General features: G+C 34.5%; 5 protein-coding genes and 1 pseudogene across 5 annotated transcripts; 5 read left to right on the forward strand and 1 right to left on the reverse strand.

The window, feature by feature from the left end:
• Positions 1–4,622: 4,622 nt before the first annotated feature.
• Positions 4,623–6,275, reverse strand: LOC105865823 (actin-related protein 6 pseudogene; annotated as a pseudogene).
• A 5,916-nt stretch (positions 6,276–12,191) lies between these two features.
• Positions 12,192–13,782, forward strand: LOC105865828 (olfactory receptor 10A7). Its single transcript, XM_012754685.2, has one exon. The coding sequence runs from the start codon at positions 12,193–12,195 to the stop codon at positions 13,141–13,143; it is 951 nt and encodes a 316-aa protein (XP_012610139.1). The 5' UTR covers position 12,192; the 3' UTR covers positions 13,144–13,782.
• A 15,920-nt stretch (positions 13,783–29,702) lies between these two features.
• LOC105865838 (olfactory receptor 6C74) lies at positions 29,703–30,641 on the forward strand. The gene has a single exon (XM_012754707.2). It carries the CDS (start codon positions 29,703–29,705, stop codon positions 30,639–30,641), a length of 939 nt encoding a protein of 312 aa, XP_012610161.2.
• An 11,219-nt stretch (positions 30,642–41,860) lies between these two features.
• LOC105865633 (olfactory receptor 6C74-like) lies at positions 41,861–42,799 on the forward strand. Its single transcript, XM_012754355.2, has one exon. The coding sequence runs from the start codon at positions 41,861–41,863 to the stop codon at positions 42,797–42,799; it is 939 nt and encodes a 312-aa protein (XP_012609809.2).
• Positions 42,800–47,670: 4,871 nt separating this feature from the next.
• On the forward strand, positions 47,671–48,630 carry LOC105865639 (olfactory receptor 6C6-like). The gene has a single exon (XM_012754368.1). The coding sequence runs from the start codon at positions 47,671–47,673 to the stop codon at positions 48,628–48,630; it is 960 nt and encodes a 319-aa protein (XP_012609822.1).
• Positions 48,631–63,865: 15,235 nt separating this feature from the next.
• On the forward strand, positions 63,866–64,804 carry LOC105865645 (olfactory receptor 6C3-like). Its single transcript, XM_076006816.1, has one exon. The coding sequence runs from the start codon at positions 63,866–63,868 to the stop codon at positions 64,802–64,804; it is 939 nt and encodes a 312-aa protein (XP_075862931.1).
• The last annotated feature ends 7,285 nt before the right edge of the window (positions 64,805–72,089 follow it).

The raw sequence follows: 72,089 nt of genomic DNA on the forward strand, positions 1-72,089 counted from the left end.
TTGAAACTTAAGTGTGAAACTATTAGAATTCTAGAGGAAAACGTTGGAAACACTTTTCTAGATATTGGCCTAGGCAAAGAATTTATGAAGAAGACCCCAAAGGCAATCACAGCAGCAACAAAAATAAATAAATGAGACCTGATCAAATTAAAAAGCTCTTGCAGAGCCAAAGAAACTGCCAAGAGAGCAAACAGACAACCCACGGAATGGGAGACAATTTGGGCTGATAACTAGAATCTATTTAGAACTCAGGAAAATCAGCAAGAAAAATCAAACAACCCTATCAAAAAATGGGCAAAAGACATGAACAGAAACTTCTCAAAAGAACACAGAATAACAGCCAACAAACATATGAAAAAATGCTCAACATCTCTAATCATCAGGAAAATGCAAATCAAAACCACAATGAGATATCACCTAACTCCAGTGAGAATGGCCTTTATCAAAAAGTCCCCAAACAATAAATGTTGGCATGGATGCAGAGAGATAGGAATATTTCTACACTGCTGGTGGGACTGCAAACTAGTTCAACCTCTGCGGAAAGCAATATGGAGATACCTTAAAGTGATACAAGTAGATCTACCATTTGATCCAGCACTTCCACTAATGGGCATCTACTCAAAAGATCAAAAGTCACTTTATGAAAAAGACACCTGCACTCGAATGTTTATAGCAGCAGAGTTCACAATTGCAAAGTTGTGGAAACAACCCAAGTGCCCATCAATTCATGAGTGGATTAATAAAGTGTGGTATATGTATGTCATGGAGTACTATTCAGCTTTAAGAAACAATGATGATATAGCACCTCTTGTGTTTTCCTGGGTAGAGCTGGAACCCATTCTACTAAGTGAAGTATCTCAAGAATGGAAAAACAAGCACCACCTGTACTTACCAGCAAATTGGTAATAACGGTTCAACACCTCAGTGGACATATAGGAATAACATTTATCGAGTGTCAGGCTGGTGGGAGGATGAGGAGGGGATGGGTAAATACAAACATAATGAGTGAGATGTGCAACGTTAGGGGGAAGTTCACGCTTGAGGCTCTGACTGTAGGGGGGTGGGGGGCATGGGCAATATACGTAACCTTAACACTTGTACTCCCATAATATGCTAAAATTTAAAAAAACAAATAAAGCTGAGTATCATCATTCAAAAAAATCAAATAAAATAAATGTTTGAAAGCAAAACTAAAGCTCAATGCTTGATTCAGTAATGCATCATTTTTTATTTTTATTTTTTTGCCTGATATTACAAATGTTTCCTTCAGTGTGGTGCATATTTATTTAGTTGGTATAGGTATGAATAAAGATAGATACATTTTATACTCTAAATTTTTGTTGGAAATAGAGATTTGCTTTACTTGTCTTAAGGATAGGTGTACCCAATGGAAGATTTTAAAGATTTTAACTTATTGTACTATTGTTATTTTGTTTATAGAGAAAGTAAGGGTTGAGAAATTTTTATTTAATTTTCTCTAATGCAGGACTTGAGGGGTGTGTGGGACCCTACTATCCTTTTTCTTATCTAGAAGGTAGTAAAATTAGAAAGTTATGAGCCTTCCCATTTAGCTATTGGTTAAAGGTCCTGTTTGTGCTGTTCATGAGTAGATTGACCTGAAACTCTTAGGTCCTTTTCAAGGCTTTTTGTACGCCCCAGAGATTTCATTAAAAATTTTTTGGAATTATTCCCACTGTGCTATTTTGTAACTGTTTTAAGTTTTTATTTATTTATAAGAAATGTTTCTGCAACAAGTTTAGCTGTAATGAAACAACTGTTTTGTTAGTTGACTATAACACGTCAAAGTAAAATGTTATTTCTTTAGATTCTCTAAACTAACCTCAAAAATTCCAAATATGAACAATTTCAAGGATTACAAAAAAGTGCTCACTTTTTTATGACAGTAACCATGTTAGACATCATAAGGCACTACTATCATAGAATAATATAGGAATTCTGATATTGTTTACAGTGTTCTTGTAGTAAACCAATAGCCAAACCAAGATATAGGACAACAATAAAATGCATGCCAATTATCAGCTTAATTTGATGCATTTAATCATTTAAAAAAGATTATTATGAAATACATGCTTAAAATAATAAAATTTTTAAAAATGAGTTAAAAATAAAATTTAAAAATCATGGAAATTTCGAGGGCATGGTATAAATTTTTCTTATCAATATTGAACCAAACTCTATTCCCCCAAAACACAAAAATCTTAGAGTGAAAATTAAAATTTATGCCCATCACATAATATTGTCATATTAATTGTTGTAATCCCAAGACATTCGACCAGTGCATCCATTAGTCCCTCCACAAAATATCTATTATTGGGTAACACATATTGAATTGCAGTCATGACTTATAGGAAATATTTGCCATTCCATGAACATTCTGTATCTTTCCCCATGAGATAAAAATAGTCGTATAATTAAACCAGTCCTTTTTAATGTTCTAGGGATCATTTCCCCAAGGACAGTCACACTTCAAAATACTATTACTAAAATATAGCAACCATTTAGTGCCAATGCAAAGCATGTTAGTCTGTTTAAAGTATTTGCTTCATTCTGAAGATTGAGCTGTCAATTGATTTCAACATTGGTTAACATTTATCAGAAAATATTGTATATCTGAAAAAATTTATTAAACTTCTAATTAAAGAAGAAATATGCAGCTTTATTTGGTAAGATATATCTATATCCACACCTTTCTTTATTTGTTTTGTTCCTCAAATCTTTAAACACCTGGTTTTATTTGTACATCTGTGTATTACAAAAACATTCTAAGAAAAATAAATAAAAGGGTCTTGTTTAATAATAAAAATATTATACTTTATTAAAATAAAAAGAATCAAAGGTAATGAGGTCCTTATTCTGTCTGGAAAGCTATAGAATGCTAAAGAAAAGAGTATTTAAGAAAACAATAGTTGTGTATTGAAGAAATGCTGTGGATTAGAATCACACAAAGCATTTTCAATTCAGTTACTGAGGTTATTTATTCATTTACTTTTAGGGTTGTTAGAAGTTGTATTCCACTTAGACAAAATTATGATCTCAGCTTCACATAGTATTCCAACACTGATACATTAATACATAATCATTTTTATGAGAAAACATGTACTCATGAGGGAGCTAGCTAGAATGAGAGGTAAAGTCTATTTTCTAAGAGAAAGATCAAAGTTGGCCATCTTAATGGGTTCTGAAAAAAATTCTTTGGCTTTATTAAGACATAGCCAACTAAATTAGTGGACTTATTAAGTGACATTAAATTATCAAAATACAAAATACCATGCAACAAGTAAAACAGTATATTCTCTAGAGCTCTATAGTAATCATGGCAACTTAACATTTTGCAAGTTTTAATAAAAAGACTTCAGAATAAATTTGTGATAGTGATTGCAGCACCACAGCTGATAAATCTTCTTTAGAAAATATATGCAATATAATCTGTAGGCTTTTTAGGACATAGAATACTGAGAGTGATATTTGGAGGTATATTCTGTGACACTATAAGCCTCTAGTTCTTCAAATTTTTACTAAATTTAAATGTTCTCAGGTAAAGTAGAAAATGTGCAATAGTAGTTATTAAAAATTCAAGAATCTGACCATTTTTTGATAGTCTTAGTCATATTTCACATGAATGGTATACTATAATCTTATAATTCAAAGACCAGCCATTCATCCCAATATTGCTTCCTTTCACTGTCAATATTAGAATATTGAGAGGCAGTATTGGTTGGGACATTTTAGGATACACTAAATATTGTAAGTGTATTATAAACTCTTGATACTTTCATCAACTCACTTATTTTCTTTTATAGAACAAATGATGGAGTATTTTTTAGAGCCATGACAAATTTAGAATTGTTCCACAATGTTGGTGAACATAGTGCATATGAAAATTTTCATGAATTTTGCTCCAGGAATAATGATGCTGTTGTTGCTACTCCTGATGATAATAAGGATGGTGATGCAGTAGTGGTGAGAGTGTTTTGGTTGCAATCACTGTTACATCTGTCACTTACTATTCTGGTACTTATAGGGGCATGGACACCCTGAGATCACCAGAGTTGTTCCTGTCCTTATGCTGTTGAGATCATTGTTTTGAGAACTTACAATATGCAAAAGAGACCAGTGAGATGTCACCATAGCATGTATCTTCACAATAGAATTAAAACATAGATTTCTTTAAATAAGTCACTTGTTTTGGAATGGTTCTATAGGCTGTGGTCTTTTAGCATCTTAATTCCAGAGGGGATATCTATTTTAAATATTACTTTGACTATAAAATAAAATATCCAATATTTTATGAATTAAATTAGAAATATGTATTATAAAATAATTGAACCAATATTTACTCAATTTCAATATTTGAAAAAAATTAATAAAACATCATTAAGCTCAGGTCCAGTAAGAAGTTATTTTTCCAACACATGTTCTTGCAATTGGTAATGTTGTTGTTTTTTTTAACAAAACACACTTTATTAAATCCACTTTAGTCTCCATCCTTTCAAACTTAGTCTAAGTAAAAAATAAACATTATACACCCATAAGTTTAGTCTTTCCAATTTTAATACGTATAAATAAAATTTTTTAAATAAAATACTTAGCTCTAAGAGAGATAAATCAATTCACTGTGAAAACACTTCAACTAATTCCTAGTTATATTCACACAAAACTGCCTTCTAAGGAAACCTGACCAGTGAGACAGTGAAGTCTATGCTTTCAGCTATAAAGAATTAAACCTAAAATGCATTCACTCTTTCATCTTCTAATGAAAAATAACCTACTCTCAGAAACAGCATAAGCACTGTTATGGTAGTCTAGCTCCTAAATGAAAATATGGGCTGAGTTACATTTTACAGTAATAACCTAGCTAAGAAGCCTTTGAAAATTAGCAATGGATCAAAGGATTTACATAAATTCAAGGCTTTATCTTAGAATGAAAGGTAACACAGTTCCTTAACCTCCTTTAAAAGGAACACTGAAATTAAGCCTTTCAGTCATAACCAGTCAAGACTTTCATTCAGAATTGTTTCTTAAATATCAAATTTCTCTTCACAGACACTATGTCCATTTTCCTCATAATCTTCTCTGGTTACCACCATATCTTCAAAATCATCATTCTCTGATATCAATTTTCCACCTTCCCACGCATAAGTGATAGGGTTTTCAGGCAGAACAACAGAAACATCATAATCTGTTGGAGTAAGACATCGAACTTCTGAGTAAACGCGATCCCTAAATCCTGGGAAAAGGGAATTTCCTCCTGTCAAAACAATGTTCTTAAAAAATGTGGCTGCATTTCTTTAGGTAAGTTCTGAATTGAATAGACAATGGCTTTCGGAATTCTCATTTCTTGAATGCCTATATCTGAAGGATTAAAGAGTAGTTCTGGAACAGCAAATCTCTCATTGGCCAGATGAAGAATTTGTTCCCCAGATTTATATTTTCCACTCAAAACCATCTCTTCCCTTGGCTTACAAAAGCCCTTCTTAATGGTACTGAAGTCAGGCAGAACATAGTCTATCATTACTGTATTTTCTTCTCCTTTCAATTTTGCAATATCCATATCTTTATAAAAATGCTGAGACACATAGCATACATCTTCTTTCACTTGATTAATCACATGTGTTTCATCCATAACGTGTAGCTGCCTGTAAGATATGATCTCCTTTAGATGATTGGTTAAGAGTTTTCCTCCAACATTTATCCTAATAATTGCTTCTTTTTTCTTTTTACTTCTGCAATAAGGAACTATATGTGTAAAGGAATATCCACTATCTACAATGATACAGCATAATTCGAAAGGATTATCTCGGAAATACCTATGTGCACTGAGAGCCCCAGCATTTACTGTTAATACTGCTTGGAACTGGTATTCTTCAAATAGAATTTCATTCATTGATTCTTGAATTGAAGTGAAGTTAAAATATGGTTCTGTGATAATAATATTAGTATCCAAAAAATCAACCTGATACATTTCTTTTCCAAAAAAGTAATCCCAAACTTATCTTTGAAAATCCCAATTCACCAAGTAGCCCTTTTGAAAAGGAAGGATGTAAAAGAGTCCAGAAGGGTCTTTAATTTCATCTATCTGGTTAGCCATAAAAGTTTTAAGACGTGCTGTTTTTGAGCTGAACTGACAGTTAGGAATGACCGAGACATTTTTGCGGCTGTAACCGATTTTGGCGTTGTAGGCTCCATTATCCAGCACTAAGGTCGTCATCTCAGCACCGACCGCACTGCAGCCATCTGCCTTTCCCTTCCTGACCCTTCTCAATTGGTAATGTTTGATATACTATTACTAAGAATGACTTGTACAGAAAAAAGTTTTGTGTAATTCTACTGTTGGTCAAAATATTTTATTCTGAGTAAGATATAGTGTTTGAGTTCATAATAGTTGTATTATTACATTTATGACCAGATCAGCTGAGAAACAGCAATAAGCAAATGTATTGGCAGACATACAATAGTAAGTGACTAACTTCCACTTCTGATCATGTAGTTTTGGAGAATATGAATAGTCATGAGCAGAACTGTTTTGAAGTATGTGAGTTGAGATGGGTGTTGGGAGGATGATTTTATTAGTGCAAGTCATATTTGTTCAGAAGTTTTTGTGATGTTCAACTTAAATATGACTATAACTACACACATGGTAAGAAATGTGGGATCAGTGAAGTCATATCATGGCTTAAGAGGCAATATAAAATCATATAAATTGACAAGGCCATTGACAGAAAGGCAATGAACTTATATTCATATTATTATGTTTATTCATTTACTTATGTTTATTTAGTAAGTTACTCTTGTGCTTGTATGTGTGTGTTGGTATATGTGTGCACACAGTGGATGGAATGGTATAAAATGTACTCCATTCAGTGGAAATGTGATTTATAAAATCAAAGATTAGGAAGTCAAATTAGCCCATGGTTTACCTTTACTGCATCCTGAATCATTTAAAAATTAGCAGATGATTCATTTTTTTTTATTTCAGCATATTATGGGGATACAGATTTTAAGGTTTCAATAAATGCCCATTTCCCCCCCTCCCCCCACAAGTCTGAGTCTCCATCATGACCATCCCTCAGATGGTGCACATCTCACTCATTATGTATGTATATACCCGCCCCCCTCCCCCCTCCCACCTGCCCAATAACCTATTATTGTAGTACCTATGTGACCACTTAGGTGCTATTCAGTTAATACCAAATTGCTGGTGAGTATATGTGGTGCTTGTTTTTCCATTCTTGGGAAACTTCACTTAGTAGTATGGGTTCCAGCTCTAACAAGGAAAATATAAGATGTGCTATGTCACCATTGTTTCTTAGAGCTGAATAGTACTCCATGGAATAAATATACCACATTTTATTAATCCATTCTTGGATTGAAGGACACTTGAGCTGTTTTCACAGCCTTGCAATTATGAATTGTGCTGCTATAAACATTCGAGTGCAGGTGTCTTTTTTGTAGAGTGTCATGGGATCTTTTGGGTAGATGCCCAGCAATGGGATTGCTGGATCAAATGGTAGAATCACTTGTATCACTTTAAGATATCTCCATATTGCTTTCCACAGAGGTTGAACTAGTTTGCAGTCCCACCAGCAGTGTAGGAGTGTTCCTCTCTCTCCGCAACCACGCCAGCATTTATTGTTTGGAGATTTTTTGATAAAGGCCATTCTCACTGGGGTTAAGTGATATCTCATTGTGGTTTTGATTTGCATTTCCCTGATGATTAGAGATGTTGAGCATTTCTTCATATGTTTGTTGACCATTCTTCTGTCTTCTTTAGAAAAATTTCTGTTCAAGTCCTTTGCCCACTTTTTAATGGGGTTATTTGATTTTTTCTTCCTGATTTTCGTGAGTTCTAAGTATATTCTAGTTATCAGTCCCTTATCGGATGCATAGGATGCAAAAATTTTCTCCCATTCTGAGGTTGTCTGTTTACTTTCATGACTATTTCTTTGGCTGTGCAGAAGCTTTGTAGTTTGATCATGTCCCATTTATTTATTTTTGTTGCTGCTGTGATTGCCTTTGGAGACTTCTTCATAAACTCTTTGTTCAGGCCGATGTCTAGGAGAGTGTTTCCAACTTTTTCCTCTAGAGTTCTAATAGTTTCATACCTTAGGTTTAAGTCTGTTATCCAGCGTGAGTTGGTTTTTGTGAGAGGTGAAAGGTGTGGGTCCAGTTTTAACCTTCTACAGGTAGCTATCCAGTTTTCCCAGCACCATTTATTGAAAAGGGATTCTTTTCCCCAGCATATATTTTTGTCTGCTTTGTCAAAGATTAGATGGCTATATGAGGATGGTTTTATATCAGGATTCTCACATCTGTTCCAATGGTCAATATTCCTATTTTTGTGCCAATACCATATTGATTTAATGACCATAGCTTTGTAGTATAGTTTGATATCTGGCATACTAATGCCTCCCATTTTGTTTTTGTTGCCTAGAATTGCTCTTGATATTCGGGGTCTTCTTTGGTTCCATACGAAGCGTAAAATTATTTTTTCTATATCTGTAAAGAATGTTGATGGGATTTTAATAGGTATTGCATTGAATCTGTAGATCAGTTTGGGTAGTATAGACATTTTCATGATATTGAGTCTGCCGATCCACGAGCATGGTATGGATTTCCATCTGTTTACATTCTCTGCTATTTCCTTCCTCAGTGTTTCTTAGTTCTCCCTGTAGAGGTCTTTCACCTCCTTGGTTAAGTGTATTCCTAGGTACTTTAATTTCTTTGTTGCTATTGTGAAGGGAATTGAGTCTTTGATTTGGTTCTCAATTAGATTGTTGTTGGCGTATATGAATGCCTCTGATTTCTGTGTATTGATTTTGTATCGTGAGACTTTACTAAATTCATTGATCAGTTCCAGGAGTTTCTTGGTTGAATCCTTGGGATTTTCTAGATACAATATCATATCATCAGCAAACAGTGAAAGTTTGATCTCTTCTGCCCCTATTTGGATACCTTTGATTCCATTTTCCTGTCTGATTGCTGTAGCCAAGACTTCCAGCACTATGTTGAACAGAAGTGGAGATAGTGGGCAGCCTTGTCTGGTTCCAGTTCTAAGTGGGAATGATTTCAATATTTCCCCATTCAGTATGATGTTGGCTATGGGTCTGTCATATATGGCTTGTATCATTTTTAGGTATGTCCCTTCTATGCCTATTTTCTTAAGTGTTGGTATCATGAAAGGGTGTTGAATTTTGTCAAAAGCTTTTTCTGCATCTATTGAAAGAATCATGTGGTCTTTGTTTTTGCTTCTGTTGATGTGGTGAATTGCATTTATAGATTTACGTATGTTGAACCATCCCTGCATCCCTGGGATGAAGCCCACTTGGTCGTGGTGGATTATTTTTTTGATAAGTGTCTGGATTCGGTTAGCTAAGATTTTGTTGAAAATTTTTGCATCTATATTCATTAGGGATATTGGTCTGTAGTTTTCTTTTTTTGTTGCATCCTTTCCTGGTTTTGGTATCAGAGTAATTCACTTCATAAAAGGTGTCGGGGAGGTTTACGTCTTCTCGATGTTGTGGAATAGTTTCTGCAAGACAGGTACTAGTTCTTCTTTGTAAGTGTGGTAAAATTCGGGTGTGAAGCCATCTGGACCAGGACTTTTCTTTTTAGGGAGATTTTTAATTGCTGTTTCTATTTCAGCTGTTTAGATTGGTCTGTTCAGGAAATGTATTTCTTCCTGGTTGAGCCTAGGGAGGCTGTGTGTTTCTAGAAATTTGTCCATTTCCTCCACATTTTCCAGTTTGTGTGCATAAAGATTTTTGTAGTATTCATAAATTGTATCTTGTATCTCTTTGGGATCAGTTGTGATATCTCCTTTTTTATTCCTGATGGAGCTTATTAGAGATTTCTCTTTTCTGCTTTTCGTTAGCTTAGCCAATGGTGTGTCAATTTTGTTTATTTTTTCAAAGAACCAACTTTTTGTTTTATTAATCTCCTGAATAGCTTCCCTGTTTTCAATTTCGTTTAGTTCTGCTTTGATCTTGTTGATTTCAATTCTTCTGCTGGGTTTGCGGATGGTCTGTTCTTTTTCCAGCTCTTTGAGTCGTTTCATTAGATTATCTATTTGTGATCTTCTTGTCTTTTGGTTATAGGCATTTATGGAGATAAACTTTCCTCTCAGAACTGCTTTAGCTGTGTCCCAGAGGAGTTGATAACTTGGAGACTTTCCACTATATTTTGTAGTTCCTTGAATTGATTCTTCATTTCCAGGAGTTCGGTTACACTTTTCTTCATTGTGTTTATTTCTTTTCCCATATCCTGGAGACTTTTTGTGGTTTCTTTGTGTTGGTTATTGAGTTGTTGTTGTAGCTGGGTGAGTGTTCTTATGATCCACATATGAAATTCCTCTTCTGTCATATTGGTTGCCTGATTTTGGTTGGTGTCCGTTTCTAGGGGGCTGGTGCTCCTCTTTGGGGGTGTGTTTTCCGTTTGGTTCTTCATATTTTCTGAGTTCTTTCACTGATTTCTTCCCATTTTGCTCAGTTGTCGTTTCTTTCCTTAAGTTATTGTTTGGGTATTCACACACCTTGTTTAGTTTCTGAGGCGTTAGGTGGTGTCTGTGGGTGAAATTGGACCACTCCCTGTATATTGAGTCAGTGGGTGTCATGGAAAGGCTGTGCAAGATGCCGTCCCTGTCAGTAGGTGGCGTTTGCTTGGAGGAACTGGCTATACTGTTGATTTTGAGTCCTGTTATCAGCTCTTGTTCTGGGCAGAGCTGGGTTGGGTAAGCCTGCCCTTGGGCTGTTAGCAGGGGTCAAAGTTCTGTTCTCTGCTTCCAGGAAAAGCTGTAATGGTCCTGATCAGCCAGAAAGTCTGGGTGTGGGGGTGGTGCTGTTTGAGTCCAGCAGTCCGGAGCGGGCCTTGCTTCTTTCCACCCTCCCCAACTCCGCAGCTACTCCTGGGCCTCTGCCAGCAGCCCAGACCACAAGCCACCAGGCCTCCCTGGACTGTGATGCTGGCGGGTAGGTTCCCTGCACAGGAACGCCACCTGGGTTGGGCCCATAGCCTCCTCTAGGATTCTGATCCACTCCTGGATGCACACACACCTCAGTAGGCAGTTCACGTATAACCCTTCTGTGCCTCGAGCAATGCTAGCCCTTGGTGCAGGGGATCTGGTCTGCAGGTCCAACCTCTGGGTCCCAGAGTTCAGACTGTATCCCCACCAGGGAGAGGAGTTCCGGTCCCAATTCACCCACAGGGAGCCCAAGCTGGGTCTATGTCTCTCAGCCTCTGAGTCGGCACTGTTCTCCTGGGAACACCGTGCCAGCAGCACCTGGGAGAACTGGCGCATAGGGAGCTCACAGTCTGAGTTCCCCTGAGTCAGCTGTAGGGTCCCAAAAGGGAAGGTCCCATTCCCTGGAGGTGCCTCTGGCTGGTGGCTGTATTGTCTCTCTGGGCAGCTGCTGGTAGGGTCAGCGGAGGGGAGGAGGAGGCAATATGGCCCTGCCGCGCAGCTCGAGTCTGTGCACACGGGGGTGCCCGGAGGAAATTGGGAACCTGGTGCCACGGCTGCTACAGGCTCACCGCTGGCTGGCGGCGGCCGTCTCTGGCCTGGTGTCCGCAGGTCTCTCCACCCGCTGGGGAGCCCACCAGCAGTCCCAAATGCAGGGGACGGGAAACAGCAAATCCACCTACCCTTGCCGCTGGTCTCTGGGCCGCTCTGGTGGTCTCAGCCTCCAGTTCTCCTCCGCTGCCTCCTCCGATGGAGTCTCCCGGGGTCTCAGGTACCCCTCCTTCCGGCCCTCGTCTGCTGTATGCTCGTCTTCTTCCTTCTTTTTTCTAATTTCTGCTAGAATAAATCCGTCTTTTCTGCAGAGACACTCTGTCTGGCAGTGTTTCTCCTCTCTTTTTTAATTATTATCAGTCTAAACTCTTTCTACTTAATCCTGCAGGAGCATGCCTGTGATGAAGAATATGAGCTACAGACTATGACTGCTGATGAGACAAGAGCTGCACCAAGGTGATAAGCAATTAGTAATATTCATGCAAAATGTTTCTTTTTCCTTATTTTAAACATTCTCTCTCCTTCAGAGAAACAGATGGGGTAAGACAACTGAGAACAGAGATCTGTTTTATGGATGATACTATTACTTTTGAGATTATATTTATATTTGTTGAATACCCTTTGATGCACATATTCTGATTTTTAGAGAGAAACTTATCTAAGATATGGTTTGTGAAAATCACACCAGAGTCACTGAATTTATTCTTCTTGGTATTACAAACAACCCCGAGATGCAAGTTTCCCTCTTCGTTTTGTTCCTGGCCATCTATACAGTTACTTTGTTGGGCAACTTTCTTATTGTCACAGTTACCATGATGGATCCTGCTCTTCAAACACCGATGTACTTCTTTCTCCGAAACTTATCCCTTCTTGAAGTCTGTTTCACCTTGGTCATGGTACCGAAGATGCTGGTGGATCTAGTGTCTCCAAGGAAAATCATCTCTTTTGTGGGCTGTGGAACCCAGATGTACTTCTTCTTCTTCTTTGGCAGCTCTGAATGTTTTCTTCTCTCTATGATGGCTTATGATCGTTTTGTGGCCATCTGTAACCCTCTCCGTTATTCAGTCATAATGAACAGATCTCTATGCCTGTGGATGGCTGCAGGCTCTTGGATGTCTGGTGTTCCTGTGTCTATGCTGCAGACAGCTTGGATGATGGCCCTTCCTTTCTGTGGACCAAACACCGTAGACCATTTTTTTTGTGATGGTCCTCCAGTGTTGAAACTAGTCACGGAAGATACAACCATGTATGAAATGCAAGCGCTTGCTTCCACACTCCTGTTTATCATGTTTCCCTTTTCCCTCATTTTGGTCTCCTACACCCGCATTATTACAACCATTCTGAGGATGCCTTCTGCTTCTGGTCGCCAGAAGGCATTCTCTACTTGTTCCTCACACCTCATTGTGGTATCCCTTTTCTATGGAACAGCCAGCCTGACCTACCTACGGCCCAAATCCAACCAGTCCCCTGAAAGCAAAAAGCTAGTGTCATTGTCCTACACTGTCATCACCCCTATGTTAAACCCCATCATCTACAGCCTAAGGAATAATGAAGTAAAAGGGGCAGTCAAGAGGGCAATCACTAGAAAAGTCTTGCAGAAGTTAGATGCATTTTGAATCCTATTGTGTAGAAGTTTTAAAACAAAGTAGGAGCAACAGAACCCGCTAACAAAAGCTTAAAAGGAAGGAGTAGAAGAGTTGCTCGTATTTCATCAGTGTCATTTACTGTGGTAGATGCATCTCAGTGTATCAGTCAGGGTCCTAGCAAGAAAGACATGGTATTCTCCAATTGAGATAATGAGGAAAATCTTTGTGAGAGAGCTATTTTAAAACAGTCCATACAATGGAAATGTCATACTTCTTGGCCTGAAACGTAAGGTAGAAAGAAGAGTATTAACTGGAACCAGGAGAATGCTACAACTACCAAAAAAAAAAAAAAAAAAAAAAGTCACCTAACAAGATCTTTGTTCTTTTGTGAAGGTGGCCATACAAAGCTTATTTTATTCTGACTCTCTCCAACCTATTGCTGGATTCTGTTCTCTGTCAAACCAAATATGACACAGGGAGCAAGAATGTCTTTAATGCAGTATATAAATGCGAGCTTTCTAAGGTACAGAGCAGGATGGAGAAGGGTAAAAACAGTTATGAAGGGGAAATGAAAATACCTACCATAAACCACATATATTCTGCAGCTAATGGGATGCAAAGATGAATCATGTAATGTGTTTTAAATGACTTTTTTTTAAAATGGATAAATGGTGGAGTTTAGTATATGCCAAGAATTAATGATGCAAGTTCTTTATATGGATTGCATGTTTAAATAAGTTTATTTAATACAATTACCTTAGTATTAATATTTGGTGACATGATTCTGGACTTTTTTGGTTCTTGGCTAAATCAGCCATTACTTAGTTAGTAATTCCCTATTCTTAGACTTTAAACAACATAGTAAAACAAAAGAGTAATAATAATAGGAAACATGATTAATGGAAGCATTGCCTTTAACACATGCCCTTGCAACAACTCAAGAGATAAATCTTTTTATATTTTTATTTTTCATAAAAGACAAATTATGATTAGAAACTGCAAGTAACTTGACAAGAAAAAAGTTATTGCGAAATAGCCACAATAATTTGAACCCATACTCTTCGGAATTTGAAATCCAATATATTAACCTTGTAAAAATCTCTGGTCACATTTTGTCACCTCCTACATGATTATTTGGCTTTCAAAACAATGGAAAAGACAAAATGAGATTGAATCAAATTTAATTTTGGACAGTATTTTATATTTCCAGTAACATAAGCACATATATTGGCTTTGAATAAGAAACATGTACAATGATATAAGTTCCTCTAAGTCTTCATTAGCCAATGTTTCTCTTAATAGTACAATGTCATCTTCAAGCAGTAACCAAGGTCCATCATTCATTGTCAATTTTCAGGAAAGCTTGAAAGCAACTACAAATTTGCAACTTACAGTGACTATTTTAGTTTAATTTTGATTTGCTGAAGTATATATCCATTGAGTGTAATGGAAGTTTGAGGCAGAAAAAATCTGTTCCTTTAAATATTTCTCCTTTAACTTGAATTTTTTAACTTGAATTAATGTTACTAAGTGTAATTCTATCTGTCAAGATTCTTTTGCAATGTTTTCTACCAGCTGTATATGACTTATGAGTAGGTTATGAGGTTGTAAAATCAATTTAGTAGTACATATGTATGTGTTTAACAAATTAGCACAGTAAACATAGAATAAGTAATATTTGAAAAGATCTTATGAGTATTCCTGACACACAGGAAACACTTTCTGAGTGTTTGATATTATTCTCAAAATAATATAGAAAATATGGAGTGGGTGCTATATATTGAATAGTATCTTTTAGTTATGCATATCCTATATATACTATATACTATTTGAAATGTAGAATTATTTCTTTCTGTAAGATGTAAACAGGAGATGTTAATGAGGCATATATCTATTGCATATCCTGTGTGATTTATACTCCAGGACTTTTAGCAGGTAATTGATAATATAATTAACTGTACTTCAAATAGTTTTATTAAAATTGATGAGCCACAAAGTCTTCATGGAACTCACTTTTTGTTTGTTTAATTTTTTTTAGCCTCAATTTACAAGTTGATCTTTTTCTTAAAATTTCCAACAGCTAATTAATAATGTCATTAGTATATCCAAAACGATAATTGAAAACATTTATTTGGTGAGTTATTATCCCAAATAAGTGCCCTCTAAAATTTTCATAACTAACAGTAACTCTAGAGTCTCTCTTTGGAACAAATATTATCATCATTGTTTTTATGGTGATATGACTGACTTTTTGGTTTTAGTGAAAAAAATACTTTTCAAAACGTCCTTCCTAAGTTTACAATTTTGTAGGCCACTTCTAAATGTATGTCCCATCTTATCACTTACAACCAATTCTTGAAGTATCTCTTCTAAATGTCCTTAAGTTTGAGTGTCTAAGGATGCTTCCAAAGTTCAAATTTGTCACAGCTAATATAAGAATTAGTTGAATATTAGTTGAAGATCAGCTAGTGTACATATTATCCAATACTGTCACATATGTGGGAGCTGAGGCAAGAATAAAAAGAAATCAACATTGTTTATATTTCAATGCAGCTTAAAAATTTCATTTCAGTTTATCTCAGTGGCAGTGAAGTTTAATTAGTGAATATAATCCGATGTATAATGTTCCTTTATATTTATATTTTAACATGCAATAAATAAAACTGTCCTAAAGGAGTTTTAAATTTGGTTAGGAGATAAAAAAATTAAGTAAAATTAGTTAGGAAAAATAAAATTATCTAATGAAGTGATAAAGCAAAATTCTCAGTTGCCAAAATCAATGCTACAAAAATATAAAGGAATAAACACTTATAAACTCCTATTATAAATGAATATTGACAGTAAGCATTGTGAATATTTGATAGTGGAGAGAATAAAAGTTGGGTAAAATAAGTTATAATAGGATTTAATTGTGGAATGAAACTCACAAACATGGTAGTCAGTTACCTGTTAACTTGAATTCAGAATCAAGCACTCAGTATCAATATGATAGTGAAAAATTATTTCTCAGCCATAAGTAATCATTTCTGCACAAGTTTATTATGAAGTCCTGTGAGTTCTCATTGTGCTATAACTGTTCAATTTTTTCAGATAGGAGTGGACAATCATCACAGGGGGTGTTGCTTAGCCTTTGAACTCACTATCTGAGGCTTAGTAGAAGGCAGAGACATTTCCTATAGAGAAGATGAGAAGGTCAGATAATGTATTTTACCAGATTTCCTTACAGCTAATTTGTGAGCATGTAACCTAAGTTCAAATAATCAGATTTTAAAATGTGCTATAATGCAAGGAAATGAGGCAGTAGGGGTTCACATGGAGCCAGTGATTCCCAGTGTCCAGGAGCAACCAAGATGGAAGTGGCAGTGGTGGGGCCTGATGTCCAGTGCCAGTAGGGCAATCTTACGCTGTGCATACAGATTTTAGATGTGCCACTACATTTAAAATTATGTTTACACAGATTCTGGAGTATGCTTTTGGATTGTCACTGTAGTTCTGATTGTTCACCCATTTTTCTTCCCAATTTCTGTGCTGTGCCCTCATCAATATCTTCTCAACATTTTTTTTCCTGTATAAGTCAGCAAGAGTCAGTTTCAGTTTTTTGGCGATGAAGAATTCTGATAGATATAAAACCAGACATCAAGAAACATACATCATTTCTAAGTTCAGTCAAAATGGTTCATATGTAAGTCTTGTGGAAGGTATTCTAATTCTACAGGAAAATAATTTATATACACATGTCATCATCATCATCATGGTATGTAGAGACAGGGCTCCCTCTTGATCATAAATTAGACATGAATTCTCTGTGAGTGTCTGGAGGGGGTGCAGAAACAATTTTTAAAAGAGTCTTTGGATGAGAACCTAAATATGATAATGGTATGTCCATTTTCAGATAAGTTGGATTTGTTTTCTATATAAAACCATGGGCAAATTTGTGGAAAAATGGCTAATAGAAGAAAAAACAAGATAATTATTTCAACTAATTTACAATCTTACTGTGAATAAAAACCATATATGAATAAAACAAAATCAAATGTGGCAGAAGAAACACTAATCTTAGTTCCTTCTTTTCTTTAAAAGTTTTTTTTTATTTTTAATTTACAAGTAAAACTTGTATATATTTATAGTATACAACACAATGTTTTGATATATATATACACATACATTGTGGAATGACTAAATCAAGCTATTTTAACATATACATTACCTCATATACTTGTCCTTTTCTGTGTGTGGTAAGAAAACCTAGATACCCTTTCTGATTCTTTTATTCACTATCTTACTGATTTTGGTCAAGCTAGAAACTATTTGATAATCACTTTGATCATTTATAAAAGAGATGGTTCTAAAACTATAAGATATTAAATTTGACAACAACAAAGGATAAGGAATGTCTTGTGTTTGACATAGGAACATGCACAGTGGAGGGTAAAAAGGCCATGAAGAAACTGAGTTACTTTTCATGTTAATTGGTATTTTCTCTTATTCTTACACACAAAGGATTGAGCTTTTATATTAATATTTTTTCATAAATTTACAGCCTGTGTTTATAGCCTATAGATATTCATGGTATTTTATTTCTCTTAATCATCTTCCATAAAATGTACAGGATCACTGCTGAGGATTGTTTGTATCCCCCAAAAAGCTATATTGAAGTACTAACCTTTGGTACCTGTGAATGTGACCTTATTTGGAAATAGGGCATTTGCAATGCAATCGATGTAAGATGAGGTTATACTAGACAAGGGTGGACCCTAAATCCAGTGGCTAGTTTCCTTATATAAGGAGAGAGAGATTTGGGAACACAGAAACTTAAAGACACACAGGGAAGACAGCCACATGAAGAAGGAGGTAGATAGAAATTGGAGTGATGTTGCTATAAGCCAAGGAACACCAATGGTTGTTGGCCATCACCCCAAGCCATAAGGAGGCTTGGAACAGATTTTTCCCTGAGAGTCTTCAGAAGAAATAGATATCATGCTACCATCTCAGTTCCAGACTTCTGGTTTCCTGAACTGTGAGAGGATAAATTGCTGTTGTTTTAAGCACCCAGATAAGTGATTAGTACTCAGGTGATTAGTCATGAGCTATGTGGTACAGCCATGCCTTTTTAATGTGGCTTTGCAGTTTCTCTCAACAGGGTGGTGTCTATCTCCCTATCCCTTGAATCTGGAAGTATATATAGAGAAGAATATGTTTTTGCAAAAAGAATGTGACAGAGGGAATGTTCCACCATTCAGAATGTAAGAGTCAACAAACTATGAACACATATACTCTCTCTCTCTCTCTCTCTCTCTCTCTCTCTCTCTCTCTGGCACCCACTTGATTCTTACGAGAACAAGCCAGAGCCACCCTGATGGAACAAGAGAGTTGTTCTGAAGCAGAGCTGACTCATCCCAATAGACTCCATTCTAGACCAGCTTGTTGCCTGCTGATTCTCAAAAATGTGAGAGAACCCAATTCAGAACCCAGCAGAACTGTCTAGCTGACCCATAACTTAAGAGCAATTGGAAATAGTTAGTGCTTTAACACACTAAGTTGGGGAGATCTGTTATATAGAAATGGCTAAATGACAAAAGATACATAATTTACTCTAGATAATGAAGGTAAGAATCATATCTGTCAGACTCATCCTTGACTCATTAATTGAAATTTTCCTACTATGAAGCATGGTACAGGGGAGGGATCCCTGGGGATCCACACTCCCCCAGTGGACACTGCAACCCAAGTTGTGAGAGAGCTCCCTGACTACAGCAGGCATCCTAACTGATCAGGGAGCTGCTTGGAGACTGTGCAGCAGCATTATACCTGAGAGTAGGCACAGTGGGATCCCCTGTGGGTATGTATATCCTGCCAGCTTCTGGCCCCAGGTCACTGTAACAGATGCCATTCTGCACTCTTTGCCCTCAAGTACCAGGTCTCAAGAGGGGTTGGCTCCCCTGCAATCACCTCCCCATTATACCTACAAGGCCAGGGAGGGACCAGGGAGGGCAGATGTTCTCCCATGCACTGTGACTGCATGCCATACCCCCTCCCCAAACCCCACTAGCCACTTCCCAGGGATCTGAGCAGAGCAAGTGCCTTCAGGCCAGGGTGTCAGTATCCGCTGCTGCCATCTCACCAACCCAATAGTAAAACCACTGCAACCTGAGTAGCATCACAGCAGCTGCCACAGTCAGACCTGGGCAGAGGGAGAGATTCTACTCCTAGGTATATACCCAAATAATTGAAAACAGGTATTGAAACAAATACTTGTACACTATTGTTTAAAGCAGCATTATTTGCAATAGCCAAAAGGTAGAAACAATCCAAATGTCCTTAACCCTAAGATAAGATCAGGAATAAGACAAGAATGTGCGTTTTTATCACTGTAATTTGTAATTGTACTAGAAGTTCTAGCCAGAGCAATTAGGGGAAAAATAATAAATAAAACACATTTGAATTGGAAAGGAAAGAAGTAAAACTATCTCTATTCTCAGAAGACATAATCTTTTTTACAGCAAATCCCTAAGAATCCACCCAAAACTATTAAAACTAATAAATGTTGCCAAATACAAAATCAACTCCCCCAAAATCATTTGTATTTCTGTACATAAACATGAATAATCTGAAAAGGAAATTAAGAACACAATGTAATGTGCAATATCATCCAAAACACAAAATACTCAGGAAAAAATTTAACCAAGAAAGTGAAAGACTTGTATTCTCTAAACTACAAACATGGTTGAAAGTTAAATAGGTAAATAAGTAGATAGACATCCCACGTTTATGGATTATTAAAATGCCAATAGAATAAATAATATAAGCTTTTGACTTCTACCACCATCTTTCCTACTCCTCCTTGCCTCTACAGAAAACAATTTACAGATTCAGTGTAATCTCTGTCAAATTCCAATGGCATATTTTTTCAGAAATGGAAAAGCCAATCTTCAAATGTACATGGAAGTGCAATGGACAATGAATATCAAATCAATCCTTATAAAGAAGGAACAAGTGGTAGGACACACTTCCCACTTTCAAAACTTACTACAAAGCTACATTAATGAAAAAAAATAGTGGTACTGGCATAAAGATCTATGTATAGAAAAGTAGAATAGAATTTTTCTGGGATGGATGCAGAAATAAGCTCACACATCTATGGCTACTTTTCTACAAGAGTACTAAGACCATTCAGTGAGGAAAGAATAGTTTCTTTAACAAATGGTACTGAAACACAGAGAAGAATGAAGTTAGACCTCTCTTTCACACTGAATTAAGGTAACTAAGTACTAAAAGTAACTAAAATATATCAATGACCTAATTTTAAGAGCCAAAACTATAAAACATTCAGAAAAATACAGGGTGAATCTTCATGAACTTGGATTTGGGAATAGATTTTTAGATATGACACCAGAAGCATGAGCAACAAAGAAAAAATTAATTTTACTTCATTAAAATTCAAAATATGTATCAAAGAAAATTTTCAAGAAAGTGTAAAGAATGGGAGAATAATATTTGCAAATCATATACCTCATAAGTTTCTAATCACAGTATATGAAGACTGATTATAACTCAGTAACAAAAAATACATAATTTTTAAGAGTACTTGTAGGGACAATTTCTCCAAATAACCAATGAAGACATGCAAAGATACTCACAGTCATAGTTATTATGATAATACAAATCCAAACCACAATGAAAACCTACTACAAACACACTAGCATGACTATAACAACAACAACAAAAAGGAAATAAACAAGTGTTGGTGAGGATGTGGGAAAATTGAATTGCTCATACATTGTTGGTGGGAGTACAAAATGGTATAGCCACTGGAGAAAACAGTTTTGTAGTTTCTAAAAAAGTTAAACAGAATTACAATATAATCTTGCAATTCTATTCATAGCTATATACCCAAAGAGTTGAAAACAGATACTCAAACAAATAAATACTTGTACACTATTTTTCAAAGCAGCAATATTTGTAATAGCCAAAAGGTATAAACAATCCTAATGTCCATCAACAGATGAATAAACAAAATGTAATATATGCATGTGGTGGAATGTTATTCAACCAGAGAAAGTTACTGATACATATTACAATATAGATGAATCTTTATAACATTATGCTAAGTGAAAACATCCAGATATAAAAGGTCACACATTATATGATTTCTGATTCCATCCATATAAAATGTCCAAAATAGGTAAATTCATAGAGACAAAGCAGGTTGACATTTGCCATGGGTCTTTTTTTGGGGTGATCAAAATATTTTGGAATTTATAGGTGGTGGCTGAAGAACATTGTATATCTACTAAATGCAACTGATTTTTACATTTTAAAATGATTAGTTAACAAAATACAATAAAACTATGAACATACCATTAAGCAATATACTCAAAAATTTAAGGAAAAAGTATTGGAGTATAACAGGTAGTTAATAAAATTTAATCTTCTGGATTTTATTATTTCAATAGCTTAATTAAATTTGTGATATTTTATGATTTTCATTCTAAATAAAATTTATTTTTTTCCTAATTCAGTATTCATAAATTTTGCATTGATAATTTTTATTTGCTTTCTTTAAAGAAGGAAGCTTAAATACCCCCGACATCTGTATCAACACTTGGAAACAGGGGGAAGTTAAAAGTAATCTTCATAATTATAGAAAAGATCACTTTGGACATAACAGTTGTGCAACTGTAATGCAGCTCTAGAAATCAGCCAGTTATGATGGCAGGGAATAAAAATAATTCCAGGACTGACAGTGCTGAGAAAAAAGTAAAGGAAAGAAAGAGTCTGTCTACTGTATATGAATCTATTAAGAGTATATCTGAAATGATACAAGCCATATATGACAAACCCACAGCCAATATCATACTGAATGGGGAAAAATTGAAAGCATTCCCACTTAGAACTGGAACAATACAAGGTTGACCATTATCTCCACTTCTATTCAACATAGTGCTGGAAATCCTTGCTACAGCAATCAAACAAGAGAGCGGAATTAAGGGTGTCCAAATGGGAGCAGAAGAGATCAAACTCTCACTCTTTGCTGATGACATGATATTATACCTAAAAAATCCCAAGGATTCAACCAAGATACTTCTTGAATGGATACATGAATTTGGTAAAGTCTCAGGATACAAAATCAATACACAGAAATCAGAGGCATTCATATACACCAACAACAGTACAAGTAAGAACCATATCAAAGATTCAATTCCCTTCAAAATAGCAACAAAGAAAATAAAGTACCTAGGAATATATTTAACTAAGGAGGTAAAGGATCTTTATAGGGAGAACTATGAAACACTGAAGAAGGAAATAGCAGAGGATGTAAACAGGTGGAAGAATATACCATGCTCATGGGTCAGCAGAATCAACATTGTTAAAATGGCCAAACTACCCAAAGTGACCTACAGAGACAATGCAATCCCTATCAAAATGTCACCATCATTTTTCACAGATATAGAAAAAATAATTTCACGCTTCGTATGGAACCAGAGAAGACCCTGATAGCAAAATGAATCCTAGGCAATAAAAACAAAAAAGAAGGTATCAATTTACCAGACTTCAAACTATACTACAAGGCTATAGTAATTAAAACAGCTTTTTATTGGCACAAGAACAGGAACATTGACCAGTGGAACAGACCAGAGAACCCAGATATAAAACCATCCTCATGTAGCCAACTAATCTCCAACAAAGCAGACAAAAGCATACACTGGGGAAAAGAATCCTTATTCAATAAATGGTGCTGGGAAAACTGGATAGCCACATGGTAGAAGACTGAAACAAGACCCACACTTTTCACCTCTCACAAAAATTAACTCACGCTGGGTAACAGACTTGAATCTTAGGTGTGAAACTATTAGAATTATAGAGGAAAACGTTGGAAACACTCTTCTAGACATTGGCCTAGGCAAAGAATTTACAAAGAAGACCCCAAATGCAATCACAGCAGCAACAAAAATAAATAAATGGGACCTGATCAAATTAAAAAGCTTCTGCATAGCCAAAGAAACTGTCACAAGAGCAAACAGACAACCCACAGAATGGGAGAAAATTTTTGCAAGCTACACATCTGATAAAGGGCTGATAACTAGAATCTATTTAGAACTCAGGAAAATCAGCAAGAAAAAATCAAACAACCCTATAAAAAAATGGGCAAAGGACATGAACAGAAGCTTCTCAAAAGGAGACAGAATAATGGCCAACAAACATATGAAAAAATGCTCAACATCTCTAATCATCAGATAAATGCAAATCAAAAGTGCAATGAGATATCACTTATCTCCAGTGAGAATGGCCTTTATCAAAAAGTCCCCAAACAATAAATGTTGACATGGATGCGGAAAGATAGGAGCACTCCTACACTGCTGGTGGGACTGCAAACTAGTTCAACCTCTGTGGAAAGTAATATGGAGATACCTTAAAGCAATACAAGTAGATCTACCATTTGATCCAGCAATTCCACTAATGGGCATCTACTCAAAAGATCAAAAATCACTGTATGAAAAAGACACCTGCACTCAAATGTTTCTAGAAGCACATTTCACAATTGCAAAGTTGTGAAAACAACCCAAGTGTCCATCAATTCATGAGTGCATTAATGAAATGTGATATATGTATACCATGGAGTACTATTCAGCTTTAGGAAACAATGGTGATAATAGCACCTCTTGTATTTTCCTGGGTAGAGCTGGAACCATTCTACTAAGTGAAGTATCTCAGGAATGGGAAAAGAAGCACCACATGTACTCACCAGCAAATTGGTAATAACAGATCAACACCTCAGTGGTCATATAGGTATAACATTTATCGGATGTCGGGCAGGTGGGAGGGGGAGGAGGGGATGGGTATATACAAACACAATGAGTGAGATGTGCAACGTTTGGGGGATGATCATGCTTGAGCCTCTGACTCTAGGGGGGAGGGGGAGATGGGCAATATACGTAACCTTAACATTTGTACCCCCATAATATGCTAAAATAAAAAAAATAAAAATAAAACCCTAAAAAAAAGAGTATATCTGCACTTCTGCTGGCTAGCCTGAGAAGGGAATCCTGAAGAGTATATAAATAATGATGCAATTATTTTAATGAGAAAAATAAGCCCAGTGGAAACAAAATATTGTTAAATAGAGAAACAGAATATATGTCAAGATTGACTTAGCTGGAAAAATATATCTACATTGTCAAAACAATGTAAATTAGAATACAAATTTACTAACGATTATAATGAAAATGATCATGAAAAATACAATGAAAAGACAGCAACAACAACAAAAGAAGTGTGTTTAGGAGGGCTGGTTAGGAGGTGTAAGAAATAAAATGCTTATATTCCATACATGAAAGCCCAAAACTAATATACAACTAAAAATATCAGTTAAGAAATAGTATTGCATGTAAAAGGGAAAAAAAATTGCCAACAGTGTAAGTCTCTGGGGAGCAGGAATTATGGAGGATGATGGCTGGAGCAGAAGGCTACTAATTTCACTAAGAGTTATAGAATTTTTGACCTTTGAACGTGGTATATGTATACCTTTAATAAAAACAAAATAATAAACCTAATTAAATAATATTTTGGGCAAGAGGAGTTATTAAGTCACTTTGTTCACACAAAACTGCTTAGACAGTCATAATGAGCAGTTTTCTTGATAATGTGTATTTGGTTTCTCTAAGACAAGGAAAGGAATTAAAGAGAAATTGAAGATCATTTTATTCAATTGTGAAACGACTGCTGCTTTGTGACATAACACTTGGATGAATTTTTCATATTTACCCTAACATTATTTTCAAATACTTTTAGAATTGCATAAGTTTGAATTACTGTATTAATTTTAAGTTTTCGTTATTTTCTTTGACAGTTTGGAAGAGCTATATCAGAAGATTTTCATATAGATGATATCCTGAATTAAAGATTTAAAACTCAGCTTGCCTTACACTCTGACTCCCCCGATTTCCCTCCACGCGCACTACCCAGACTTCCTCTCTCTATGCTGTGTTAGCCAGTGACAATGCCTTATTTCTTATTTCACCTTTTCCAGAATTTCAGAATAAACTTCAGTTGCTTTCATAGCAGAATAATTCAACTATTTTTGTTCTTAAAAATATATTTATTCACTTCCTATTTAGTATGAGGGATATTCCAGATCGTGAGTACATATGGATGAATAATACAACAGACACAGTCTCCGCCCTGATGCAGCTTAGAATTTTGTAGAAGAATCAAGACAGGAGAGAAAAAAGGTAAAGAAATGACAAGTAGTAATCAATGTTGATTGTGTTCAGAAGAATAAAAGCCTGAGATAAGACTTTAAGGAAGGGAAGTGCCTCCTCACATATGGTCTCCTCCTCAAGTTGACGTTTTTGTGGAGGTGCTATTTAATCTGAGGCTTGGAATTTGGAGGTGGAGCAAGGATGCAGGTAGGGAGAGAGGTGACAAAGAGCTTGAGGAATGGAAAGAAAGTCTGTATTACAATGGATAACACAGTAAATGAGGAAAAAGTAGAAGGACATGAAGTTAGGGTCAGTGGTGAGGGACTATACCATGGGACTTTTTACTGGCTAATCATAATCTACATTTCAAATAGGTTTTGTGACCTAATGTTAGTACAGATGTGGCATAATCTGAATTAAAATTTAGAAAGCATAATTTTAGATTCTTTATAGAAGATAGATTGAATAATGGAAGGAGGCAAAAAAATATTTGTAAGGCTATTAAATCCAGGTGGAAGGTAATGGTAGATTGGATTAGAATGATGGCAGTTGTAGCAGACACTGGTCCTCTAGTCACAAAACTTTTCCTGCTGCCCACAGCTAGACTAAGTATCCTGATTGTTTGCATTTAAGTGCAGTTATGTAACTGAATTCTTGTTAATGGAATATGAGTGACCATTATGAAAATCACCTCCAGGCCTAGAAATACAAACCTCCCATGTGATTCTCCACTCTGTCTTCCTTCATCTGCTATCTGTAGATGTGCATCCAAGGTGGCATATAATGTTAATTAGGTAGCCTCTCTGAATGACTGCATAGAGAACAAAACCCCCATCTCACCCCGCTAAACAACAGACACACCCCCACCATCTATACTGCATATTTGACTTTAAATTTCAAGGAAATAATTTTTACTTTCTTGAAAGTGGCAAAACTAGTCTGATCTGTTGGAATTTAGAAAGTTATTAGTCTTAAAGGGATAATGACCAGAAAGAAACAGGAGCAAGCATTCTGGATTACTGGCAACTTCCTATTTCTTCATCTGAGTGCTACTCACATGGGTATGTTCAGTTTGTGAAAAATGACCAGGCTGTATAATTTCATTTTCTGTATGTGTTTTACTGTTCACTAAAATGTTTTAAATTTCTAGCGTCTAAATGATTTTTAAAATGTATCTGCTATGGCAGCTCATATTAGTTTAAGTACTTAGTAGTGGAAGTGTACAAAGGTAAACATATTGGAAATTTAATTTCTACATAGAATCAGCAAAAAATTTTCTATAAATTGAATATGGATTCTTGGCAGGTGCAAACACATTTGACTCTCATGTATCTGTCCTGAGAAATTCCATATTGGCCTTCTTTCCCTTCAATTCAAATCTTTATGATTCTTACCCTGAAATGGTAATATCATCCCATATACTATTTTCTTTGTCAATGATGACATATTGTCTTTCTCAATTCTGAACTTGATTAAGTCTCTAGGTCTGCTACTCAAAATGACAGCCTTCAGAGTCTTAACCTAAGGAAGTACAAAATTAGCCCCTTATTAAATACATCTGAAGAGTTTAATTTTTCTTGTCTAAGAGTTTTATTTTTCTTGTCTAAAATGTTTATTTTCATGGACATGTAAACTGACTTAGATTTCATTAAAACCACCTTATATTTTATAACATATAGCTACCTTGAAAAGTAGTTTTTGTCTTGTTTTTAAACATGAATTTACGGATTATAGGATTTTCTTCACTCAATAAAATAATTTTAATGTATTTTAAATATCCTAGTACAAATGGTCTCCAGGGAAATGTGTCCTTATTTTTAAAAATTAGTAAGTCAGTTAATCCTCTTGGGACAAGTGGCACAGTGTACAAAAAAGATTTTAGTTCCTGCAATCTTAAAAACCACAAAATAAGCTATTTGTTTCTCACATCGGCTGGAAACATCTTAGAGTAAACAATAAGCCTGAAATTTTCTCTTTTTACCTTTCCTTTCAAGACTTAAATACACACACACACACACATATATAGTGCATAACCAAGGAAAATATGCTTCAAATTTAACATAAATTGGAGAATATTGCCTCTTTTTAATAAAAATCATGAGAAGAAATGAAACTAGATAAGATTTTTATGATAAAATCTTTGGGCTTCCACACCTGAGCATATGTTTCTGATGCTAGTGTATTTTTAGATGAGAATGTGAGATAGAAATATGAGTTTAGGCAACATAAATATGTGATGGAGATGCAACATTGAGAAATTGCCTCTGCTCTAAGACTCACATCAAAAGAAGACAATTGGGAAAAAATTGCTACTGAATAAATTAAGGTTTGGAATAAATTATGTACTTAGTCTAATCATAATAACTTTGTTGCATGAAGCTGTAGAAAATAAATTATTTCTTTGTAAAACCATTGCAATAGTATGGCATAAAGTTATAGCTAATTTTTGTTTTACAGAGTAAGCATTAAGCTGACCATTTTGAAAATTATACTGAAAGAATGAATTGTATTATGAAACACAGTTGAACCTTTCACTTTGTAGAAATCTAGTTTTGATCAGATCTTCACAGTATCCAACAGAAACAAGAAATGTATTTTAATAAATGCATTTCCCTCCTATAATTATGACTGCATATACCTCTAGGATGCACCATAGTTATGAATATTATGAAACATGACACTGAAAATGGATTTTTTTTCTGAACTTGGGAAATTTTCTTTTATATATATTCAAGCAGTCATATTAAATTCAATGGAATTTAAACATTTCATGTGAAATCCAATTTTCATACCCTAAAGGAATCTCTTATCTTACTTAAATATTGCCAAAACAGCCACAGATGCCCTTGGAACTATAATGGTGGTGGAAATATATCACTTTTACTATCATCTAGAAAACATTTTGGAATTAAGAAGCAAACTAATGCTATCAAGTAGTTTGTAATCATTTTTTAGTTGTAATTTAAATTGAGGCTAGACAGTATACATATGAATCCCTTTATGATTTTATACTCTGCCACCTTAGATAACTCATCTTTTGTTGATTGAGGATTTCCTGTGGTTTTTTTTTTTACCTTAAATATAAACTGTAACCTTTAAAAAATCTCCCTACTGAGTATGGATTATATTTAAATGGCCAGGATATAGACATTTTTAGAAAAATGATCAATTGGAGAGAATAAGGAAAGGAAAGAAAAAAGTAAAAAAAGAAATGAAGCCGTTTGAGACACAATCTCAGTTATCTCATAATCATTTGTATTAACTAGAGATGTTTGTACATTTTTTTAACATGAGAGCTGGAACATACAAAATGTAATATGGTTCAAATACAATTTAACAAATAACACAATATTCTTCTTAGGAAAAGTGCTGTCATTATTAGAATAATTTGATGATATGATAAACTTTTTAGGAGGTAAATATGAGGACCTAAATATGTTCCGGAAGAAGGCAAAAAAAAAAAAAAAACAAGGTAAAATCAAAAAGTTAACATAATTTTGAATTATGTGCTGAACTTGAAAGGAAAGAGCAGAGCGGGCAGATGTGAATCAGATACAGAAGAAAAGGCAAGAGACTACCATGACAACCAGTATGAAAACTACCTGGGATGGCCAGCTAACATTTTATTGTTAAGTAGTCTGTCATGACACTACAGATATTCTGTGAACATAGTATATAAACAAAACAATTACCGTGCATGAGGATACACTTCCATATTCTCCAGTATATATCAGAGAAAAGAGAACAACCAAGGTGAGTGATATGAAAGTAAATTCGTCTTTAGACAAAAACAGAAAAGCAGAACTAAAAGTGGTCAAGAATATGTAAATCTTGAAGAGCTTTCAGAAGTTTGGTGAGGTTATTGAACTCCCACTGTGTGATGTTTAAGCCAATTTTATGCTAATTTTAAAAGAGAGAGGGTCCCTAGCTCAAATGTGACTTAGAGAATAGCAAAGCCTATTTTGAAAAGGAAAAAAGAGTACCAAACACAGAGAAAAAAGATTTGTTTAGCAAAGAGTCCTGTAAAATAATTTAAAGTAAATACTTTGGAACAAAAAATCATTTTACGAAAGAGTTAAAAGTAAAATCATTACAACAGTTTTTGTGTTTGCTTTTACATTTTTACGGCTTTATCAATGAGACATGTTATCCCTTTGGAATGCTTAGGTTTATGGAGCTTAAGAAAAGAAACTCAAACATTTGCATTTAGTTAGTAAAAATTTGAGTAAAAATTATATAAGCAAAATTTTATAGGCTGCTATTAAAATAGGTTGGGTGTATATAGAAGTGTGTTTATGGATAATCTCAAGAAAAATGGGTGTCTCGTGAAGATCTTCCTTCCTCAGTTCTAATTTTTTCTTTTTATTTTTTTAAAAACAGAAATCAACTATGAGAAATCACACAACAGTGACAACTTTCATTCTTCTTGGGCTGACAGATGATCCACAATTACAGGTGGTCATTTTTCTTCTCCTGTTATCCACGTATATGTTGAGTGTCACTGGGAATCTAACCATCATCACCCTCACCCTACTAGATTTGCATCTTAAGACACCCATGTATTTCTTCCTCCGAAATTTTTCATTTTTGGAAGTCTCCTTTACGACTGTCTGTATTCCCAAATTTCTTGTTAGTATGGCAACAGGTGATAAGACCATTTCTTACAACAGTTGTGCAGCACAGCTGTTTTTCACTATTCTCTTGGGAGCAACTGAGTTTTTTCTCCTGGCTGCCATGCCCTATGACCGCTATGTGGCCATCTGCAAGCCCCTGCATTACACGACCATCATGAGCAGCAGAGTCTGCAACCTGCTGGTCCTTGCATCATGGTTGGCTGGTTTCCTAATAATTTTTCCACCACTCCTTATGGGTCTGCAGCTTGATTTCTGTGCAGCCAATACTGTAGATCATTTCTTCTGTGATGTTTCTCCTATACTGCAGCTCTCTTGCACAGACACAAACATAATAGAATTAATGATGCTTTTCTCTGCCATTTTAACTCTCCTGGTTACACTGGTATTAGTGATTCTCTCCTACACAAATATCATCAAGACTATTCTGAAAATACCTTCTTCGCAGCAGAGGAAAAAAGCATTTTCTACATGTTCTTCCCACATGGTTGTCGTGTCCATTTCCTATGGCAGCTGCATTTTTATGTATGTGAAACCCTCTGCAAAGGAAAGAGTGTCTTTAAATAAAGGGATAGCTCTGCTCAGTACTTCTGTTGCCCCCATGTTGAATCCATTCATTTATACCCTGAGAAACAAACAAGTGAAAGATGCCTTTAAGAACATTACCAAAAAGATTGAGATTTTCTCAATGAAGTGAATCGTTTTAATGACACTGCTAAAGTTATGAGTTAAATCAAACAAGAAGAGTGGAGTGTGTCACAAAGCTCTCCAATACCTGTGTTGAAAATAATATTACCTCTTTTGTTCACTTTTAATGGGACCTGCCTAATTTTTGTTGGGACCTGCCTAATTTCCAAAGCCTAACTCTCACTCATATTTTTCCCTCAGTCTGAGAGAACCATAGAAAAGATATTTCTTGGTTGTGGTCAAAATCGTTTGTTTATATATTTGGAACCTCTATCAATTTCCCCTCAGAATTCTCTCAGAGGCAGATAAAGTGGGACTTCAGATTTTCCATTCCCTTTTTCACTGTTCTGGAATTCAGAGATTCAATTTGTTATATATTTTATAGAGAGCTTAATACACTACCTAGATTTGATCACCTAATGAGCTCATTATTATTGGTGGATGTAGAATGCTAAATCTGATTTTCTTATTCATTGTTTAGCAGAATTTTGAAGCAAATCAACTTAATGGCATTTCTTTAATTATATGGTTTGATACTTTCAAATTTTTAACCAGACTTAGAGATACAGTGTAATCTCAGAAACAGATTTAAAAATTTAAGGGGTTAAAGCATTACCACCACTGCAGATATCAGATAGAAATTATCACTAACATTTATTGTTTGTTTATCATGTGCCAGGTTTTGTGAAATGTATTATCAGATCCATCTTCAGACCTCTGTAGGACAGGTATTGCCATGCTAATATATGCATAAAAACATAAAGCATATACAGATTAAATAACTTGCTGATGTCAAAAAACAAAACCAAACAAAAAATGGTCCCTTAAAGCCCATGAAAATGTCTTACGTATTGTTAGCAAAGTGAAAATCCATCTCTGCCCATATAGCATTTAGAATGCAAAAGAACATTAAGATCATTTTAGAGAATTCAGCAGATTTAAGGAATATCTTAGATAAAATTAAGGCTGTATGGGATCTATAGAGTGCCTTATATTTCAAATTAAATGATTCAAACATTAAAATTAGATACACTGGCTGATCATGTGCACAGAAGAATGTTTTTACCCTTTTCCTTTGAATGGTATTATAGCTCAGTGTGTCAGAAGGAAAGAATTTCCCCTAAAGACTAGTGTAAATTTCCTCAATGAATATTTTTCTAAGACTGTTGAGTTCATAGAGCTACTATACTTCTATCTTCTCTGATGTTACACATCTGTCTTGATTATTCATTTTTATATAATATTTTAAAAGCACACAAATTTTTTAATTAGAAAATTTCAAAAAGTATTAAAATGATTGTTTCCAAATTTTCTAATAGGTAGATGAGCATTTTTATATTTAATCTGTCTACATAATTTTCAGTAATAAAAAATATGGTGAGAACTTCTGACAATCTATTTTCAAGTTCCTCACTTATTTCAACTTTCTTTTGAAAGCTGGCTAGTTATCCACTTTTTGCTAAAATACCATCTATTTTGGAATAGAGTAATGGGTGATATCTTCAAGAAAGCATATTATTGATGGCTAACTGTTACCATAGAAAAGGGAAAATTTGTATATATTTACTTATAAAATAAAATTTCATGATTCTCTTTTAAAAATATTTTACCTGAAAAGTTCTGATTCTGTATTTGTTATAACTTTTTTAAATGATTATTATCATATCATACATGTATATGCTTCTCCTCCTTTTCCTCTTCCTCCTCCTTTTTCTTCTAACAATCTTTGAGAAATGTAAGAAAACAAAATTCTTAGATGAAAGGTTGTGCAAACACAGTCCGTGGGTTATATTTGGCCCATGGGCTGTAGTTTGCTGGCCCATGGAATAAATAATAGCAAAGGGCTAGAGTAAGAAGGTGTACTATTTTATTTGATTAGCTATGTGATATGTTTCTGGTTTCTACTGAATCATAAAAATGCATTCATTAAATCAATAACTAGATATTTAGTGCTGGAATTATTTTGATATATTCAAATAAATGGGCCAAAACTGAAAAAAGACATTTAGAATTGAGGTTATCACCTAATTTAGCTTATGTGTTCCTTGTCATTTTCTAAAGTTTATCTGTGTTGGGAGAGGTAAATGTTTGAGGTGAACTGGTATGTGGGATAAATCACCACTTCTGCTTCTTCCTTTTATAAGTTTTTAATGGTATCATTAAGGTCTCAAGTATTACCAAGAATATAATGATGCTTTAGATTTATTATTTGTTAATGAAGGAGACTTCATGGTTTTCTACTTGGTCCTGAATATATCTTTTAAAACTATATGCACAGGAATATTTTTGCACATGCACTAGAATCACTGCAATACAGAGTAGCACACATTGACAACTTATCAATAAACCTTCTTCTAACCCAATTATCTTCCACTCTTATAAGTGAACACACTGGCATTCTATACTCATTGTAATTAAGATTAGTTCAGAAATGAAGTCAAACAACCCATAAAAATCCATGTTTCTCTATCTTCATTGAACAGTTTTTCTGGGAAAGGACCATATATGCTTTGAGGAAGACTAGAGAAAAATTTAGATATTAATATCAATGTATGACCCTTCCTCAAAGATAACTTACTTCATGGGTTCTGGTTCTAAGAAATGACTAAAGTTTGTAATTAGATAAGGAGCTCTCACTCCATTATAATGGTTGAATCCTTCTTCCTTTCATTCATCCTAGAGCTCTTTCAATTTTATAGACCAATTAATTACTTAAAGGGCTGCCTGTTTGTTTTAGTCGTATGAACTCCATGATCTGTTATTCACTACCAAAGTGTGTCATGTAATTTTGGTAACTACTTTAGACTACTACTAACCAATCAGTAACCACACTCAACTTGCTAATATCAGTTAAGTACCATAACATAACCTCTGTCTTCCCATGATCCATCATCTCCAAAGAAATCGGGGAATTTATTTTAATAAAGTCTTCATTTCAGACCAGTGGTTACAATACTTTTTAAAGGTGCTAGCAAACCCCCTTTTGCAATATCTCAGAGAAAACATTTTCCTCTGGGTTTTCTCCAGTTACATAGTTAAAGAATATGTAAGTGAATTGCACATGATAAAATTGTTCCATATCATCACCATCCTACATTCTTAGATTTATTTTTCTTCATCAAAATAGGTATTTTTGGCAATTCTTCAATAGGGACAAATACTCATGATTCCAAGTTATAGTTGTTCAATGGAACAAAAAATTACATCATCCATTAAAAACTTGAGATTTTCCATTAAATCCACAATCACTAAAATATATTAATAAATTCACCCTGGTGTAAAATTGTATTTACTTTCTCTTTGGAATATTATCCTAAGATTCTATTGTCATGTATAATCCCCAGGCTTTTGTCAGTGTAAATTTGTAAATTATTGCAATATACAGGTCTTCTCATTTGAGGTCTGATTTTTATTTGGCCCTGGATATCATGCTGGATATGACTATTTATTAACATGGAGGTAGTTAGTATTTCTAGTCAAGTGATAAGAGGATACCTGAAATCTTCTTTTAAAGTTAGCTACAATATGTGTGGCCATTATTCTTTAAGCAAGATGGCATTCATGTCAAAAAATACAGTAAGTGGGATAGCTTTTGCAGACAATGAATTTCAGTGTGATTTTTCCTTGAAGTAATCAGAAATATTTGAAATATTTTAATATCTACTTACATATCTATATCTATCTACAATTCCCTAATTGGTATGCCCCACCTCAATTTCTAATCAATGAACTTTCACAAAAGCGATCTGGTAAGGATGTAAATTTAACTGATGTTGCTATACAACAAACTGCAAGATCAGAGCCTACCTTTGTTTTCAGCAACAACTGACATGAGGATTTAAAGAGATAATAAATATATTATGGATAGTCATGGGAATGCTGTGGTTTGCTGACCATAACTCAATCTAGTAATTTGAAGCCACAAACTTGTCATTTTCTTTCTTTAAGATCCTCAATGTGGTTGGAAATAGCCTTCCCATGATATAGCATGTGTAGTATTTACATTTCAGATGTTTATCACATTGCTTTTTATCTCCTACATCCAGTTTGAGAAAGGTCATCTTTAATACAAGTTTTTTTCCAAGTGATAATACTTCATTCCGTGGACTCCTAATATTCCATTTTTTTATCTTCATAGCACTGTCTTCCGAAGCGTCAAGATGACAAAACTAATTCCAAATTCCCCTCTGTAAGTATCTATGCCATGCAACCACTTGTGATACCAAATAGTCATGACATTTGGGTTGCAATTCTCCATGGTATTTCCACACATATTGTATTAGCTCTTGTTCTGGATTATTTTTACAAAGATATTTTATATCATTCAGCTTTGAAAGATAGAAATAATTTCTGCCTCATAGGCAGCAAGCAGATTTTTTTCCTGACTAGGATTATAAAGAAAATGTCTCGCAATGTGGCAAGGTTGGGCAGATTTTCTAACAATATCTTTAAAATAATGGGGGTTTCCTAAGCTCCAGGTTTTTCAACTGTGATATGGACTTGTGACACAGACTGTGTCTGTAGCATCCATGTGGGAATTCTCTGCGTTGCAACCCCCGGGGATTGGGAGGCCAGGGGAACCCATGCAAATAAGGAGCTCATGCTCTCTGCTATGCCCTGAATAACAGCATCTATTGTTTCTGACCCAGGTGTCTTGTGCTTTCTGTCAGCATCTACGAAAGTGTGGCTGGCTAATCTGTTACTCCCCTTCCAGTTCTTGACAATTTTCATGAAAAAGATGAAATGCTGACAGATGATTTTCAGGAAAAGGAAGGCACAGGGATATTCCATGGGCAATGTCAGAAATTTAAAAGATTCCCCAGGTTCAAGTCATGGATTTTCTTGCCTAAGTGGTGAGTGAGGAGAGTCAAAGTTCCCCACTGTCCTCCCTGTTAGTGAAATGGAGGGCCAGCAGGTGGGATTGGAGCTAGCCACCTGAGAAGTATTTTTAGTTGTTACTCATTCCTTTAAATGTAAGGAAGAAGGGTCAAGAATTCCCCAAACCCAGTAGAGGGCTTTGGGCATAATGAAAACATAGGAAGTTTATTTGACCTACACACAGACATCTGGCTGCTTGAAATGAAAAGTAAATGTGCCAAGGACTTTAGTTTTAACACAGGCTGGTAAAGCTTGAAAGTTGTCACTTACTTCCTTATGATAAGAAAAAACATGGACCACTGAAAACCAATGAATTTTCTTGGACCCATTAGAAAGCTGAGGTTGTAGGAAAAAATGACACCCTAAATTCTGGAGAGTTGCATCCAGGGGGTCATATCTGAGATCTGATTAGCTGAAACAGAAGCCACAGGAACAATAAATGAGTAGGAACACTTATATACTAATTTTGATAAATTGCTGAGGGTTGAGTGTGGGTGAGAATGAGAATGAGAAACTCTTGGAGGCTATAATCTTAGGGGATCCCTAACACATTTATGGGCTTTACCTTAAGTAACCCCAGCAGGTTCTCATGATAAATATTTGGGAAATAAGCTATTATGTTCCTGGTAAGTGAAGGGAAGAGTAATTACTGTAAAATACACCCAGAGCCTTTTCCATAGAAAAGGCCCATTCATTCTCCATGGGAAAAGATTTGCCAGAGTTTACCCCATCTAGATGAATGGCATCCTCCCCTGTGTCCTTGTTAGACTTCCTGTCTCACCAAAGGGAGGAGGTGTCATGTCTTTAAGAATGCAAATTGGGAATGCTGTAGCCAGGCAGGAGGGTAGGGACCAGGGAGGAAAATACATATACCATTGGAGAAATACCTGTGAAGATCACAGTCCAGAGACAGAGGCCCACTAAATGGCTACAGCTTACTTGAAAGATTATGAAATGCCCTGATACCACCCCCCTCCACCTTACCACCATATAAACAGGAATCAGTATACTAGTGAATCAAAGAAAAGAAGAGCATTGGAGAAAAACGAAATAAAGGTGAAAAAATAAATATTTTTAAATTGATTAAATTTTTAAGAGATCTAAAAGATAATCATTTGTTTAAAACAATAGCAGTAACAATATATGGGGTGATATTTAAAATGAATAACAACAATGTTACACATGAGAGGAGACAAAAATTGGAAAAACTCCTTTATGTTACCCACACCACATAAGAAGTGGCATAGTGTTATTTGAAGGTGGACTCAGATTAGTTTAAAATGTATATTATAAACTCTAGAAAAAATACATATTTTTATTTTTTATGATTTTTTTATTTTTTCCCAGAACATTATGGGAGTACAAAAGTTTTGGTTACATGATTTGCTTTTGTGCAGTTTGATACAAAGTTATTTGTGTGTCCATCACCAAGATAGCATGAACTGTACCCACTAGGTGTGAATTTACCAGTCCCCACTTTCCGCCATCTGCATGGTTTCCATTGAGTTTTACTAGTCTATGTGCACATGGGTGTTGTCGATCAGTTCCAATTTAATACTGAGTACCTGTGATATTTGTTTTTCCATTCTTGCGATACTTTACTTAGAAGAATAGTCTCAAGTTCCATCCAGGTTGCTACAAAAGTTCATCATTTGTTTTATGGCCGAGAAGTACTCCATAGTACACATATCATGTTTTATTAATCCACTCATGTATTGATAGGCACTTGGGTTGATTCCACATCCTTGCAATTGTGAATTGTGCTACAATAAACATTCAAGTGCACTTGTCAAGAGGGAGGACCTTTAGGAGGCAATCAGGTCATGATGACTTTGCCCTCATGGATGGATTAATGCCATTATTGTGAGAGTAGGTTAGTTATCCCAGTAAATTTCTATCCCCTTTTTCTCTTATATCATATACACATTTCCTTGCCATGTGATGTCTCTTGATCTTGGACCTCCCAGCCTGAATTAGGAGCCAGTCAGCCAGAAGGTGATGTTGGAGGTAATACTAACCTGTAATGTAAGTAATTAGGTCTAACTTGGGTGGCTCCCCACAAAAGAATAAACAGTTGCCATGGGACTTCATACATCATTATATTTGTACTGCTTGTGTGGAGGCAAGGCACTAGCTTGCCTCCCTTCTGAAAACACTGTGACTTTCACCTTAAGAATGATTTAAAAAGACATGAATATTAAACAGAGAGGTCAACAGAGTCATGTAAGGGGCAGATTTGTTGGGAGGAATTCTCCACTCACTTTCACATGTCTTGTGACAGCTCTTTTCCTGAACTATCCATTCAAGAATGTTTTGCAGCAAACAGATTTGGAAGATAAAAACAGTGTTTCCCTTTGGGAAGATTAGATTTCTTTTTTCTGACTAGCATATTAAAGATAATGTCTCCTAGTGGGGCAAAGTTAGGCATATTTCCTAGCAGTCTCTTTAAAAGTTTGGGAATTTACTAAACATTGGTTTTCGAAGAAACATCTATTAGGGTTTCCCTCCATAATGACCCTCATGGGATTTAAGGCAAAAGAGGAACTGATGAGAACATGATGCTTCTGTTGCCTGCTATGTAGTGAGTAAAACAGTCCTCTGTCTCTGACCCAGCAGATTTGTGTTTTCCATCAGCATATATGAAATATGGGTGGGCTAACCCATCAGGCTATAGGTAGGGTCAAAATTCAGAACCTTCTTAGTTTGGGGTAATAACATAAATTTAGTAGAATATGAGAAAGACAAATATCACAGCGGTTTAAAGAAAATAAACATTTTCATCTCATAAATGTTCAGGTTGGGAGCTGAACTTTTTCCATAAATTCTTGTGGTTTTGTGCTGGTAGGCATGCAGTGGTGTCAGGGACCTGGGTAAATTCTATCTTGTTGATGAGCCATTCCTAGTGTATTTGCTCACTCATGACTCTGAATGGCCTGCCATCACATCTGCATTATGAGGTAAAGAGGAGGAGGAGAAGGACAACCCCCTTTTAATCAAAGGATAGTCCCTGGAAGTTGCACACATTATCTTCATTTACACCCTTTGGCCAAAATCTAGCCACATGGTCACAACAAGTTGCAAGGAAGCCTAGGGCATAGAATATTTTATTAATACAAAAGTGAAGGATGCTTACTTACTATGAAATATAAGTTTCTGATACTAGATAACATTCCAAAGACTGCAGAAAAGATAGTTTACAGAAAAGAAACTGAAATTTATATATAACATGTTCAGGTATGTCTAGTGAATTCATAATGGTGCATTTAGCTTGAGGTCCAGTTTTGTCTATGATAGGCTATGTTCTCCATTTTATATTTTCATCTTTTATTCCTACATAAAATAATCTTTTTTTTTTCGTGTTTTCAAATCCTCATCTATATATCTGGGATTTCAAAACATGGATATGTGGGAAGGCAAACACATATTATGCTGAATTATTATACTGAACTCTCTAGAGACATAGTTTAAGGTGGTTTATTTTAAATAAATATTTTATTTTTAAAAATATTTAGTGCCCGGGGAGAACACTTGTATAACACACATAAAAAAAGGGTAATATTTTGGGAAGTGGTATTCCTGGATCTCGTATTCTCCTGATAATTTGTGATAATCTTCAGATATTTTCCTTCAGGGAATAGAAAGCATAGAAACCGCATGGGATTAATATTATATGGAACTGTGGGTAATATTAATTAGAAAAGGATTCAATACACAACTAAGCAAATTATAATAAAGGAGAAATTTAATACACTGGTCTAACTCCAATTAAACAGCTAATCAAACAATTTCCAGGATTGCCATTTATAGGTGAGAAAACCACTGATGGTGGGGTAGAGTGAGATTCATTCAAAGTAATGGAGTATCAGTGTGCTTGGTTTAAGAACAGATTATTTTGTTTGAAGAAATCTGTGTCTATTTGTTTTAAAGATATTTTTTGTGTTTAAGATAAATGTTTACATTTGAAGGTTTTTTTTGGCTGACTGATTTAGTACTCAAGAAGATAAAAATAATTAATATTTATTAAAGTTAAAGACAATACTTCCTGTTAGATATATTGTAATGCATGTTTCTTCTATTTTAACCATCAAAGCATTAACTTTTTCTTTTTCCAAGTTTTTAAATTTTGATTTAGGGAAAACAGTAAGAAAAAAAGACAAATGGAAGGCAGTGGTAATTTAGAATCAAAATGTCTTGTCATTTAAAAATTTTTTGACATTCGCAATATCTAACAAACAAAATTGCATTCATAACCTAATTCCTAATGGTTTCATAATGTAAAGTTATTATTTTTACTGTGCATGTTGGAGGGTAGTTGGTGTGCTTGATTGTTGAAGTTGGACTCAGGAATGATCTGACAAGATAAAATTCTAGATTCATACAATGGTTGCCATTGAGGAAATTTGTATAAATAAAGAAAATTTTGTGACAGATTGTTCCACAATTATATGAATGTTAAAGGAATGTCCAGGAAAAATAACAGTCATTTCTTTTCACTTATGTATGTCTGTATTATTAAAAGACATAGTTTCAACAGCAAAGTTCTCTTCATTGTTTCTAATGAAGTCATCCATGTACTCTTCAATTCATTTCTGTTCAGGCTGTTTCTTCTCCTAGCAATACCTTGTCTCATTTCCCTATCTCCCTCTAAGGCCTATCTTAGAATCCAAATTTCTTCCTGTAAACTTCTCAAGATATTATTGGAAACAACTTTTATTTGTTTTTATATTTTTATTATTTATTATGTGCATTCCTTCTTCAATGTATGTTTTAGAGGCTATAAATAGTTACCTTAATATTCTCAAGACAGAAAACATTGCCTTATATAATGCTATGCACATCACAAATACTTAATCATTTTATCTGTTTGAGGATGAAGATACCCAGGAAGAAAATTTCCCTTTGAGATATCATTAATCTTTTTTTTTAATAAATGCACTATAATCTGGCATAAAAATGCTTGTACCAAATTTTGTGCCTTTAAGGGAACAACTTTGGGAAATATAGTCTTTCAATTTCAATCTCTTAATCTCCAATTTACTAGCTCTGCGAATCTGAACAAATTTGTTTCTTAATCTCACCATCTCTGTTAATATATGCTGTATGTAGAAAAGAGTTATCTATGATTAACAGCTCTTTAATTGCATGTCAGCTGGCTATTTGAATATCCTTATGATAGGGAAATATATGACTCTTATTAATAAAATTCGTCTTAGCACTGCTCTGTGATTCATAGTGCATTTGACATTTATTAAATACTCCTCTATTTAGGCCATGCTAAACTAAAAATTGTTCGTGTTTTCAATCTCTATTTTAGACAAAGAAAAAACATGTAAGTGTAAAGAATATAAGCAGATGGAGAGAATTTTCACTGCTAAATATTTTCTCCCTTGTAATTTTTACTAATTTACATATTTTAATCTTCTTTTGATTTTTTTACTCTAGCTCATTATCCTATATCTAAAATTCTTCTCAGGTTTCCATATAGCTATGTGTTTACTTTTTCTATTACACACAACTTTCCAAACCCCTATTTATATATTTCTATCTGCTTTTATATTCTTGTATCCCACTTTTCACTTTACCTGGTCCATTCTCAAAACCATAACCTGAGAGGAAAACTGAAGTGGCTTGCTACGTGCACTGGCGTTGACTGTTCCTGCTAATTTGCTATTGGGGTATAGTGTGGGAAGCATGGGGGTAACAACAGAGGTTGAGGTGATGCAAGTAGTGACAGGAAAGGAATAGCAAATGAAAGTTTTCCCTGTGACTTAGTTTCACTTATTTGAAATTGAATTTCGTTAGCCATGAAAGTAAATGAGATAAGAATCAGGCATTTGACTTTTATTAGTAAAGGTGTACTAGCCCTGGTTATTGATCATGGCTGAAGGGGTGTGTGTGTGTTAAATGCAAAATATTGATTCATGTACTTCTAATGTAAGGTCTTATTTGGGAGTTTGTATGTAAATTTTTAAAATTTTATTCAAGTAAACTTTTTTAATTGAACAGGAAATGGCATACCATCCAAACTCTTGCATACTATCAAGAGAGAAAAAGCCTTTTTCCGTCCCTTAATTTCTTTTAATTTCCCTCTAATTTATTCACATAATACCAATGAACCTTTACTACCAATTATATAGATTGTTCTTTGGAAATAAAGTTTTAATTCTCTATCCAGATACTATGGAGATACAAACTATTATTCTTCCTAGCATAACTATCTTTAAAACATGAATGAACGTTGTATTGCTCTATCTGAAACAGCACTTTGCTGACTTTTGCTTAGCCACTAGTTATCATTGTCATTTTTCCATAGAGATTATGACTGCTTTTTCTCTTCAGAGCTGGACTGTAATGGGAAACCGTACAAGAGTGACAATGTTCATCCTAGCAGGTTTGACTGATAATCCAGAATTGAAAGTCGTGTTGTTTATCTTCCTGCTTCTCACCTATTTGCTAAGCATCACTGGCAATCTGATCATCATCACACTCACCCTGGTGGATACTTACCTTAAGACTCCCATGTATTTTTTCCTTAGGAATTTTTCCTTCTTAGAAATTTCCTATACAACTACATGCATCCCTAAATTCCTAGTTGTTATGGCAACTGGGGACAAAACTATTTCCTATAACAGCTGTGTCACTCAAGTGTTCTTTGCCTTCCTACTTGGTGCATCAGAATTTTACTTGCTGGCTGCCATGTCCTATGACCGCTACGTTGCCATCTGTAAGCCCCTGCATTACATGACCATCATGAGCAGCAAAATCTGCATACAGCTTGTCCTCGGATGCTGGCTTGCTGGATTTTTTGTCATCTTTCCGCCACTTCTCCTGGGCCTAAATCTTGACTTCTGTGCCTCCAACATTGTTGATCATTTCTACTGTGACACTACCCCCCTCCTGCAGCTCTCCTGCACAGATACGCAGCTCCTCGAGAGGATGGGATTTGTTTCAGCTTTAGTGACACTCTTGGTCACATTGATAATGGTGATAATATCATATACTTACATTGCCCTGACAATTCTAAAAATCCCTTCAACCAGTCAGAGGAAAAAGGCTTTTTCCACATGTTCTTCTCACATGATTGTGATATCGCTTTCTTATGGCAGCTGCATCTTCATGTATGTTAAACCATCGGTCAAACAAAGAGTATCTTTTTCAAAGGGAATTTCGGTGCTCAATACCTCTGTTGCTCCACTTTTGAACCCTTTCATCTACACCTTAAGAAATGAACAAGTGAAGAAAGCCTTTATGAATTTGATATATAGGGTTACCACTTTCTCAAAGAAATGAACATTCTATTGCATTATATAAAGGAAATGAATAAAAGAGACTCAAATATTATCAATGTATTCAGTAGTACCTTCCAAGATATAATCTCTTCCTTTTCTTTCTTTTCATTGCTTTGATATTTATCTTTTATGTCTTCTCAAACTTTATTTTTTTCACAAAAATCTTTGGTCTACAAGAGATCATTTTCTTTCTATTCTTTACTAAAGGTGTTTTTTTTTTCTTATCTTATTTCCTTTTCCTCTAGATATCTGAAAGAAATTGAGCTTAAGTTTTTCCATATGTATATTTTCTTTTTTAATAATTCCAGTTAGTATAGACTGTAAAATATTATTTAATTTAAATTACATTTGATGTGTCGTATAACACAGAGGTTATTATACTTATTTGTGATCAGTTACAACAAACTTAAAAACTAATATTTATTTAAATTTTTGTTATACTACCAATTTATTGGTATATATTCTATTTTAAAAAATTAAAGGAAATTGTAACAGAGATTAATCACCATTGCTGATGTTCATCTTTAAAAATGTATATTAATATGCATATAATTGTTTTAAAGTATATTCTGTAGACACTAGTCATTTAATTTCTATTTGAGAGAAGTTACATTTGCAAAAGTTTCAATTATGTTTGAAAGAAAATGTATCTTATTGGTTTAAAGTTGATAATGAAATACAACATTTAATTGATATTTTCATACCCCTCAAGACTCCCTTTAATTCACTTGGGATATTCTGAATCTAGCTGAAAATGCCTTATGAATGATTATTAAATAAGATCAATGCTAACTCAATATATTTTTTCGGAAATTATTTGTCTGATCTATGTTAGATATATATATATGTGAATAATATACATATACTGATTGACATAAATATAGACATATTCCTATATAGATATATCTTTTATTGGTGAAACCAGGACAGTAGAAGTATCAAATCCTTCTCTTAAAGAGATGTTCTAACTTTAGGGAAGAAACTATTAGATGTTAATTTCTATGTAATGATCAGAGCTTAAAAAGCAGAAAATATTTTCACTGGGACATATTCTATTTCATGATTTTTTTCATAAAAATGTGTGTATTGAATAATTTTGTTATTTATAATTTTATTTTACATAACTCATATAAGTGGCATCATGCAGTAATTGTCTTTCTGTGACTGGCTTATTTCACTTAGCATAATGTCCTCCAGCGTTATCTATATTGTCACAAATCAAGATTTCCTTCCTTTTAAATGCTGAATCTATTATGTGTGTATACAACACTTCTCTATCCACTTACTTGTTGATGGTCATTTGGATTATTTCCATATTTTGGCTATTGTGAATAATGCTGCAATTAACATGGGAGTACAAGTATCACTTTGAGATCCTTATTTCAATTCTTTTGCATATGTACCCAGAACCTGGAGCTGGGATTGCTGTAATCATATAGTAATTTTATTTTCTAATTTTTGAGGAACCTCATTATTATTTTCCATAGCAGTTATACCATTTTACATACCCACCAACAGCCAGGCAGTCCAAATGCAAAAGTTAGGATGTTGTTTCCTAATTAATATGTTAGACAGAAAAAGTAAAATTACTACACAATTATCATGAAAATTTCAGGCATTGCTAGAATTTACTGAGGTTTATGGGAAGAGATTTGTAGAACACATTTTATTACAGCAATAAATAAATAAATAACCCCACATTTTGCCACTCCAAACCAGAATATCCACTGAAAGCTATGTACTACTCAGTTCTCCTCTCATCATTAGTGACTACTGCTTTGAATTTCAGAAGAAAAACTGATTTGTTTCATGCTAAATTCTTTAGCTTAGTCTTCTGTAGTCAGTCATGAAATTAGAGTGTGAAGGTCCACATCACATGACTTATCATGAATATTCCCCAACTCAGTTCTGTATAAAATAGTTGTCTATATTTTGCAGATCAATTTAATGCTTTATATTTCAAATTTTTATACTGAGCTATTTTAATAAAAATTTCATATAACACTTGAATACTCAGGCAGTGTTTTACCAGTTTACAATTAAAACCCTCATTTTAAGTTTTAATCTGCAATATCCAAGCCTACTATAGATACATTTTTAATTTTCACTATTTTTTATTGAAAGTAACAAAAAAGAATTTTTAAACAAAAACCCAGTCCAGCAGATTTTCTCATATTGCCTCAGTACTGTGAAAAAAAATTGATTCTTTTGTTTTGCATATTTTCTAGATTTTAGAAACAATGTAGATTGCTTTTACGTATACATAAATAGTACTTTCTGAACAGCAGTCTCTAGGGAAAACCTTTTCCACCTTCTTTTGCTTTCTGATTTCAAAAGATTCCCTTGTGTCTTTGTTGAGCAAAAACAAAAACATTATAAAATTATAGCTTAATTAGAAGCATGAGGTATGTTAAATTTCTCTACTTAAAGGTTGTTCTTTTACCTAGGTTTTAATTTTTGGTATAACTCATTTAGTTAAATATTGATTAAAGCTTTTGGAAAATTTAACAAGACATGAAAGAATGATAGAGATACATTAGGATTTGTTAGTATCTGAATCCTGATATGTATAGTGAATATGAACTTAAGTAGAAGCAGGATGTATTTTGAAACATAAATAATTCTTACATTTCATCTTTATTTAAATCATATCCTTTTAAATAATTGAATGATGTCTTGAAATTATTATAATCATCCTAAATTTTGTTAGCCTTTGTATTTCACCCTGCACCATAACAGAAAAGCAAATTTAATATATTCGTTGTAAGGTAAGATAATTTCTTTTTTTTTTATTTTGGTAAGATTGATTATTTATTTATTTATTTCAGCATATTATGGAGGTACAAACGTTAAGGTTACATGCATTGCCCTTGCCTCCCCTCCCCCCTCGAGTCAGATAATTTTTAACTGATCTTTTTCTGAAACAGAAGTTAGGGAAGAACTTTGGAAATCCAAGTCTAGGAATTAAATTTTTTCTTAAATTGTCTTGTTTATTTAATTTTTTAAGACAAAGAAGTGAAAATATCTATTATATACATGTACACATAAATACATAAAATGTAGTAGTGTGCATTTTTTGATATGCAAATGAGTCTCTAATTCATTATCTCAATCTATCTCTATGAGCTTACAGTAGTATCAGATGAATCATGGAGAGAAAATTAGAGAGCAGGTATTCTTTACATTTTTTTCTTTTTCTTTTTAATTATTATGGGTACATAATAGGTACATATCTTTGTAGGATACATGTGATGTTTTGATGCAGAAATACAATTTGAATTTTAAGAAAATCTAAAAAACATTTATATTTAAAGGATAAATCTAGCTATTGTGTTTCGCAAAACTAAGATTGCAATTACTAGAATAATGATGAAATAAAGAAATGATGTCTTTACTAGTTATATTTAGTCTGCCACATCATGACATTTCCACAGAATCCAACAAAAGATAAATTTATATTTATTACATTACAAATAATATGTATTATTATAATGTATTTATGTATTAAAATACATATGCATATACATTACATGTACATTTTATTACGATGAAAGAATGATTAATGAAAAACCCCAAGAGATAAAAATATAGGAATATTTTTATGTTGTAAGAACTATTATGCATGCATTAACATATTATTATGAAGGATATACAAATTAAGACTGGTAGAAAACAATCAGATATGTTTAAAACAAAGATCCTAGGAATTCAGTAACTTTAAAAAGAATATGTGTACATAAAAGAATATCAAGTTATCTAGAAAAGCAGAGAAATATTTTTAAAAATTTAATCAAAAATAAAAAGTCACTTATGTGCCATTTTATTTCTTTCTATTATAGGTTTCTATTATAGGTTTTCTATTATAGGTTTTCTACTATAGGTTTTTTATTATAGGTTTTTCTATTATATGTTTTTTCTATTATATATATATGTATATATATATATATACATATACATATATATATACAAAAGGATAACAAGAAAATAAAAGAAAGCCCTTTTGAATGTTGTCTGGCAATTCTGAAAATTGGCTAAGACAAAGAAACCTTTCTTTAGTGCAAAGAAAATAGTGAACAATAAACAGATTATAAACAGTAACTATGGAATGTAACTGCAACACTAGTCACTAACAAGAACTGCAACTATCACTCAAAATCATTCTATATCTAAAATAAAAATACATAGCTTCTTACTATATTTGTATAAGAAAGAAATAGGAGACCATTCTATGTGGAAGAAAGAAAAAAGGAACATAAAATACATGAGGACTAATTTTAGTTTTTCTGTTTGTTTTATTTCTATCATATAGAATTGAGGCATTGTTAATGGCTTACTGGAAAGTTAGTAATTTTAATGTTGAATCTAAAGGCAGTTGATAAAGTATACAAGTAGTCAATCAGATGGAGTTAGAAAACCTGAAGAAAAGTAAAAAAAATTAAGTAAATAAAATATAAAGTGGAATTGATGATGAATGAATAAATATCTTAAGTAACAAATTACTTGAGATATTAGCTAATTTTAGAAATTCAAAAATATTAAATGTTTAACAGCCAATTGGGATAAAGTGCTTGAAAGATGGATTATAGATTAATACTAACCAAATTATGAAACTACATTTGAACCGACTGACAAGCCTCCTGTAAAGTGGTAAGAATTAACCCTGCACAAGAGAAAAATCTCTCTGCATTCTTGTAAACATGAATGATGAATTGGAGGACATGTTCATTTTGATGAACTCTAAATTGATTTGTAAAATATTTGAACATAAGTTTCTGAATATGGAACGTTCTATAGCTGAGAATGAAAAAAATATCTTTTCTTACTTGTGATATTAGTTTTTATTTTCTATGGATTTGAAGGGACAAAAGAAAAATGAAGAACCAAACAATGGAGATACAGTTCATTCTGCTTGGACTGACAGACGACCCTCTGCTACAAATCGTGATTTTTCTTTTTCTATTTTTTAATTATATCTTAAGCCTGATGGGGAACTTAATTATCATCCTCCTCACCCTACTGGATCCCCATCTCAAGACTCCAATGTATTTCTTCCTTCGAAATTTCTCCTTCTTAGAAATTTCATTCACAACAGCCTGCATTCCACGATTCTTGATGAGTATTCTGACTGGAGATAAAACAATTTCCTACACTGATTGTATAACTCAATTATTCTTTTTTTTTCTATTAGGGATTACTGAGTTTTACCTCCTGGCTGCCATGTCCTATGATCGCTATGTTGCTATTTGCAAACCACTGCATTACCCAATGATTATGAGTAGCAAAGTATGCTACCAGCTTGTACTCAGCTCTTGGGCAACTGGATTCCTAACCATTTTCCCCCCTATGGTCTTGGGGCTCAAGCTGGATTTCTGTGCTTCCAAAACTATTGATCACTTCTTATGTGACACTTCTCCTATTCTGCAGATCTCTTGCACAGATACACATGTCCTAGAATTGATAGCTTTTATCTTAGCTGTGGTGACGCTTGTCATCACATTATTGTTAGTAGTACTCTCCTACACATACATCATCAAAACCATTCTAAAATTTCCTTCTGTTCAACAACAAACAAAGGCCTTTTCCACTTGTTCTTCGCACATGGTTGTTGTCTCTATTACTTATGGGAGTTGTATGTTTACATATATGAAACTATCAGCAAAGGAAAAGGTGACTTTAATTAAAGGAGTAGCTGTGCTGAATACCTCTGTTGCCCCTTTACTCAACCCCTTCATTTACACTCTAAGGAACCAGCAGGTGAAAGAAGCTCTCAAAGATACGCTGCAAAGATTTTGTTATTTTCAAAAGAGTGAGACAAAATTTGGGTCTAGATAACACACTGTTGGAACATGAATGCAAAAATTGAATACAGTCTTCAATTATGTTAGTTCAAATCTCTGTCATTTCTCCCCTTGTGGATTTTTATCATATTAGGTTTATTAAATCTCTCTGTACTCTGCAGCCTTCTATGTTCTTCTTTTTGAGTACATCTTCCTACTTTCTAGTAGTAAACTGCCTTCTTCAATCGAGAATATTAATTTCTATCTTTGCCTAGGGATATCTCTTCTCATAAATGGCAGTTTTATGTCCTGAATGCTTTGTAAAAGAACCTTGCTAGATATACTCACATAATCATTTTAATATATGTGTGTTAATTGCTAAGCATTGCACCTGTTCTTAAGTATTTTGTGTTGCTGACACTGTCAGAGATGAATACATAACCTGGTAATTATTATGTAACGTAATAGATGCTTTGATAGAAAAGAGGTAGAAAATCTTATTAATTTTAAAGATCAAAGTAACCTTCTGTGAGAAACCATCACTTATCATAGACCTTGAAAGATGAACAAGGAAGTTCTTATTACAAGAATGCTGTAATCAGAGGTATAAAATATGTAAATAAATTAGATCCCACAGAATAGATTTTTGTAGGAATAGGTTTCTGTAGGAAACCTATTCTGGGGAGTTGCAATGATTAAGAATATGGTATTTGTAGGGATTATGACTTGTTGTTTGACATAGAAATAATTTAACTCCAGGGTTTGGGTCTAATAGCTTATGTTACTCTATAGTCTCCAAAGCCTATAAGTGTTAACAATCCATGAAAGAAATGTAAGGTATAGTTTACTTATATCTGGGAAACTTTCCATATATTTAAAATAATTTATAAATTAAAAGTATCCTAATCAATCCTACTTGTGTCAATTTTCACCAGGTCATTTAAGTATATTTGACATACAATAGCAAACAATCATTTTAAACCAAAGCTTTTGGGCAAATATTCACACTCATGTAACAATAAAGATAGGTAATATTTACAACATACTAAACAGCTCCCTATGTCTCTTCCCAGTCATCCTCTTGCCCCAAACCCACCTCCATCTGCCATTGGGTTGAGCTATACATTGGTGTTCTTTTAGACCCCATAGGTTAGTTTCACATTTTCTGAAATTTCTGATAAAGGAAACCACACCATGTCAAATCTAGTATTTTTGAGGTTCACTCATGCTGTTTCCTGCATCCACAGTTAATTCTTTTTTGCTCATATGATTTAGTAGAATATCTAATGTCCTTTTGTCATACTTAGCTTTCACTCCCTTATTCCAATACTTAGGTATTTTAATTCTCTGAGGAATATCTTCATGTAACTGAATCATTTACTTTGATCAGTGTGAAAAGTGATTACATTTCATATCCTTAGATACCAATGAAGGCCTCTATCCTCCCAAAATGTCCTTAAGAAATAAGCTGTCTGACAAAAGGGAATTAATTGGAAGGAGTGGTTCCCCTATGTCCTGATGACTCTACTCCAAGGCAGTGGGGCTTCAGAAATTTTCCCTAGAGGAAAAGAAGAAGGACACATATGGATAAACACCATCCTTCAGTTTTTACTCATTTTAGGGACCCATTTCAGCCCCAGATTAACTCCTACTCTTTTTATGTAGCAAACTCCAAGACTCAACTTTTTTTAAGAGCTGAGGGAGCAAAAGTTTGAGCACCAGAAACAAGGTTGAGGAAACTAATGCTAGAGATTTCACATCTAAGGCTGAAGAGAATGGTTCAGAAAAGTTTAGGAGGAAGTGGCAATGACTTTCAGTAATTTCTGAGAAAGTGCTTACCAATAGTCTTAGCAGAATAGCAGGTAGTTATAATACAATGAGTGAGAAGTTACTATGGATCTTACCTTTGCTTTGCTCTTCAAACTGACTACAAACACCTCTGGAGAAAAATAGCCTCTGCATCTCTTCCAAATTCCAAATTTTTCACCAAGTCCTCTCACTGACAAACTTTAAATTAGAACCCCATTGAGAAGGGGACTCCAGGAAAAGGACTCCCAGTTTAGGCTCTGCTCTTAGGGAACAATAAACATCATGTGTAATGTTGAGTTTGCAAAGTATGATTCCATGTAGATTCTTTTAAAATAATCAAAGTCATGGTCTCAGAAATTGCAAATTATTGCTTTGATTACTGGCTCTACCCAAAGAGTGATGTCAATGTTGTAAACAGGTTAGGAGAAATAAGATGCATTGTCACCTTCTTATTCAATTTAACCCCTTGATATAGGGCTATTTGAAGATTCTGACCATTATAGATGCTTAAATACATGAAATCTATTCATGTTATTTGTAAACCTTTGGTACCCTATTTAGAAAGCATGTTTCTTCACAGCAAAGTAAATAGGTTTCTGGTGAAGGGAAGAATTAGGAAAAGAAGCAATAAACAGGAAAATGTATTACTATTAAAATAATTTCATTTTCCCATGAGGCTAAAACAGATCTAGATGTTAAGATCTGGATTTATGTCCCAGGGATAAGACCTCTACAATGTCCTCTAGGATAAATTCTTTTAACTCAACAAATCCCAGAGCCCAGAAAGAGAACCTTGCCCATTTGTTCATTCATTCATTCATTCATTCCCTCAACAAATAGAGCTCTAAGAACTTGTGACACTTACAGAAGTGGGCATGGCAAACGTGCTCCTGGAATTAAATATTTATAGTTTCGTTGATTATAGAGAGTGAGGTCCATACAAGAAGTGTCATAATAGAAGAGGTATATTTGAATCTTAAACATATAATAGAGGATCTTATGAGTTTAAAGCTTCAGGCACGTTTTCCTTCATAAACCTTCTTTTGCTTACTTCTCACCTCTTACAGCATCAAAACTGTCAGAATCAGTTAACCATAGGAATTTAAATTTTAGCTATTAAAAAATTGAAGATACTTTCTATTACAGGAGGACACTGTTAGGACCAAGTGGACTTGGCACTCTAGGCAAATGTTTTATCTTTGCCCTATGTCTTCATAAACTCTAGGCAGACTTCTTTAACGTTCTCCATAGTTAAACTAATTTTAATTGTGTGATGACCCTTATAAATGAATAAAATGCTCCAATTCAGGATTACTCTTTTATTGATCTAAATAGTAATCTTGTTTATTTTCTTGGGAGAGGGGAGGTTGAAATACGTAAAGATGAGGCATATAGAAAAAAATGAAAAATAAAATTCTACAAGTAGATCATTTGAAAAAAACGTTTTTAATAGTCTAAGTTTCTCAGAAACATTCAATGATAATAGTAGTAGTCATACTTTTAATAATAAAAATAGCTTGCAAATTTGATTGCTAAATGAGAATTTCATGTTTCCCATGAATTGCTGTAAAGTTCCTTATTATGAAGCATAGAATCTCAGATTCTAAAGAGAGTCACCAACAACTGGGACCAGATACATTTATACAGTGCTTACAAAAAGATGGCAGTATTGACTTTAAAACCACAAACAAATGGAAGTAGCATGGAGAAAAGATATGATTCTTCCCCATTCTGAAGCCAAGTTTTAATAGATGAAATACTTGCACAAAGAAACTGTACCTTTCCTGGCTAAAAGATTGCTGAATTATTGAACATGCAGACCCACACTAGTTCCGCCAGAGAAAAAGAATCCATGCCTTAATTCTCGGGATCAGAATAATTTAACATAAATTTGCTAGAGAGAAAAGGAATTGAGAGAAAGACTAAGAAATAAACCTTATATCAGCTAATGATTTTAGGGACATTATGTTGATAAGAAACAATACAGGATTTCTTTCATAAGAATTTTAAAAGAAACAGTTGGGTCTTGTATACAAAAAACATATAATTATTACATGCAGCATTTATTCACTATGATGATTTATTTCAGGTTAATATGTTTTTTAAAAACTTTATTGAGGTATTGTATGCAATAAATTTCTTATATTTAAAATGTACAATGTTACAAGCTTTGACAAGTGTAAAATATTTCATATTTTCTAAGAATTATATAAAACTTAAAACATCACCATGGTTAAGGTAATGAACACCACTACCAGAAGTTCCTTAATGCAACATTGTATCTTTGCTTACCACACCTCTGTCCTCAATCCTTCAGGAATCACTTATCTGCTTTATGTTAGTATAAATCAATCAGTTTGCATTTATAGAATATTATATGAATGAAATAATAAGCCATCTTTTAACCAGGTTTCTTTCACTCAGGCTAATTATTTTCACATCCATCTATGCCATTGCCTGTATAGACAGTTTATTTCTTATTGTTGACTAATATTCAATTTCATTGTTTAACCACAACTTACTTATCCATTTACCTTTTAATAGGCATTAGGATTGTATCTGGGTATTGGTTATTATAACTAAAGTTGTTATGAACATTTGACTACAAAATCTTTGTGTGGTCATATGTTTTCATTTCTCTTGGATAAATACCTGTGAGTGTAATGATTGGTCTATATGGTAGGTATATGTTTAACTTTTTAATAACATGCCAAACCGCTTTCTAAAATAGCTGTATAATTTTACATTCCCATCAGCAGTGTATAAGAATTTCAATTGCTCTACAGCCTTGCCAACACTTGTAATGGTAAACATTTTTTTATATTTTTAACCATTCCAAAGTGTGTATCCTTGTATCTCATGGTGATTTTAATTTCATTTCTATAATTTCTAAAGATGTTGATCACCTTTTAAATGCTTATTTCCCATATTTGCATATTTTTTGGCTAATTTACTGCTTAAATATTATCATTATATTTTGACTTTTTTACGTATTCTAGAAAAAGTCATTTTTCAGGCTTGAAAAATGTGATTGGAAAATGGTGATAAAAATTCAGATTTGTTGATGGTCCTGGATATCAAAGTCTTACATCATTAACCAATTACATTTCTTAGGAAAGTTATCTGAGATCATGGGGACTGAGTTTCCTCAGAGAGAAAATGAATACATGACAGGACATTTTTATACTGAAAATCAAACAATGGCATAATTTTACATATAAAGATATAATTTAGGGCTTCAGAAAGTGGAGAAGAGATTTGTATAAAGAATGAAGAAGAATTAATGTAGATATAAAAATTAGGCTATTTCAGACTTTTTGAAAAAAATTAAATTTCATCTAGTTGGAATCAAATCTCTCTCTTCCTGTCTCTCTCTCCCCATCCTTTTCTTTCTCTCCCTCCTTATATCTCCCCACACTCTTTTATCATAACATAATAAAATTTTAACTTTTATCATAACAAAATAAAATTAAAATTTTGGAGCAAATTCTTCCTCTAGAGGACATGAAAGGATTGTCTCAATTCAAAAGTAAAATGTAATTGTCAGAATCACTGTGACTACAGACTAAAATTTGATTAAGGCCAAAGTAATAATTGATTTTAGGTCTCATGCAATTCTATTCTCCCACTTGGGATGTACTCCAGGGAGGTCCAATTGAAAATATACCATAGGAATGTGCTGAGGACATGAGAATATAACTCCCCTAGTCAATTTAACTAGGGAATATTTTTTGGTAGTTACTAGGAAAGTGAGTGGATATGAAATTCCAGGGCCTGAGATATTAGAACATCAGCATTCAAGGATCACACTCAAAACAGAGTGAAGATTCTGTCTTGTGGCAAGAAACTTCAAGTATCTGGTGATTAAGTGGCAGGAAGCTCTGATTATTATTTTATGTTACAGTAGTTAGTAAAATACTTAAAATCAATAAACTATTATTTCATTACTGAACAAAAACCGCTAGCATGATTTCCAAAGCTCATATAAAATAAAATATACAATCAAGCAAACATGCTGAAGTTTTGCATCCACACAGATTTTTTTTTTAACATTAAACCAAAACCCAGGAAACTTTGCTGAGAGGAGGGAGGAGGGACTGAAAGGAAGAGAGAATATGTGAGGTTAAAGGTAAAATATGACGTTACAATATTTTCCAATGGGATAAGTGGATGACTTTAGGAATTATTTAAAAAAAGAAACAAATAATTAGAAACTTAGGCATACTTCAATATCTATCAATCCAGAAACGCAACAGATAATGATTACAGCAATAATAAAGCTCCTCAAAGTATCTGTTTCTTTTTTCATCTTGCTTCATCTTGACACCGTATCTGTTTGGGAAACGTGATTCTTCGGGTAACTAACTATTCATTTTGGAAATTTCTATGTGACTGAAAACTTTTCTGATACAACTATAGAACATTTCCTTAAAATTGATTAATATATATGTGTTGAGAGTAGAAATGGAGAATTAGACTCAATTTCTCCTTTTTAATTTTCCTTACAATCTAAAAGTTTAATAAAATCTCTAAATTCTTCTAAATATTTCTGATTCTTAACCTATATCATAGACCCACTGTCACATATATATAGTAAGATTTAAAATGGGCATCTACCCAAAAGAACAAAAGTCACTCTATGAAAAAGACACCTGCACTAGAATGTTTATAGAAGCACAATTCACAATTGCAAAGATGTGAAAACAACCGAAGTGCCCTTCAATTCATGAGTGGATTAATAAAATGTGGTATATGTATACCGTGGAGTACTATTCAGCTATAAGAAACAATGGTGATATAGCACCTCTTGTATTTTCCTGGATAGAGCTTGAACCCATTCTATTAAGTGAAGTAACCCAAGAATGGAAAAATAAGCACCACATGTACTCACCAGCAAATTGGTATTAACTAATCAACACCTCAGTGGACATATAGGAATAACATTTATCAGGTGTTGGGCAGGTGGTGGGGGGAGGGGATGGGTACATAAATACATAATGAGTGTGATTCTCACCAACTGGGGATGGACACGCTTGAAGCTCTGACTCGAGGGGGTAGGGGGAACAAAGGCAATATACGTAACCTTAACAATTGTATCCGCATAATATGCTGAAAAAAATAAATAAATAAAAATAAAAAATAAAATAAAATGTATAAATAGTTTATAATAATGCCCCCCTTACCCATCCCCCTGATGCTAAAACAGGCCCTATTGAATATTGTTTCCAAGAGTGATCTCCCTTAAAAAAGAGGTACACATTACATTTTTTACACTTTCAATGATTTCTCCCTCTGATTGGAAATGCCAAGACTACAAACTCAGAATAACCTGGGCTGTATATTAAACATAGGATACATTAACTGTATCCAAGACATATTGACTCAGAAGCACTAAGCATGATAACTTCAAATTTCAATTATTAAACTATATAGGTGATTCGTACAAACAAAACCTTTGAAAATTACTGATATAGTAGATTTAAAGCCAAAATAATCTTCTGGTGAACAGGTCCCTTTATGTTTTGACCCTTCAACCTCTTCTACCTTCATCAGCACTCAAGTATAAGTCGTACCACTTTCACAATTGGTCAAATATTTAAGTGTTATCCTTTACCAAGTGGCAAAGAGTATTAATAGCATATATTTAATAAACAATGATGTATGGGTTATTTCTCCTACTTTACATATGGAGAAACTGAGACATAAGAAGTTTGCATAGGGGGGAGGGAATCAAGATGGCAGACGAGAAACAGACAGAGTGTCTCTGCAGAAAGACAGATTCTAGCAGGAATTAGAAGAAAGAAGCAATAAGACGAGCATACAGAGGACGAGGGAGCAGCCTGGAGACCAGCGGAAAGGGTAGGTAGATTGGCCAAGTTTCCCCTCCCCTGCATCTCAGACTGCTGGTGGGCTCCCCAGAGGGTGGAGAGACCTGCAGACACCAGCCCAGAGATGGGCCCCAAGTGAGCGGTAAGCCAGTAGCGGACCAGCACCAGGTTCCCAAATCCCTCAGCACACCTCTGTGTGCACAGACCTGAGCTTTGTGGCAGGCACCATATTGCCTCATTCTCTCCTCTGCCAATCCTACACGCGACTGCCCAGAAAGACAACATAGCCACCAGCCGGAGGCACTTCCAGGGAACGGGACCTTCCCTTTTGGGGCCCTACAGCTGACTAAGGGGAACTCAGACTGTGAGCTCCCTACCCGCCAGCCCTCCCAGGTGCTGCTGGCATGGTGATCCCAGGAGAACAGGGCACACCCTGAGGCTGAGTGACATAGACCCAGCTTGGGCTCCCCATGGGTGAATTGAGATTGGCACTCCTCTCACTGGTGGGGATATAGTTCGAACTCAGGGGCCCAGAGGTCAGACCTGCAGACAAGATCCTGTCCACCGAGGTCTTGCATTGCCCGGGGCACAGAAGGGATGTACATCAACAGCCTACTGAGGTGTGTGTGCCTTCAGGGGCAGATCAGCATCCTAGAGGGCAATCCTCCTCCCAAAGGAAGGCTGTGAGCCCAGCCCAGGTGGCTTTCCTGTGCAGGGAACCTCCCCGTTGGATTCACAGTCAGGGGAGGCCTGGTGGCATGTGGTCTGGCATGCTGGCAGAGGCCCAGGAGTAGCTGCAGAGTTGGGGAGGGTGGAAAGAAGTGAGGCTTGCTCCAGACTGTGGGTCTCAGACAGCCCCACCCCCACATGCAGACTTTCTGACTGACCAGAGCCATTCCAGCCAGTCCCTGACAGCTTATCCTGGAAGCAGACAACAGAACTTTAACCCCTGCTAACGACATTGGTGGTGCCTGAGGGCAGGCTTACCAAACCCAGCTCTGCACAGACTCTCTCCTAGACCAGCCCTCACTGAGGGGGAGAAAAGGACACACCTGGAAATCCCAGGGCCCCATCGACCACCTGAGGCACTAGAGTGCCCCTCTACAGGAACAAGAGCTGGTTACAGGACACAAAAACAACAGCGTAGCCTGTACCTTCAAGCAAGCGCCACCTACTGACAGGGAGGACATCCTACACACCCTTTTCACGGCAACTACTGACTCATAATACAGGGAGTGGTCAAATCTCACACACAGACATAATCAACCAGCTCAGAAACTAAACAAGGCATGTGAACATCCAAACGAAAACCTAAAGGAAAGAAACAACAGCTGATTGACATGGGAAGAAATCAGCGAAGGAACTCCAGTAATATGAAGAACCAAACAGAAAACACACCCCCAAAGAGGAGCACCAGACCCCTAGAAATGGTCACCAACGAAAATCAGGCAACCAAAATGACAGAAGAGGAATTTCATATGTGAATCATAAGAACACTCACGGACCTGCAACAACAACTCAATAACCAACACAAAGAAACCACAGAAAGCCTCCAGGACCTAGAACAAAAGTTCACTAAAGAACTAGACACAATGAAGAAAAGTTTAACCGAACTCCTGGAAATGAAGAATCAATTCAGGGAACTATAAAATACAGTTGAAAGCCTCAAGAACAGGGTAGATCAAACAGAAGAAAGAATCTCAGAGACTGAAGATAACACCCTCCAATTAAATAAATCAGTCACAGAGATAGAGCAGAGAAACAAGAGAAATGAGCAAAGCCTACAAGAGCTGTGGGATTATGTGAAGAAACCTAATATGAGGGTCATAGGCTTACCAGAAGGGGAAGAAGACAACACTCAAGGATTGGACAAGCTATTTGAAGATATAATAGAGGAAAATTTCCCAGGCCTTGCTCAAAATCTCGATATACAAGTTCAAGAAGCTCAGAGGACCCCTGGGAGATTCAACGCAAACAGGAAGACGTCACGACATGCAGTCATCAGACTGACCAAAATATCAACTAAAGAGGCCCTTCTAAGATATATAAGACGAAAGAAGCAAGTGACATACAAGGCAAAGCCAATTTGAATAACATCAGACTTCTCTAATGAGACTTTACAAGCAAGGAGAGACTGGGGCCCCATTCTCACTCTTCTGAAACAAAACAATGCCCAGCCTAGAATCTTATTCCCTGCAAAACTAAGCTTCATATATGAAGGAGAAATAAAGACATTCTCAAACAAGCAGAGTCTCAGAGAATTCAGCAACACAAGACCAGCCCAACAAGAAGTACTCAAAACAGTGTTACCCACGGAACACCATAATAAAAACTCACAAATATAAAAACAACCAAAACCCAAAGATTAAAGGCCAGATAATACAATGGCTCAAGAGAGAAATCAAAGCAACAAAATCCAACCCAACAGAATGAACAATAATCTACTTTACCTATTAGTTCTCTCAATAAATGTGAATGGCTTAAACTCTCCACTCAAGAGATATAGGCTGGCTGAATGGATAAGAAAATATAGGCCAAGTAACAAAACAAAATGGGAGGTATTAATATGCCAGATATCAAACTATACTACAAAGCTGTAGTAATTAAATCAATATGGTATTGGCACAAAAATAGGAATATTGACCAGTGGAACAGATCTGAGAATCCTGATATAAAACCATCCTCATGTACCCATCTAATCTTTCACAAATCAGACAAAAACATACACTGGGGAAAAGAATCCCTTTTCAATAAATGGTTCTGGGAAAACTGTGTAGCCACTTGTAGAAGGCTAAAGCAGGACACACACCTTTCACCTCTACAAAAATCAACTCATGCTGGATAATAGACTTAAACCTAAGGTATGAAACTATTAGAATTCTAGAGGAAAATGTTGGAAACACTCTCCTAGACATCGGCCTAGGCAAAGAGTTTATGAAGAAGTCCCAAAAGGCAATCACAGCAGCAACAAAAATAAATAACTGGGACATGATGAAAGTAAAAAGCTTCTGCACAGCCAAAGAAACAGTCATAAAAGTAAACAGACAACCTACAGAATGGAAGAAAATTTTTGCATCTTATGTATCTGATTAGGGGCTGATAACTAAAATATACCTAGAACTCATGAAAATCAGCAAGAAAAATCAAATAACCCTACTAAAATGTGAGCAAAGGACTTGAACAGAAAATTTTCTAAAGAAGACAGAAGAATGGCCAACAAACATATGAAAAAATGCTCAACATCTCTAATCATCAGGGAAATCCAAATCATAACCACAATGAGATATCACTTAACTCCAGTGAGAATGGCCTTTATCAAAACGTCTCCAAACAATAAATGCTGGTGTGGATGCAGAGAGAGAGGAACACTCCTACGCTGCTGGTGGGACTGCAAACTAGTTCACCTTCTGTGGAAAGCAATATGGAGATACCTTAAAGCAATACAAGTGAATCTACCATTTGATCCAGCAATCCCATTGCTGGGCATCTACCCAAAAGATCCAATGACACTCTACAAAAAAGACACTTGCACTCGAATGTTTATAGCAGCACAATTTCATAATTGGCAAGGCTGTGGAAACAGCCCAAGTGCCCATCGATCCAAGAATGGATTAATAAAATGTGGTATATGTATACCATGGAGTACTATTCAGCTCTAAGAAATAACGGTGATATAGCACATCTTATATTTTCTTGGTTAGAGCTGGAACCCATACTAGTAAGTGAAGTATCCCAAGAATGGAAAAACAAGCACCACATATACTCACCAGCAAATTGGTATTAACTGAGCAGCACCTAAGTGGACACATAGGTACTACAGTAATAGGGTATTCGGCAGGTAGGAGGGGGAAGGGGGGCGGGTATACATACATAATGAGTGAGATGTGCACCATCTGGGGGATGGTCATGCTGAAGACTCAGACTTGTAGGGGATGGGAGAATGCACATTTATTGAAACCTTAAAATTTGTACCTCCATAATATGCTGAAATAAATAAAAAGAAGAAAATGAAAAAAAAAAGAAGTTTGCATAATCTATGCAATATCCCTGTGAGTGTGTGATAAAATTTTTACTAAACCTAGCTGAATATCTCAAAGCTCTTCTCTAACCATTCACTAATTCTCTAAATGCATGTGGTTATCTAACACCTGTTTCATTTGCATATGTTTTTATCTCAGTAATCTTTCCTTCTGTATATTTTTAGCCTCTGCATAATTATTACTTTCTCCTGAGAAGCCTCCCTTATCTCTTAAATTCCATAGACACTATCCTATCTTCCCCGTGATGTTTCTGTAGTCCTTTATTGTAAGACTAATTACATACTGTCTAGCAATACAATCATGTGCCACATAACTACATTTTGGTTAATAGACCACTTCTGCACTCGAATGTTTATAGCAGCACAATTCACAATTGCAAAGATGTGGAAACAACCTAGATGCCCATCAATTCATGAGTGGATTAATAAAATGTGGTACATGTATACCATGGAGTACTACTCAGCCATAAAAAATGGTTAATTACCTCTTGTATTTTCCTGGATGGAACCAGAGCCCATTCTACTAAGTGAAGTATCACAAGAATGGAGAAAGAAGCAACACATGTACTCACCATCAAATTGGTATTAAGTGATCAACACTTATGTGCACATATTGTAGCAACATTCATCAGGTGTTGAGCAGGTTGGCAGGGGGAGAAGGGGATGGGTATATTCACACCTAATGGGTGTGGTGCAGACTGTCTGGGGGATGGACATGCTGGTAGCTCTTACTTGGGCAGGGCAAAGGCAATATATTTAACCTAAATATTTTTACCCCATAATATGCTGAAATAAAAAAAATTAAAGAAAAAAAGAGTACATTGCTCACAAATACACCTATAATGATGGAGATAAGGAAACTTATTTTTTCCTCATCTAGCTCTTTATATGAATATGAGTTGCCTCATAGATTTTTGTTGTCTGTTTGGAAAAATGAAATAAGTTAAATGTTTAGTCAATGCTTTGCAGCCATAAATCTCAAAAAATATAATTGCTATATGTTTTTCTGTTAAAGAATTTATGAAAAAAATATGAAAATTATCACTATTTTGATAAAAAAACAAAAGTAAATGAATATAATTTTCATAAGTACCCGATACTTTTCACCATTTCTACATAAATATGTTGACTGTATAATTTCAATGCTTATCTCAAAATGTATCAATTATAAACTCAACACATCTCAGTACCTCTGTATTATGTATTAACTAGTCATTTATTCATTATTTCCTGCTTTCTTTCTTTTCCTTTTTCAAATATTCTCAAATTTCAATTCTATTAATGACCAGCTCCTCTGGGATTAAATGCTACATGCCATATGTCCATATTTATACCTTTGAAGAAAATAAGGAGAAAATATTAAATATCAAATTTGTACTACATATATGTATATATAGTATATGAGTGTATATTTTTCTACTCGTGAAACTTGCATCTTTCAATGCAGAATATTTAGAAATGAATATGCTAAAAATATTCAATCCCAGATTTTCAAATATTTATTTTTTTGGTTCATACATATTTTGTCAATGAGAAGATATCATGTAAACAACTATAAACAGAGATTTAACAAAAGTGAATGATACGGTGACAGGAAGAGGTCAAAAGGCAATAGATGCAATTTTTAGCAAATATTGCTATGACATTAGTCATGTGGCATGGAAAGGGTTACCCTAAGTTCAAAGAAGCAATTCAGGGCATAAAACTCTTCATAGGTTCTTAATACTGTCCATTTCAGAAGACTATTAAGTAGCACTAGAAATCCAAAACAGTATTTTCTACTATCTCTTTACTAACTCTTTTCTGAGTTGCCAAAATTTAAAGGATATAAGCATGCCAATTCTCCTGAAGATAGGTCCAGAATTTCTAAGAGAAAAATATGGACTCGTACAATATGGAAGAATCAAATTCTAAATCAAACTTTCATATACCCTGTATCAAATGTTGTCTGTATGCCTCATTTACATCAATAATTATGTTTTTACACTTTCTTATCAATATATATAAAAAAGACCAATATTAATGATTTATCTTTATCTTTTAATGATGCCTCACCTTGGCACTTTCTGTTCACTTAATAAATTCCCATGAGCCAACAAGAAAGACAGATAAAATAAGTCCAATTCCATTTATATAACATGCATAGAGAGGGACATTTCTTATTTTCCATTGTTCACGTTAGCATTTGCAGGAAAACATAACATTCTCTGAAGGCGAAGAGAAACACTACTTAGATTTTAAGGATATATGATCATAGGGTTACAAATGCAAGTTTTAACAAGTGTTTATTACATGGAAAGAGGAAAATGGAAGAGTACTTTACTAGTTAATCTGGTTATAACTGTGTTTATAAATGGATCTTGTATGAGAGAGGGAAAGCAAGAATTAATTGTAATATAATAAAATGTTTCAACGTTTTATAAAATCATGAATTAAGGATATTGTGGGTCAGATATTATAGAAACAAGAAGAGCTATAACTTCTGAAAGCCATGAAAAAGTTAAATCACCACATTTGTTTTGAGAGTACAAAAAAATAAATAAGTAAATTGCCAAATCGATTTGCCAGCTCTGAAATTATATGACTATTTAAGAAAGTTAGATGGTAGAATTTCAGACTAAATTATCAAGAAGAACCAGGAAGTAAGTAACTTGATTACTCTTAAATGTAATACATATTATTCTACTTTATATGTTTGAAAATAGTATTTGCACATGATTGTGGACTTACAACTCTTATAATTTTAAAAATTAAATAATTGTTTATTACTAAGAAAATGTTATTCACAGTAAATGTTATTTCAACAATCTACTTGTTCATTTGCCATAGCAATATCACAAATACAAAAGGTGAATGTCACTTTGCATGAATTCAAATGTTTCTACACAATGATTTGTTTTAGCAATGGAAGTTTCCCTTTCTTGTTCTGGCTTTTTTGCTAGAAAAGGGGAAAAATGAGGCATGGAGGATAATAACATCAATGGAACCCCTCAGAAGAGAAAGCCAACAAAACATAGCCATGGATAACATGTATTTTCAAAAGAGATGATAACTATAGTGATCGGTTGTTTAACCTCGTGAAAGTTTCCTAAACTTTGTGAGACCCAGTTTCTCAAAATATCACGTTTTAAGGTAGGCCTAAATAACCTCTGTAAATTTTCAAATTCTGTATTTAGATTATGCTACATTACAGGTTCTTTTTTATAACATTGAGGAAAGGCAAAAAATCAATTAGAATGCTTTCATGTTTTTAAATATTTTTAACAACAACTAGAAGCTCAATTTTGAAGAAACATTAAACGAACAAGCTTCTGTTTAAATGCTAATACCAAAAATTTTTATCCATGGCCTGTAATAGTATATTTTCAATGAGGAGAGATTGGTTTTTAACATCAGATAATATTTTTTACTTGAATTAAAGGTAGAATGGGAATTGAAGAGAGATGCTGATGGAAAGCACGTGAGTTTTTTTAAAAATATTTCATAGATTATTCATAATTATAGACACTGAAAATGTTATATACTATCCTCAACAGTGTTTTATTTTTTGTTTATAATTCTATAGGAGGGAACATACATTTTCTTTTTTCAGAGGGGAAAAATAAAGATCAGCAATGAAAAACCACACAGTACCCACAGAATTCATTCTTCTAGGGCTGTCAGATGACCCGGAGCTTCAGATTGTGATTTTTCTCTTTTTAATTATCATGTATATATTAAGCATCACTGGAAACTTGACCATCATCACTCTCACCTTGGTGGACTCCCATCTACAGACTCCTATGTATTTCTTCCTCAGGAACTTTTCTGTATTAGAAGTAACCTTTACAACTGTCTGTATCCCTAGATTTCTGGGCTCAATTATCACCAGAGACAAAACTATTTCCTACAATAATTGTACAGCTCAGTTGTTTTTCTTCATCTTCATGGGGATAACCGAATTTTACCTTCTAACTGCTATGTCCTATGATCGTTACGTAGCCATCTGCAAACCCCTGCACTACACAACCATCATGAACAAGAGAGTCTGCATATTGCTTGTCTTTTGTGCTTGGTTGGCAGGATTCTTAAATATCTTTCCACTAGTTATTCTTTTTCTCCAGTTAGATTACTGTGGCTCCAATGTCATCAATCACTTTACCTGTGACTACTTTCCCCTGTTACAATTATCCTGCTCAGACACATGGCTCCTAGAAGTGATTGGCTTTTACTCTGCAATAGTGATTCTGCTTTTCACTTTGGCATTAATCATTCTATCCTACATGTTCATCATCAGGACAATTTTGAGACTTCCTTCTGCTACTCAGAGGAAAAAGGCATTTTCTACATGCTCCTCTCACATGATTGTCATTTCCATTTCTTATGGAAGCTGCATATTCATGTATGCTAATCCCTCTGCAAAAGAAAAAGCATCCTTGATCAAAGGAGTAGCTATTCTCAATACTTCTGTTGCTCCCATGATGAATCCATTTATATACACCCTGCGAAACCAGCAAGTAAAGCAAGCCTTTAAGGACACCATCCAAAAGGTTATGTTTTTCTCTAGTAAATGAAAGCATGCTAAAAGAATAAAGTTTTTGTTAATGTTTTCTATTGTGCATACTCTCTCAAAAGTCTCTTTGCTTCAGTATAATTATATATGAGTGGTTTTTTTTCCATTTTCATATTAAAATGTTTTCCACATTGCAATCAATAAATTTGATAAAGTTGAATATTTTGTCATAGTTTTCTGAACATTAAAATGTTTTATTCACATGTATTTGGATGAAGTGAAAAATGGTTAATGATTATGATTTTGAATAAGAGTGGTTTGCTTTGGAAGAGACATAGGGCATTTAGCTTGATGGAGAGAGTGTCAGCTAGATACGGACTTTGGAACATTTCATTCTTACCAGTTGATAGAAATGTATAGAATGTTTTTAGGAAATTCGATTGTATTTTGCATTTCTGTGAAATCAAATAACCACAATCACTAGTGGGTGGGAAAAATGTAAATATCCACTTAAATATTTGAAAATGTCAGAAAAATCATATGTATTCAAATTATTATACTAATAATATTAATTACGGTAATAATGAGAAGCAATAATAGGAGAACAGAAAATGAAGATTTTCAGCAATGACTATATTGCAGATATATTCTAATAATATTCTATGTATTGTCTCATTTAATTTTGCCAACAACTTTATGAGGTATCAATAATTATTATCCTTTTTGAGTCAGAGGTATTTTTCTTGAGGTATATTAAATAACTCTAAAAATTAAAAGAAAAACATAGAGAAGAGAAATTGTAAAAAATATCGAGGAAAATACATGAAATTTTGATAAGCTGTTCAGAGTTTAGCTTTGTGAAGAACTAAAATTTAATCTGAGAGTCCATAAATACCTTTAGGGTATTTGGAAGAAGAGAAAAGAAATAACATCTCCTATCATAATATTCTACATACTGTACTTTTATTAGGCAAATCATAAGCAAAATTTATTGTATTAAACTGCTTAGTGAGTATTATTCACTCATTCATTTGTAATAATTTATTAATAGAAATTTATATTAAATACTAGCACTGTTAAAGGACCTTCTAATGTATTATTAACTCATTCCTATTATACTTATTAATAATTATCTTATGCCGGTGTTGAGGATGCAGTGATTAAAAATATGGTTCTTGCCTTAAATTTTTCTCAAATTCTATTGAGGAGAATAAATAATACCTAATTAAAATTTAATTTAATAAATCCAACAAATGGAATCTAAACAGCGTTTAAACCAGGTAATATTATCGTTGACAAAGGTATAGAATGTCAGTTGTCCTGCCTTTTCTCTTAGTAGCATAATGGTCAATTTCACAATAATTGCTAAATGTAGGGTTTTTTAGCCCTAAAAATCACACACGCATTGAATAAAATGTGATAGCTTTGGCTATCACTTTAATTTTCACTCTTACTTATACTCTTATGTCTTTCTTGATAATCTTGCATGTCATAAAAAAATCACATTATTTCTTAATTAAAAGAGTTACTAGAGATAAAGTTATGATGATCTTCAAAGAGACACAAAATTCTCCCCAGTATCACTTTCTGCCTCCAATCTGTATGATGAATCATGGATTGTTCTTCTACTCACTTTGATCCATATATTAATACCACTGAGACAGGGAACTGCCAGGCAATGCTTCAGTCATTTCTTTAGGCATTGCTTAACTGTGCAGGCATTGTCTGACTGAGCCAGGAAGTCTCTAAACGAAGTTTCCAGTTACCCTGATCAAAACAGCATGGTTATAGGACTAGTTCCAACTGGTTAGAACCAAGATGGCGGAGAAATCTACCACTTCTTGACCTTATAGCTTTATTTGTTTGTTTGTTTATTTATTTATTGAGACAAAGTCTTGCTCTCTTTCCTGGGTTAGAGTGGCATGGTGTCAGCCTGACAGCAACCTCAAACTCCTGGGCTCAAGCAATCCTCCTGCCTCAGCCTCCTGGGTAGCTGGGACTACAGGCACATACCACTGTGCCCAGCTAATTTTTTATATTTTTAGTCATTTGGCTAATTTATGTCTATTTATAGTAGAGATGGGGTCTCATTCTTGCTCAGGCTGGTCTCGAACTCCTGAGCTCAAGCAGTCCTCCTGCCTTGGCCTCCCAGAGTGCTAGAATTATAAGTGTGAGCCACTGCGTCGGGCCCTTATAGCTTTATTATACTATTATTACCATAAACATTTCTAAGGAAACCCACTTCCATCATGAACCTGATGCCATTGCACTTACCATTTGACCATATTTAGTCAAAAGAGGGTGTCACCCTAATTCCAGGAAAACACTGCCCCTTTCCAAGAAATAATGTCAATATTCCTCCCCTTGATTAGCTTATAATAATGTGAATATTTCTCCCCTTGTTTAGCATATAATTAAGCCTTTGCTTAAATAGAGGGGCTAAAGGAACTATGGGGCCTGTTTCTTTAGTCCTCCACTGGGAAAACTAGCCTGTACCCTGTTTGGGCAGTAGTAGAGTTTCTATACTTTCTGAATAAAACTTGCTTTCCCTTTATACTGTTGGCTTGCTCCTGAATTCTTTCTTGCATGAAGCCACAGACTCACTAAGACTTCAAGTGATTCCCAGCATTGGGAGTCACTTTCCCATGTCACCACTCCATATCTATTACTCTCCCGAGTCTGTTTGAAAGAAGTTATGTTTCCAAACACATCCTAGATTTCTAGAAGATGCCAAACTGTTTCAAGTATTTTTATTTTACGTCCCAGAAACACTGGGTTTATTTCTCAATTCAAGTCCATGCACAAAATGAACAGGAAAATCAAAACAATTACTATTATACATATTGAACATTTTAAGATATTATCTGGAAAGTAATAAAATAAGTGATTATGTATATACTGTTTTTAACTCAATATCTATATGTGGATATTTGTAGTTTTCTATAAATATGATAAGAATCATCCAGGTATAAACTCTTTATAATTTTTATATAATCATGACAATTCAATCATATATTAGTCTAAAAAAATTTTTTTAAAGCAACTAGGTTGCAAGTATGTGTTAGCAATTTGGGCTAAGAGAATAGTATCATTTTCATTATATGGAACTTCATATGACAGTTAAAAAGGTATACATCTACATACAGAATTAATTTTTTTATAAAAGCATATACCAAATGTCATTTCAATGTAAAATATGGGGTTGCTCACAAGATCTGAATTAAACAGGAAGAATTTCCAGTTAATATAGTAAATGCAATTAGATGGATATTTTCGGCAAAGATAATCATAATTGCAAATAACACAGAGCTATAAAAGTGAGGGAAGAGGTATATGGTGAATTATGAAAAATAAATAGAAAGAAAAAATAGCAATTACTACCTTTTCATGCTTTTTAGGGAAGAGCTAATTTTATTGATTCAATTTACTATGCAAAGCAAAATATGCTATAAAACAAATACTTTTCATATGTGAATATTATGTCTTAAACTATGTTAAATATTTTATCTGTTTCTCTGAGGTTTTAACAGTTCCTTTAAGTGAGTATTTTTTCTCCTTCTAAAGAATGAGGCATAGAGAGTTATAGGAAATAATCACATATCATCAATATGTATACATATCAAAATAGTGATTTAAGTGAGGTCTATAACCCAGCAATTAAGCTATTGTACCAACTTTTTGTGGAAAGTAGAAACCTTGCAAAATAAAAATATACAAGTGAAGATAAGCGGCAAGAATGGAGACAGCTTCTATGGAATACTACTCAATTCTAAGAAATGACAGTGAGCTAGCAGCTTATGCTATCCAACATTAAGCTTAGCCTATTATCCAAAGTGAGGTGACACAAGATCAAGAAAGTGGGATCCACATCTACTCTCCATCAAATTGGTACTGACTGATTAAAACTATGGTCCTCAAATGGTGATAGTGCCCACCAGGGTTTGGGGGAGGGGGAGATACACATCTTAGGGTTGTGGCGAGCATTGGGGGGGATAAGGAATACCTCTAACCCTTCCTAGGGAAAGGCAAAGATATACAATGTAACCCAAAGGCCAAAAAAAGAAAAAACAAACTTTTATTGGGTGGTAGGCAGATGGGAGAGGGGAGGAGGGGAAGAATTTATACTTACAAAATAGGTGCGATGCACACCACCTGGGGGTAGGACACACTTGATGTTTTAGTAAGGCAGGGGGTGGGGGGAGGAATGGCAGGGGCAATATAGGTAACCCTAATAATATTTGTACCCCCATTATATGATAAAATAAAATAAAATTAGTAAAACAATATATACAAGTGAAATTTGGAATTTCAGAATTAAACATAACTATAGTGCACATTAAGTGTATTCTATTTTCCTTCATGTCTATGGGAAATATTCTGTCATTTTTTAATTAAACGCTGAATTACCTACACCACCAACCTCAGCCATAGCTATAAAATACATAATTCACAATTCATAATTCATTATCTCACTCATAGATATTACTTAGTCACTCTCCATCAGTCTGCTTTGAGACACAGTAAATCTTTTTATCCTTAAATATTTAAAGCTCTTTAGTATTCATCATGCTTTATATCTCTCTCTGAAATCAGGTTGCTTGTACCAAAGTTCCCAAGCCCAAGTTGCCTTTTTTCTTCATCTCTATTGGAAGGTCTATATTGGACCTTCATTGCTAAATTTTTAGTCACATAGTATCACATAAGCATCTTGGAAGGGTTCGGTATGCTTGCTCATATGACAGCAATTTACACAATGTACTGAAACTTTATTTTTCTTGACTATCTCTACTAATGGACTATGAGCATTGTTCAAGCAAAATGAACATTTTGTTCATTATTCCCTAACAAAGAATTTAATGTAGTGTAGTCATTCAATAAAATATTTTTAAATTAATCAACAATGAATGGAAGTCTCAAAATGTTTACTTCCTATTTACATTATTAATATCTTCTGCCTTTAAATTAGAATTGTTCTACTCTGTCATCTTGTTTGAACAACTTTTTATATTTGGGTTTTCTAGGACTCCTTGTTTTTCAGAACCATCTATTAATATATAAATCACAACAAGAGAAGAAAATCAAGGGCATCCAAATGGGGGCAGAAGAGATCTCTTTGCTTATGATAGGATCTAATATTTAGAAAACCCCAAAGATTCTGCCAAGAGGCTATTGAATTGATAAATAAGTTCAGCAAAGTCTCAGGTTACAAAATCAAAGTATGCAAATCAGTAGCATTCCTATATGCCAACAACAGTCAAACTGAGAACCAAATCAAAGACTCAATACCCTTCACAATAGCAACAAAGAAAATAAAATACCTAGGAATATATTTAACTAAAGAGGTGACAGACCTCTACAGGAAGAACAATGAAACACTAAGGAAGGAAATAGCAGATGATATAAACAGGTGAAAAAACTATATCATGCTCAGAATCAACATTGTTAAAATATCTAAACAACCCAAAGTGATCTACAGATTCATTGCAATCCCTACTAAAATATCAACATCATTTTTTGCAGATCTAGAAGAAATAATTCTATGCTTTGTATGGAACCAGAGAAGACCTCAGGATAGCTAAAGCAACCTTAAGCAAAAAGAACAAATTAGGAGGCATCTACAACTTCAAGCTATATCTACAACTTCAAGCTATACTACAAAGCTATAGTAGGCAAAACTGAATGGTACTGGTACAAGAAAAGAGACATAGACCAATGGAACAGAACAGAGAACCCAGATATAAAATCATCCTCAAATAGCCATCTGATCTTTGACAAAGCAGACAAAAACATACACTGGGGAAAAGGATCACTATTCAAAAATGGTGCTGAGAAAATTGGATAGCCACATGTAGAAGACTACAACAGGATCCGCACCTTTCACAAAAGTCAACTCACAATGGATAACAGACTTACACCTAAAGTATGAAGCCATAAGAATTCTAGAAGAAAGTATTGGAAAAACTCTTACAGACATCAGCCTAGGCAAACAATTTGTGAAGAAGACCCCAAAAGCAATCACAGCATCAACAAAAATAAATAAATGGAACCTGATCAAATTAAAAAGCTCCTGCACAGCCAAAGAAACTATCAGTAGGGCAAATAGACTACGTACAGAATGGGAAAAATATTTGCATGCTGTATATCTGATAGAAGGCTGATAACTAGGATCTATATAGAACTCATGAAAATCAGCAAAAAAAAACAAAAAAAAATCAAATAGTCCCATTAAAAAGTGAGCAGAGAACATGAACAGAAACTTTTCAAAAGAAGACAGAGTAATGGCCAACAAACATATGTAAAAATGCTCAACACTTCTAATCATTAGGGAAATGCAAATCAAAACCACAATGAGATATCATTTAACTCCAATAAGAATGGCTTTTATCAAAAAGTCCCAAAACAAATGTTGGTGTGGTGGAGAGATAGGAACACTCCTACACTGCTGGTGGGACTGCAAATACAACCTCTATGGAAAGTAATATGAAGATACCTCAAAGAAGTATAACTACCATTTGATCCAAAAATCACACTACTGGGCATCTACCCAAAGGGAAAAAGACATTTTATATTGCACTAGAATGTTTATAGCAGCACAATTCACAATTACAAAGATGTGGAAACAACCCAAATGTCCATCAATACATGAGTGGACTAATAAAGCGTGGTATATATATACCATGGAGTAACTCAGCCACAAAAACAATGGTAAACTAACACCTCTTGTATTATCCTGGATAGAGCTGGAGCCCATTGTTCTAAGTGAGGTATCACAAGAATGGAAAAACAACCATCACATATACTCACCATCAAATTAGTACTAACTGATCAACACTGATATGCACATATTCATCAGGAGTCAGACAGGTTGGCAGGGGAAGGAGGGGATGGATATATTCATACCTAATGGGTGTGGTACACACTGTCTGGGGGATGGACACACCTGTAGCTCTGACTTGGGCAGGGCAAAGGCAATATACGTAACCTAAACATTTGTACATGTGTAATATTCTGGAATAAAAAAATCATTGAAAAGAGAATAAATAAATAAATAAATAAATAAATAAATAAATAAATAAATAAATAAATAAGTTGGTCCCATACAATTATAATGCCATATTTTTACTGTATCTTTTATGTTTAGATATTTTTACATATACAAATGTTTACAATTGCGTTACAATTGCTTATAGTATTTAGTACAGTAATATTTCTGTACAGGTTTTTGGCCTAAGAGCAGGGGGCTTTACCATTTAGCCTAAGTGTATCATAGGCTATACCATCTAAGTTTGTGTAAGTACAGTCTATGATGTTTGCACAGTGAAATTGCATAATGATGCATTTCTCAT

This window comes from Microcebus murinus, chromosome 10, assembly GCF_040939455.1.
Source record: "Microcebus murinus isolate Inina chromosome 10, M.murinus_Inina_mat1.0, whole genome shotgun sequence".
Lineage (NCBI taxonomy): Eukaryota > Metazoa > Chordata > Mammalia > Primates > Cheirogaleidae > Microcebus > Microcebus murinus.

What these genes read in the sequence shown, in the direction of transcription:
- LOC105865838 (XM_012754707.2), top strand. Translation starts at nt 29,703, where the DNA reads ATGAGAAATCACACAACAGTGACAACTTTCATTCTTCTTGGGCTGACA.
- LOC105865633 (XM_012754355.2), top strand. Translation starts at nt 41,861, where the DNA reads ATGGGAAACCGTACAAGAGTGACAATGTTCATCCTAGCAGGTTTGACT.
- LOC105865639 (XM_012754368.1), top strand. Translation starts at nt 47,671, where the DNA reads ATGAAGAACCAAACAATGGAGATACAGTTCATTCTGCTTGGACTGACA.
- LOC105865645 (XM_076006816.1), top strand. Translation starts at nt 63,866, where the DNA reads ATGAAAAACCACACAGTACCCACAGAATTCATTCTTCTAGGGCTGTCA.
- LOC105865828 (XM_012754685.2), top strand. Translation starts at nt 12,193, where the DNA reads ATGGTTTGTGAAAATCACACCAGAGTCACTGAATTTATTCTTCTTGGT.